Source organism: Malania oleifera, chromosome 9 (genome assembly GCF_029873635.1).
Source record: "Malania oleifera isolate guangnan ecotype guangnan chromosome 9, ASM2987363v1, whole genome shotgun sequence".
Classification (NCBI taxonomy): Eukaryota; Viridiplantae; Streptophyta; class Magnoliopsida; order Santalales; family Ximeniaceae; genus Malania; species Malania oleifera.
This window is the reverse complement of record NC_080425.1, coordinates 3802343-3874431: the sequence shown is the minus strand read 5'-3', so window position 1 is coordinate 3874431 and position 72089 is coordinate 3802343. Positions and strand designations below refer to the sequence as shown.

At 37.4% G+C, this 72089-nt stretch overlaps 2 protein-coding genes across 6 annotated transcripts; both read right to left on the bottom strand.

The window, feature by feature from the left end:
- Positions 1–43797: 43797 nt before the first annotated feature.
- LOC131164799 (pentatricopeptide repeat-containing protein At4g17616) lies at positions 43798–50816 on the bottom strand. Of its 3 annotated transcripts, XM_058122259.1 has the most exons (5): positions 47988–50746; positions 47829–47907; positions 46108–46201; positions 45735–45809; positions 43798–44068 (listed from the first exon to the last, which is right to left on the bottom strand). In XM_058122259.1, exon 1 carries the CDS (start codon positions 50606–50608, stop codon positions 48467–48469), a length of 2142 nt encoding a protein of 713 aa, XP_057978242.1. In that variant the 5' UTR covers positions 50609–50746; the 3' UTR covers positions 43798–44068; positions 45735–45809; positions 46108–46201; positions 47829–47907; positions 47988–48466. The 3 variants fall into 3 exon arrangements, with proteins under 3 accessions (XP_057978242.1, XP_057978241.1, XP_057978243.1); XM_058122258.1 differs by having other exon boundaries at positions 47829–50816; XM_058122260.1 differs by lacking the exons at positions 43798–44068; positions 45735–45809; positions 46108–46201 and adding an exon at positions 46691–46939 and having other exon boundaries at positions 47829–50746.
- A 3754-nt stretch (positions 50817–54570) lies between these two features.
- On the bottom strand, positions 54571–66496 carry LOC131164044 (calcineurin B-like protein 1). 3 transcript variants are annotated; one of them, XM_058120965.1, is made up of 9 exons: positions 66171–66496; positions 65410–65557; positions 63401–63483; positions 61532–61591; positions 56879–56987; positions 56686–56738; positions 55770–55850; positions 55087–55199; positions 54571–55007 (listed from the first exon to the last, which is right to left on the bottom strand). In XM_058120965.1, exons 2-9 carry the CDS (start codon positions 65486–65488, stop codon positions 54944–54946), a joined length of 642 nt encoding a protein of 213 aa, XP_057976948.1. In that variant the 5' UTR covers positions 65489–65557; positions 66171–66496; the 3' UTR covers positions 54571–54943. The 3 variants fall into 3 exon arrangements, with proteins under 3 accessions (XP_057976948.1, XP_057976946.1, XP_057976947.1); XM_058120963.1 differs by having other exon boundaries at positions 65410–65563; positions 66171–66494; XM_058120964.1 differs by lacking the exon at positions 66171–66496 and adding an exon at positions 65866–66004 and having other exon boundaries at positions 65410–65563.
- Between the last annotated feature and the right edge of the window lie 5593 nt (positions 66497–72089).

The window sequence follows — 72089 nt, the reverse complement described above, 5'->3', positions numbered from 1 at the left end:
CACTTACCTGTTTAGTGTTAAGCCTCTCTAAACAGTTGTGGATGCTTTTGACGCATTTCTATCTCTAATTCCCATGATGCTTCATCCACCGCATGATTACGCCAAAGTACCTTTACAAGCAGAATCCTCTTAGTACGTAGCTTATGTTCCTTATAGTCTAAAATCTGAACCGGTACCTTCTCATATGCCAAAGTGTCCCCGAGTTTCAAAAACTTGTAACTGATCACATGCGAAGGATCCAGAATGTACTTCCTCAACATGGACATATGGAACACGTCGTGAATCCTAGACAGTGTTGGGGGTAATTATAGAACCTAAACCATAGTATGTGGATTAAATATTCGAAAGAAGGGTAAAGTGGAAATTTGAGCAAGCTTCGTCGATGAAGCCAGAGTTCATCAACGAAGTTCCTTTTTTTCTCGGCGATGAAATTTAGTGTCTCGTCGATGAGGGGATCCTGAGGGATTTTGGAAAATCTGGAACCTTGGGCTCGTCGACGAGGCCACCATCTCGTCGACGAAGGTAATGGCAGACTCATCAACGTGGACACCAATTCGTTGACGAATCCACCTGAGTCAAAGGGCTATAAATATCCAAATGAGTTGCTTCCAAGCTAAGTTAGCTTAGTATTCTCTCTCTCTCTCTCTCTCTCTCTCTCTCTAGAACTCGAAGCTATCTCTATCTCTCTCCCTCTCTCTCCCCCCTTTGATTTCTTCGTCATTCGTCGCCTGATTCATAAATCGAACGTTACCGTGAGGATCGGGGAAGGAGTCTCCAATTTTCTAGCGGATCGGAATCTCGTTTGGAGCAGTTTTGGGTTTCGAGCCAAAATTGAGGTAAGACTCGATTTTCCTTTCTGATTTAAAATATGGGAAGTAGTATGAGTTGTAAGCATGTATTGTACTATGGTTTATAGGTTTTAGAGTCTCAGTTCGTAGTTTTGGGGATCGTAGAGTCCGTAGTTGGAAGTTGGATCAAGGTAAGGGGATTTAGTTTATATCAGTTATTTTTGAAATCGGGATCGATAAGCTTGTAGGCTACAATCGTATGTATGTTTTGGCAACTTATTTAGGGAAATCTATCAAGTAAAAATACAGGATTTTCAGGTTATAGTTTTCAAGAAATTTGGGGATTTCGGGTATCATTTCTGCTTTGTTTGGAAAACCTTTTATTTTGTTTAAACTGTATTATTAAGATGATTGTTATCCATATTTTTATAAAACTGTATACTTGAATTGGAAAATGACATGATTTGTCATAAACCAAATAAGTGTGGAATGTATGGTTGTATGTAATTATTCCAGGTATTTGTAAAATAGCTATGTGGCGGCTAATTACTATACACTGATGAATATAGAAACATGAGTTTCAAAATTATTCCAGGTTTTGTGAAATCGGCTAGGGGCAGCTAATTATCGTATGCCGAAACAGCTATGTGGCGGCTAATTATCGTACGCTACGCCATGTACCGGTATCAAAATCGTGGGCGAGAGTGTTTGGCTCTATATCCGAGGGTGTGAAATATCACCTGTGTTTTCCGGCTGGTCACCAACGGGTGTGAGCTACACTGTATTGGCAATGTAATCGTTGTGAAGCTTTGGGTTTCATAGAGTAGTTGCGTATTAGTGTGAGCTACACCGTATTGGCAACATAATCGCTGTGAAGCTTCAGGTTTCATAAAGTAGTTGCGTATTAGTGTGACGACACTGACCGTATGTTTGGGTATCGTATGTACTAGAATGGATTTGTGAAAATATTGGAACTGTATGAAACTTTATGGAAATGCTTTCGAACTATATCGTATTGTATGGTGTTATATTTTACGTAAAATAACACTGGTATGCCATACACTGATATAACTTGCTTCTTCCTTACTAAGAGGTGTCTCACCCTGAATGTACGTACAAATATTTTTCAATTCCTTTAGGTAGCCCTAATTAGCATCCTAGCATTTGGAAGCGAGGGTGTCGTTAGCTACTGTTAGTGCCTGTTTAGGTACGAGTTTTTGTATCCGGGTTGTCGTGCTGGTTTTTGTAGACACCCAGGGTGTGTTTTGTAATTATGGGAATGTATATCCTAACTTTGTATAGACTCTGGTATGGTACTGTACATGTATAGAAAGACCGTATTTCACTGTGTATCTGATGAGTATGGATGTGTATGTTTATAATTGTAAGGGCATCCGTGTACCCCACAGGGTTGGACCCTCATTTGGTATTGTATCATGATACAGAGACAGATTAGGTTACTATAATCACACTTGGGACCAATCTGTGGGTTCGGGGTGTGACAGTAATGCTATTCTATACGCCATTGGACCAACTTTCTCTAGGATCTTTAATGGTCTGATGTATTTAGGGCTTAGTTTTCCCTTTTTCCCAAATCTCATTACCCTTTTCATCAGAGTAACCCTAAAAAATATAACATCACCTATCTCAAACTACAGCTCTCACTGGCGTATATCCACATGACTTTTCTACTGACTCCGTGCTGTCTTAATTATTTCCTTGATAAACTAGACCTTCTCAGATGTCTGTTGAACTAGTTCCGGCCCTAAAATATGTCACTCACCAACCTTGTCCCAATACAACGGAGATCAGCACCTTCGACTATATAGTGCCTCATACTGTGCTATCCCAATACTAGCCTAGTAACTGTTATTGTATGCGAACTCAACTAACGACAGATATTTAATCTAACTACCCCCAAAGTCCAGTACGCACGCCCGCAACATATCTTCTAGAATCTGAATAGTCCTCTCTGACAGACCATCGGTCTGTGGGTGAAAAGTAGTACTGAAAGTGAGTTGAGATCCCAATGCTTCCTGTAGACTCTTCCAAAATCAAGAAATAAACCGCAGGTTCCTATCTAAAATGATGGACACAGGCACCCTATGCAACCTAATTATCTCTTGCATATAGAGTTCTATTAACCTATTCATAGAATAATTGACTTTAATCGAAATGAAATGGACAGTCTTCGTCAATCTGTCAACAACTACTTAGATAGCATTCCATCCATGAAGTGTCGATAACAATCCCGTGATAAAGTCCATGGAAATGTGCTCCCACTTCTACTTAGGAATGAGAAGTGGTTGCAACGGTCCTGCTGGCCTCTGGTGCTTGGCCTTCACATGCTAACACGTCAGGCACTACTCAACAAATCAGACAATCTGTCTTTTCATGTTAGACCACCAAAAAGATTCCCGCAGATCCTTGTACATCTTTGTGCTCCCGGGATGCACTATATCTAGAGAGCAACGTACCTCTTCCAGGATGGTCTTTTTAATCTTAGCGTCATTTGGTGCGCATATCCTGGTTTGAAATCTCAACACCCCATTATTAGAGACATTGAAATCTACCTTCAACCCATTTTGCACTCCACCCACAATCTTTACCAGCTCTGCATCTTTCGAATGAGCTATCTTGATCCTTTCCCGTAAGGTCGGTTGTATTACCAGGCTAGTAATGAATGTTTAGTGATTTCCTTCTACTAACTCCACACCCAACCTTTCCAGGTCCATCCTGATATGATGTTGAACTCCAACTGTTAAGACTAATGCATTCACTGACTTCCGACTCAAAGCATCCGCTACCACATTAGCCTTCCCTGGGTGGTAACTAATGGTACAATCGTAGTCCTTTATCAACTAAGTCATCTCCACTGCCTCATTCAACTCTTTCTGAGTGAAAAATTACTTAAGACTCTTGTGATCATTAAAAATCTCACACCTTTCACCATACAGGTAGTGCCTCCAGACCTTTAAGGCATAGACTACTGTTGCAAATTCCATATAATGTGTCAGATAGATCTTCTCATACTCCTTGAGTTGGCGAGAAGCGTTCGCAATAACCTTTCCATGCTACATTAAAACACACCCGAGTCCCTTCTTAGATGCGTCGTTGTAGATCATGAATCCACAATCTCCTGATGGAATGGTCAACACTGGGGCAGTAACTAGTCGCTGCTTCAGTTCCTAAAAATTCTACTCGCACTCCCCAGTCCATTCGAACTTCATGTTCTTCCTCATGAGTCGTGTCAACAGGCCTGATAATCTAGAAAATACCACTATGAACCGATGGTAATATCCTGCCAGACCCAAGAAACTTCTAATCTTATGCACATTCTTCGATCTTGCCTAATCAACTACTGCTTCTATTTTTCCCGGGTCCACTGAAACACCTTCCCTGGACACCATATGTTTTAGAAATGCCACTTGCTCTAACCAGAATTCACATTTATTGAACTTCACAAACAATTTCTTTCCTCTAAGTACTTGGAGTACCAACCTCAAATGAGTTGCATGCTCCTCAGGACTCCTCGAATAAACCAGGATGTCTTCGATGAATACAACCACGAACTAATCTAAGTACTCATGGAACATCCTGTTCATTAGGTCCATGTATGTTGTAGGAGCATTGGTCAATCCAAAAGGCATAACTAGGAATTTGTAGTGGTCATACCTAGTATTAAATTCCGTCTTTGGTACATCCTCTGATTAAACCCTCACCTGATGATACCCGGATCGCAGATCGATCTTGGAGAAGACTTGTGTGCCCTGTAATTGGTCAAACAGATCGTCAATTCGGGGTAATGGGTACTTATTCTTTACTGTCATTTTATTAATCTCTCTATAGTCGATGCATATCCTCATCGACCCCTTCTTATTTGCAAACAATGCAAGTGCTCCCTAGGGTGATACACTCGGTTTGATAAACCCCTTCTCAAGAAGTTCCTATCGCTGCTCCTTTAACTCTTTTAGTTCAATTGAAGCCATTCTGTACGGAGCCTTAAAAATAGATGTTGTTCCTAGAAGCAACTCAATGGCAAATTTCACCTTGCAATCAGGAGGCAATCCCGGTAAGTCCTCTATAAAAACATCTGAGAACTCCTTTGCCATAAGGATATCCTCCAGTTTAAGTTCCTCTCTCGGTGCCTCTTTCACAAATGCTAGGTACCCCTTGCATCCCTCTAGGAGTAACTTCCTTACCTGAATAAATGAAAGAATCCGTGGTGCAGATCGCACACACGACCTGACAAATATAAACTCCTGCTCCCTAGGAGGTTGGAACACTACTTCATTCCTGTGGCAATCAATGCTCGCATAACTGGCTGCTAACCAATCCATCCCCAGAATAATATAAAAACTGTGCATGTCAAAGATAATCAAGTTAGCAGACATCATTCTCCCCTGAATCTCCACTGGACAGTCTCGGATCACTTTACTACACACTACCACTGACCCTATCGGTGTAACCACCTCTAACTTAGCATCTAACGATTGTGTTTCTACCCCGTACAATTTAATAAATCCCTAAGAAATGAAAGAATGCGTCGCACCTTAGTCAAACAATACAATTGCTCTATTTGAAAGCACATAAATGTTACCTATCACCACATCTCTTGCATTCTCAGCGTCGCCAAGAGTTAAGGAATACACCCGCACCTGGTTCGTACCACTCTGGTAATTTCCACGTCTTGTCTGGTTACCTCCCTGATATTGTTGCTCTAGAGGTGGGAAATTCAACGTTGCGTGGCAATCTCACACCATATGTCCGGGCTTACCACACCGATAACAATCACCTGGTCCACCCCTACACTGTCCTGAATTCCACTTGCCACACTTAGGGGAAACAGGGTGTGATGAGGTACCCTGAAATGATCTACCACCTGTATCTCGTTGCTAGCCTCCGCCATTACCGTACCTCCTCCAAGGACCCCGCCTCGCACCTGTATAAGAACTAGAAGGCATCAACCTCTTCTTTGGGTTCTGAACCGCCACATCTCCCTATAAGCTCGCCTTTTCCGCAATGGCCTTATCCACCAGTGTAGCAAACTCCTGTACCTGTAACACATCCACCTGCTTTATAATCCCCTGCCTCGGACCCCTCTCAAACTTCCAGGCCTTCGTGGACTCGTCAGGTACCATATAGGGAGAAAAACGTGACAACTCCACGAATCGGGCAGCGTACAGCTAAACTGTCAGCTGTCCCTGCCTTTGCTTTCATAACAGAGGTTGGAAAATACTTGTAACGACTTGCTTATCTAATCATATAATAAAGCATAATAAGTAAAATAGTTAACCCGAACTCGTGGGTAATGGGAACACCCGTCAAACACAGCGGAACCTAGGCAGCAGTAAATGTAAATCACAATCTCATAACCACAAAGTACATAATACCAGAGTCAAATATAATCCAAAACACGGTGTTTATATACAACTCCCAAAAATACAAAAAATATCTCTAGGATCCCACATCAAAATCTCCTAATCCTAATTCAAACTTACCCTCCTAGTGGGGTAGTACAACTGACTCAACGGTGGCTTCGATCCGTCGATCTTTTTGGGTTTCTTGAAAATTATGTAATGTTTGGGGGTGAGACACTTCTTAGTAAGGGAAAATAAACTAAATACAGTTGTGTGACAACATGAACATTTAATGCTATAATACATATATAGTACATTTTATATTTTGGAAAACATTCATGATAACATATTTGAATAATCATAACTTTCATAAATTTTAATAATTTATATCGATCATGAAATGTCAGATATAACTGATAATACTAAAATTTACACAGGATGTATGACTAGCTGATGTCATGTATTACCCCAATGACGGGTTGTGCAGCCCGAAAATGGGACCCGACAATGGTTGGCCGACCACTGCCGAGTTAAAAATATTTGTAAGTACAATGGGCTCACCACACCCTAATTCAGATTAACAGGTGGACGTCTACAACTCTACACTGAAAGTCACATCGACTATCCATCTCCCTCCCCCTTGTGGGTCGGTTAGCACAAGTTTGAACGTAATATCTTATCTATATAGTTACGGTACCGTGCTCTTGTAACTGAACTGAACTATCATCCAGGTTCTGATAACATATAATACACGATAATATACTTGTCTAACATAAATAGATTGATAGCATTTTTTGAAATAACATACATACATATGACATTGTGCCTGTTTCTTTCATATCTGTGGCCTTGCGCCGAACATTCATAAATATGGCATTGTGCCGAAATCATACATAAAATACGGTCTTGTGCTGGCTATTAATCACGACTTTGCGCCGAACATTTCATATATATCATTTTGAATAAATAATTCATTTATCATGTATTTTGAAATCATAATGTACTGCATTATTTCACAATTCCTGAAAACATATTTTATTCATAAAATTGCCATATCATAATACTTTCCACGTAAAATAATATTCATACCACACATTGCTATATAAACCATACATTATATTCTAAAATCATAATTTCTAGAATTTCATACATATATATACATTTCAACATAATAGCAGTATTTTCTCAAATATGCATTTTCTCCATAATTTACAAATACAATACATGCTTTCCTGAAAATTAATTTGCTGATAAATAATAATAATTTGCATGAAAAATAACTGCGTTACTTTATTCGCTTACTTGATTTCTGAGAAGAAACCCCCTAAAATACACTCGTCCTGCACCCGCAGGGTTTCCCGTTCAACACCCTGAAAACGATAACTCCCAAAACTAAACTTCAGTATTTTTCCATGAATAACATTTCCTTTAACTATGGGAAGACCAAATTTTGCATAAAAAACCTTACCTTAACCCAGGGATGAATTCCAATTCTGCCCCACCAACAATCTGCTCCGGCAGACTTAGAGAGAACTTCCCCAGGAGCGTCATGGTGGCCTTAGATCGTCGATCCGGTGAACGTTAAAGCCGAAATCGAAGAGAGAGGAGAGAGAAACCATAGAGAGGAGAGAGAGAGAGAGAGAGAGAGAGAGAGAGAATTTTTCTGATTTTCTGCGTAAAAGTTCGAGGTTTGGGCTATTTATACTATGAGCTTCGTCGACGAGCCACGCCACCTCGTCGACGAGGTCAAAAAGGCTACTCGTCGATGAACTCTCTCCCTCATCGACGAAATTTAGAGTCACCAAAATATCCTCTCGGTATCTTCTCATCGACGAAACGTGTCCTCATCGATGAGATCCTCATGTACCCTCGTCGACGAATTCCCTGTGTTTGTCAATGAGGCCCTGATTAAATTCCTTGGGTTATTACATTATCCCCCCCTTATAAAATTTCGTCCTCGAAATTTACTATTCACATAACTTATTATCCCTTAAAGGCAAAACAGTCTACTTATTTTATTACTTACCTTCACTTATGGCGGAGGAATATCGTGGTTACATTTCAAGTCCTGGGAGATGTTGGCCTAGTTATGCTTACAAACTCTTGGTTTTGATGATAACAAAGTAAAGTTATTTAATGAATTTTCAAGTGATAATATTTCAGGCAAAGATGATTTGCTCAAATTACATATACCCAGACGTGAAAGCTTACAAGGATTAAGCAACAAGGAAATTCACATTTGAATACCAAAGATCTATAATGAAAGCTTATAGAAATCTAAAAGATTGAAGAGCAGCATTGAAAGGACTCGAAGCAAAGAAAGTGTCAAATCAGCTTAGGACTAAGTCTTTGTAAGTACTTCTAAGTGCATTCAAATATGAATTTTTCATTTTGAAGCTCAATAGGCAAAAAGACTTAGAAATCTTAGTCTTAAAAATCTTGGAACATGGTTTTCAAGAGTTAAATCAAGTTAAAATTCCAAAGTTAATTAAACAAAAGAGAGAGAAATAAAAAATGTCTAAAAGCCAGCTGACAGTGACTGACGACTGGCATATTTTTAAAGTGTTTTTAAAACAAGTTAGAAGACTGACAAATGACTGTCAATTAATGGACAACCGACTACCAGTGACCAGTGAGCCATCTGTGAGTGTTCTACCAGTCGACTGCCGACCTTCTATGTATATTGAAAAATTGATTTGTTTATGGACAGACGACTGTCACCATATGGACAGACGACTGCCACCCTACTGACTTGTTTTAAAACTAAATTATTCTGGTGACAGACGACTACTAATCTAGGGACAGACGACTGCCACCTTTTTGCCTATAAATTTTATAGTTATAATATATGGACAGACGACTGGCAGCACTTCATAGTCGTCTAGCTCGCGACAGTTTTAAAATTTCCAATAGATATATTTTTTGAAATTTAAATTATTTGAAGCTTAAATAAATTTAAAACTTGGAAACTACTCTAAGTGAACTTGGGGAACAAGCAAGAACTCTTTCTACCTCTAGAAATACCTTCAAGGATCATTGTTTTAAACACCAAGAAATCAATTCAGCTTCCATACTCTCTCAAAGCCTACTGAAATTCTGAAAGTGTTCTATTACTCTCATCACTCACGAAAATCTCTGAAAGTCTTGCTGAGTTTCTTACTGCGGTTGAGCATCGATTGTTGATTCTTTCATTCATTGAAAGATACCTACGATGATAAATTTTTAAAAGCTTCATTCTAAAATTCATGTTTTGAATTTAGTGAAGTACATAGTGTTTCAATTTGTACTAATTAGCTCTTTGAGGAGCAAGTTCTTGTACGTTTTGTTTTATATCTTTGTAACAGGTTAATTGACGGTTCGAGTGTTGAATCGTTGGACCAAACAAGGGGATATTGTTTGGAGAAGGCGGGCTCTAGCCTTACCCAAGGAGTGTTTGTAACTGGTATTGTTCAGCCTAGTAAAGGAACGGTAATAGTGAATCCTTTGGTGGTTTTTCCAAGGGCGAGGACGTATGTTGTGTTGAAGTCGAACCTCGTAAAAACCCTACGTTCTTCTTTCTCTTCCTTACTTTTGATTTTTTAGCAAAAGATAAAATCTGTGTGGTTGCTTTAAAATTCAATTTTGAATGTTTGGTTGTTAAATAGACCGGAAGGTAATTTGTTTTGGATTGATCAACATTGATTGCGGAAACCGAAAGGGACTACGTTGGTTGATCATTCTTGACTTATTAATCTTAAAGTTTATTTAAAACCTGAACATTAGGAAGAAGAATAATTGTGATACAAGGCTTATAACAAGTTCAGCAAATTTTCATATTGATACAGGGCTATTGTTACAAGGATTGAGCAATTAATTATATTGTTTTGATTGTGATAAATTTTTTGATTGTGTTTAAGTTTTTGTTATTGTTATAACTCAAAAGAACTAAGCCAAAGGGGAAAAAAAAATTTAAATCCCAATTCACCCCCCTCTTGGGAAGCTATTCCAATTTTAGGAGATTACATATACAAAAGAAAATTTTCCCAAAATCTAAAATATTACTTACTAACTAAAGTATTACATGTATCTGCAAAAGAAACATCATACATCACTTGCATTTCCTAGTTACATCTGAACTTTTTGGAACAATTGTGGGTATTTTTGTCTGATCTGTTCCTCAAGCTCCCAAGAAGTCTCTTCTATTACATGATTCCTCTATAGAACTTTTACCAGAGGAATCTTCTTGTTACGTAATTCCTGTTCTTTTCTATCCAAAATATGCACGGGTACTGCCTCATAGACTAGTGAATCACTGAACTCTAATTCACCATAATTGATAATATGAGAAGGGTCTAGGACGTATTTCTTCAGCATGGAAACATGGAATACATCGTGCATCCTAGATAACGCAGGTGCTAAAGCTAACTTGTAGGCAATTGGCCTTACTTTCTCTAAAATCTCAAACGGACCGATAAACCTAGGGCTAAGTTTACCCTTCCTTCCAAACCTCATAACCTCTTTTAACAGAGCTATCTTCAAAAATATATGATCACCAATATCGAATTCCAAATTCCCGTGGCGATTATCAGCATAACTCTTCTTTCGGCTTTGAGTTGCATTGATTATATCCCTAATAAGCCGAACCTTATCGTATGCCTATTGCACAAGCTCTGGTCCCACAACTTGTCGCTCACCCATCTCGTCCCAATATAATGGAGAACGACATATCCTACCGTACAAAGCCTCAAACGGTGTCATACCAATGTTGGCTTGATACTTGTTGTTATACGCAAACTCTACCAGCGGCATGAACTAAGTCCAACTACCCCAAAAATCTAATACGCACGCTCGGAATATATCTTCCAATATCTGTATTGTCCTTTCAATCTACCCATCTGACTGAGGATGGAATGCCGTGCTAAATGATAACTGAGATCCTAGAGCTTCCTGTAAACTTTTTCAGAATCGTGACGTGAAACGTGGGTCTCGATCTGACACTATGGACACAGGCACTCCGCGAGAACAAACTATCTCCTGAATGTAAATCTCTGCCAAACGGCTGAGGGAATAGTTGTTCTTGATAGGGAGGAAATGATCAGTCTTAATTAGCCAATCTACAATCACCCAAATCGCATTCTGGTCATGCAACACCATCGGCAGTCCTTACACAAAATCCATAGATATATGATCCCACTTCCATTCTAGGATAAATAGCGGATGCAACTGACTCGCTAGCCTCTGGTGCTCAGCTTTTACTTGCTGGCACGTCAGACACTGCGCTACATAGTTGGCAATTTCCTTCTTCATACCACTCCACCAATAAAATTCTCGCAGATCCCTATACATTTTCGTACTTCCGGGATGAATTGAATACAAAGATCTATGAGCCTTCTCCAAAATAGTCTTCCTGATGCGAGCATCAGCAGGAACACATAACTTGGAACGGAACCTCAAAACTCCATCATCCGCAATGCAGAATTCCTCTCCCTGACCAGTCTACACTTTGATTAATACTTCTGCTAATTTTGGGTCTTCCTTCTGAGCAACTTTAATTCTTTCTTGCAGAGTAGACTATACCACTAAACTAGCGATACACACTGGAGGATCACTTTCAACCAATTTGATGTCGAGTCTCTCCTGATCCATCAAGATTGGATACTAGATCTCCATAGCTACTACCACTGGTCTTGCAGTCTTTCTGCTCAATGTATCAGCTACCACATTTGTTTTCCCTAGGTGGTAATTGATAGTGCAATCAAAATCCTTAATTAACTTTAACCACCTTCTATGTCTTATATTCAATTCTGTCTAGGTGAATAAATACTTTAAACTCTTGTGATCAGAGAAAATATCACACCGCTCGCCATACAAGTGATGCCTCCAAATCTTCAATACGTGTAACACTGCAGCCAATTCAAGATCATGGGTAGGATAGTTTTTTTCATATTCTTTCAACTGTCTGGACGCATACGCTACCACTCTACCACATTGCATCAATACACAGTCAAGTCCCTTCAAGGATGCATCACTATAAATGACATAACCCTCACCCCCTAAATGGATAATCAGTACTGGTGCTGTGACTAGTCTCTACTTCAATTCTTGGAAACTTTGCTCACAGCTGTCGTCCCATTCAAATCCAGCATTCTTCCTAGTCAGTCGTGTTAGAGGTCTTGATAAAGCTGAGAATCCCTCAACAAAACGACGATAATAACCAGCTAACCCCAAGAAACTCTTGATCTTCTGGACGTTCCTCGGTCTAGCCCAATTCACTACCGCATCAATCTTACTAGGATCCACTGAAATTTCATCTTCTAAGATATCATGCCCCAAAAGCACAACTTTCTCGAGTCAGAAGTCGCATTTACTCTGTAGTGTTATAAAGTATGTAAAATGACACTGATATGCCACACATTGATATAACCTGTTTTCTCCCTTATTGAGAGGTGTCTCACCCCGAATATATACAAATGTTTTTCAGGTCCTTCGGGTAGCCAAAATTAGCATCCTAGCATTCGGAAGCGAGGGGTGTTGTTTAGCTACTACTAGTGCCTGATAGGTATGAGTTTTTGTAACCGGGTTGCTGTAATGGATTTTGTAGACGCCCGTAGTATGTATGGTATTCGTAGGGTTGTATATCCTTGTATGGTATAGAATCTGGTATTGTACAGTTTATGTATAGAAAGATCGTATTCCGCTGCGTATTTTTGATGAGTATGGAGGATTGTATGTATGTATGTAGGGCATCCGTTCACCCCACGAGGTCGGACCCTCTTTGTATGTGGTGTCATATATGTTTTAATTGATATAGAGACAGGTTAGGTTACTAGATTCACCCTTGGGTCCCATTTCTAGGTTCGGGGCATGATAACTTGGTATCAAAGCTAACCAGGTTCTTCGATCTTATAAACTTGGTTAGGAGTATTGGTATGTACATACCAGAGTATAGGATGTAGGAAATGGGTAGTGTTGGTCGAGGGTTGTTCTGTTGCTAGATCGGGATGTGTCGGCGGTATTCCGTGTTTTTCCTGGAATGACGATTCCAATAAAGGCAGGGCAGACCATTGATGGATTCAAGGCAGTGTGACGGGACAGGCTTAGACCTGTGAGAGTAATAGTTGACATGATTAGGATTATGATTGTGTTAACTACGTAGGATATAGGAATTCTAACCGATTCCTATTCTGTTTTCAGAATGGAGCCCAAAGATAATAACTTGGAAAGTGGCTCTAAGGAGACGGCAAACGATGAGTCTCCTTCTGTGCTCGTGGTTTGGTGAGACAGGTGATCCAAGAGATTGGGCGGAGTGTTAGAAGACACGAGAGTTCTCTTATTGATGCGAGGTATACCGTCAAGAGGTTCACACGCATGCACCCTTCGACATTTACGGGAGGACATGATCCGATAATGGTGGAGGACTGGATTGAGAAGACCGAGAGGATTTTGGGAGTCCTCCACTGCACTGAGAAGTAGAAGGTCTTGTACGCTACCTTCCAGCTGACTAGGGAGGCAAGGCGATGGTGGACGACGGTGAGTCTGCTTGAGAGGCAGAGAGCTGGTCCATCTAGTATGACGTGGGGCCGTTTCAAGGAGGTATTCTTCGAGAGATACTTTCTGGTCTCCACTCGGGATGCAAAGGTCGATGAGTTTTCAAGCCTGACACAGGGTACTTTGACGGTGCAAAAGTATGCTGCCAGATTTATTGAGCTATCTCGATTTGCACCGTACTTGGTTCTAAATGAGCATGAGAAGGCTCGGAGGTTCGAGAGGGGTTTGAGGAAAGACATCCGCCGTCTTGTGGGGATGCTATAGATCCGTAAGTTCTTTGTCCTGGTGGATAAAGCCACCATAGTTGAGACTGACCTTCGGGGAGATGAGGTAGTGCAGATTTAGGGGAAGAGGCCAGTACCTTCTGGTCCTCAGAGTGGTCCTCGGCAGGGTCCATGGAAGAAGAAGAAGAACTACAGCTCTGGTTATCGGCAAAACACCGAGTGGCAGAACTTTCTGGGGGATCCATCCTCAGCACCGTGTGCTAAGTGTCGTAAATGGCATAAGGGCGAGTGTCAACCATTCTGGGGTGTTTGCTTCAACTGTGGCAAGTCAGGCCACATGGCGAAGAGTTATCAGGAATCGAGGAGGATTATGCTTGCATCGAGTCTTAGCAGTGGAAGTAACCGGGTGCCTCGGGTGAATTACCAGGCAACCACAGCTCCGGCGAGAGTATATTCACTTACTCCAGCAAATGCGGAATACGTTGGGAACGTGGTGACAGGTACCATATTATTGCTTTCGAATAAAGCTGTTGTGTTATTTGATTCGGGGGCGACCTATCCATTCATATCTGCTAATTTTGTGAAGTTGTGTGGGGTTGAAACCCAACTTTTGGATGAAAGTTTGGCTGTGGCTACGCTGACTAGGAGTATAACGATTTGTAGTAAGGTGTTAAGAAACTGCCTAGTTGTGATTCAGGAGAGACTGCTACCGGCGAATCTTGCAGTATATGACATGTCAGGTTTTGATTTCATACTGGAAATGGATTGGTTGCTTTCCAGCTATGCGGTGATTGATTGTCAAAAGAAGGTGGTAGTGTTCAGACCTCCTAGGAAGCAGGAGTTTGAGTTCGCCGGATCGTGTGTGAGCTCTACGCCACAGATTCTATCAGCTTTACAGGTAAGGAAGTTACTCTTGGCTGGTTGTCAAGGGTACCTAGTTTGTGTGAAGGAACACCCGCGGGATGAGTTGAGACTCGAGGACATTCGGGTGGTCAACGAGTTTCCGGATGTGTTTCTAGACGACTTACTCAGTTTACCTCCGGATCGTGAGGTGGAGTTTACGATTGAGTTGCTACCTGGTAAGGCACCGATCTCTAAAGCTCCATACCAGATGGCTCCAGCAGAACTTCGGGAATTGAAGGAGCAGTTGTAAGAATTACTGGATAGGGGATTCATTCAACCTAGTGTTTCGCCCTGGGGAGCTCCAGTATTATTTGTGAAGAAGGATGGGTTGATGCGTATGTGCATTGATTACCGTGCGATCAACAAAGTGACGGTGAAGAACCGGTACCCTTTGCCTCGTATAGATGATCTTTTTGACCAGTTGCAGGGGACGCATGTCTTTTCAAAGATCGACTTGTGGTCAGGATATCATCAGGTGAGGGTTAGAGTAGAGGATGTAGTAAAGACTGCTTTCCGAACCAGATTTGGCCACTATGAATTCTTGGTTATGCAATTTGGGTTAACCAATGCTCTGACCGTGTTCATGGATCTGATGAACAGGGTTTTCCATGAGTACCTAGATCGATTTGTAGTGGTATTCATGGACGACATTCTGGTATACTCGAGGAGTACGGAAGAACATGTAGAACATTTAAGGTTAGTATTATAGATTTTGCGGAAGAAGAAGCTGTATGCTAAGCTAAAGAAGTGTGAGTTCTGCTTGAATCAGGTCGCGTTCTTAGGCCATGTGGTGTCTGAGGGCAGTATTTCCATTGATCCCAATAAGATTGAAGCTGTGGTCGATTGGGCTAAACTGAAGAGTGTGCAGGAGGCTCGGAGTTTTCTGGGACTGGAGGGTTACTATCGTCGGTTCGTGGAGGGATTCTCTAAATTGTCTGGACCTCTGACATGATTGACTAAGAAGGGAGTGAGGTATGACTGGACTAGTGATTGCGAGCAGTGCTTTCTCGAGTTGAAGTACCGACTGGTTACTGCTCCGGTGTTGCTATTCCTTCGGGGGATGGGGATTTTGTAATTTATAGCGATGCGTCTCTGAAAGGTTTGGGATGTGTGCTTATGCCACAGGGTAAGGTGGTAGCTTATGCTTCTCGACAACTTAAAGAGTATGAGAAGAATTACCCTACGCAGGACCTAGAGTTAGCTGCTATTGTTTATGCCTTGAAGATCTGGCGACACTACCTGACGGTGTTCAGTGTGAGATTTTCACTGACCACAAAAGCCTCAGGTACTTTTTCATGCAGAAGGAGCTGAACATAACGCAGAGGCGGTGGCTAGAGTTGATTAAGGACTACGATTGCACAATCAGTTATCACCCAGCAAAGGCTAATGTGGTAGCAGATGCGCTGAGTCGAAAGTCAGAGCATACAGCAGTAACTGCAGTTGTAGCTCAGCATCATGTCAGACGAGATCTAGAAAGCCTTGGTGTAGAGTTGGTGTCTGGTGATTATCAGGCTTTCATTGCTAGCTTAGTGATTCAACCGACCTTGTTTGGGCGTATTAAAGCTACGCAGGCTAGTGAGGCGGAGTTAGTGGAGATTGTGGAGAAAGTGCAGTAGGGTTTGGCTGCGGATTTTAACATCTCGGATAGGGGTGTGTTGATGTTTGGGACCAGGCTATGTGTTCCAAGCGACGATGAGATCAGAAGGACGATTATGGAAGAAGTGCATCGTTCTTTGTATACGGTACATCTGGGTAGTACAAAGATGTATCGGGATTTGCGCGAGTCCTTCTGGTGGAGTGGTATGAAGAGGGATATTGCCCGGTTTGTGGAGCAGTGTCTGACATGTCAGCAGGTGAAAGCTGAACATCATAGGCCGGCAGGGTCATTGCAGCCCTTGCCTATTTCGGTATGGAAATGGGAACATATTTCCATGGACTTTGTTACCGGATTGCCGCCAGCGCTTCACGGGCAGAATGTTATTTGGGTAATTATGGACAGGTTGACGAAATATGCTCACTTTGTACCGATGAAGGTTAGCTACCCTTTGAGTAGGCTAGCTGATATGTACGTGCATGAGATTGTGAGAATGCACGGGGTACTAGTGTCCATTGTTTCAGATCGGGATACAAGGTTTATTTCTCAATTTTGGAAGAGCTTGCAGGAAGCATTGGGGACGAAGCTTACATTTAGTACAGCGTTCCACCCCTAGACCGATGGACAGTCGGAGAGGACAATACAGATCTTGGGGATATGTTATGGGCTTATGTATTAGACTTCAGTGGTAGTTGGATTCAGTTTCTGCCACTAGTGGAGTTTGCCTATAATAATAGCTTCCAGGCTAGTATAGGGATGGCACCGTTTAAGGCTTTGTATGGTCGGAGGTGTTGATCTCCTTTGTATTGGGATGAAGTCGGTGAACGTCAGGTAAAGGACCTGAACTTGTACAGCAGGCGTCTGAGAAGGTAGGTTTGATCTGGGAGAGGATTAGATCGACTCAGAGTCAGCAGAAAAGTACGCGGATGTTTGCCGCCGTGAGTTGGAGTTCGAGGTGGGCGGTAAGGTATTTCTGTATATCGCTTTGATGAAAGGGGTGATGAGATTTTGGAGGAAGGGCAAGTTGAGCCCGAGTTATATTGGACCATTCAAGGTACTTGAGCGGGTGGGTCTAATAGCCTACAGAGTTGCATTACCCACAGCACTTTTGAGGGTCCACGATGTGTTTCACATATACATGTTGAGGAGGTATGTGTTGGATCCTTCACATGTTCTTAGTTATGATGAGTTGGAAATTGGGGATACTTTATCGTATGAGGAGATACCTATTTAGGTTCTAGACCATAAAGTTCAGAAGCTTCGTACTAAAGAAATACCGTTGGTAAAGGTATTGTGGCATAACCACGAGGTTGAGGAAGCTTCTTGGGAACTAGAAACTGAAATACGCCGGAGGTATCCGCAGTTGTTTAGAGTAGTAATTGGATAGCAGAGTCGGTTGAGTATGTATGTATGTATGTAATACTTTGTTATCGTATTGTATTAGTGGTTAGCCTCTGGGAGAGTCATGTTGTATTGTAAGCTCCCGAGACCACGTATGTATGTAACCACGGTATTCCTCCGCCATAAGTGAGGGTATGTATGTATGTTTTGCAACGGGGCTGCGTATAAATGGCCGCCATATTCTTTAGAGTATGTATGTATGTATTCTAACGGGGCTACGTATAAATGGCCGCCATATTCTCTAGAGGGTGTATGTATGTATTGTAACGGGGCTACGTATAAATGGCCGCCGTATTTGTAGAGTATGTATGTATAGTGACAGTTTGGACTCGCTTCAGAGTGAATGTGTATGTAGTAGTACGAAGGTGTTTGTAATGAGAGATTGCAAATTTCAAGGACGAAATTTTTGTAAAGAGGGGAGATTGTAAGAACCCGAACCGTGAAATGTAGATTTTTATGTAAAAGAGGGGTAAAGATGGAAATTCTGCAGGCTTCGTCGATGAAGCCATAATTCGTCGACGAAGGTAGAAAACTTTTCGTTGACGAAATTCAGAGGTTCGTCGATGAAGAAAAGCCGAGAGGCGGAAATTGGAAATATCAGGCTTCGTCGATGAAATCTCCGATTGCTCGACGAAATCCCTGACTTTTCGTCGACGAAGGCACCTTTTCGTTGACGAAATCCCTCGGGTCAAAGGTCTATAAAAAGGATCTTTTGGGTTCCTTCATTGCTAAGTTATGGATTATCTCTCTCTCTTTCTCTAGATTTCGAAGCTCTTTCTTTCTCTCTCTCTCTCTCTCTCTCTCTCTCTCTCTCTCTCTCTCTCTCTCTTCGATTCCTTCGCCGTTTGTTGCCGGATTCACAAATCCAAAGTTACAGCGAGGATCAGTGCAGGATTCTCTACGTTTCTAGTGGATCGGAATCTCGTTTTGGAGCGTTTTTGGGTTTCGGACCAAAATCGAGGTAAGACTCGGTTTTCATTTCTGATTCGGTATATGTATAGCAGTACGGATTGTAAGCATGTTTTGTACTATGGTTTGTAGGTTTTGGAGTCTCGGTTCATTATTTTGAGGACCGTAAAGTTCGTAGTTGGATTTCGAGTTAAGGTAAGGAGATTCTGTTTGTATCAGTCCATTTTTGAAATCAGGATCGGTAAGCCTGTAGGCTACGATCGTATGTATGTTTTGACTACTTATTTGAGGAAATCTATTAGGTAAAATAAGGGATTTTCGGGTTACAGTTTTCGAGAAAATTGGGGATTTCGGGTATCATCTCTATTTTTGTTTGGAAAACCGTTTGTCTTGTTTAAACTGTATTATTGAGGTGACCGTAATCCATATTTGCATAAACTGTATACTTGAATTTGTAAACGATATGATTTGCCGTAAACCAAATAAGTGTGGTATGTTTGTATGTATGTATTTTGTTCCAGATATTTGTCAAACAGCTATGTGGCAGCTAATTACTGTACGCTAAAATGTATAGGAATGTGAGTTCCAAAATGATTCCAGGGATTTGTAAAATAGCCAGGTATCGGGTAGTTACCATGGCGAGAGTGGCCGGTTCTATATCCGGAGTGTGAAATATCACCAATATGTTCCGGCTGGTCACCGGTGGGTGTGATCTACACCGTATGTAGCAATGGATTCACAGTGGGCCTAGGTCGTCGCAGCATAGTTGGCACGTGGCAATGTAATCGGGGTGAGACTAGGTAACCTTGTGTAGTTGTGTATGTAGCAATGGATTCACTATTGGGCATGAGTCGTAGATCTTCGTAGTTGTATGTGTAGAAACATAATCGCTGTGAGACTAGGTGACTTTGTGTAATTGCATATGAAGCAATGAATTCACTATTGGGCCTTGATCGTCACAGTGTAGTTGCGTATGTAGCAATGTAATCATTGTGAGATGAGGTGACCTTGTGTAGTCGCAAAATAGTGTGACGACACTGACCGTATATATGTATGTACGTATGTATTTGGATATCGTATGAACTGGAATGGGTTTTGTGAAAATACTGGAACTGTATGGAAATGTATGGAACTGTTTTGAAACTGTAAGAATTGTCTCAACTGTATCGTATGTATAGTGTTATAAAGTATGTAAAATGACACTGGTATGCCACACACTGATATAACCTATTTTCTCCCATACTGAGAGGTGTCTCACCCTGAATAAATACAAATATTTTTTAGGTCCTTCGAGTTGCCGAAATTAGCATCCTAGCATCCGGAAGCGAGGGGTGTTGTTTAGCTACTTCTAGTGTCTGATAGGTACGAGTTTTTGTAACCGGGTTGTCGTGATGGATTTTGTAGACGCTCGTAGTATGTATGGTATTCGTAGGGTTGTATATCCTTGTATGGTATAGAATCTGGTATGGTACAATTTATGTATAGAAAGATCGTATTCCGCTGCGTATTTTTGATGAGTATGGAGGATTGTATGTATGTATGTAGGGCATCCGTTCACCCCACGGGGTCGAACCCTCTTTGTATGTGGTGTCATGTATGTTTTAATTGATACAGAGACAGGTTAGGTTACTAGATTCACCCATGGGTCCCATTTTCGGGTTCGGGGTGTGACAGAAGCCCTTATTAAGTAAATCCTACAACTGATCTTTTAATTCTGCCAATTCTACCGACGCCATTCGATATGGTGCTTTAGAGATCAGCGCTGTACCTGGAAGTAGATCAATAGGAAAATCTACCTTACAATCAGGTGGCAGACCTGGTAATTCATCTGGAAACACATCTGTAAATTCTTTCACTATTGGCGTGTTAACAAGCTTCAATTCATTCTCTGAAATTTCTTTCACAAAGGCTACAAATCTCTGACAACCACTCATAAGCAGTCTCCTTGCCTAAATAGCTGCGACCATCTGAGGGAGAGATTACACTCGTGACCTTGTAAATCTGAATTCTGGTCTTCCTGGAGGTATGAATATCACTTCTCTCGCATAAGCAATCTATACTGGCAAAGTTAGCTGCTAGTCAATCCATGAAGAAAATGATATCAAACTCATGCATGTCCAGCACTACCAAATTAGCAGATAAAATCCTCCACTGAATATCAACTAGACAACCATAGAGCATTCTACTACATCTCACCGCTGACCCAGTCGGTGTAGCCACTACTAATTCAACATCTAGTGATTGTGTTTCAACCCCACACAATTTAACACATTCCATAGATACAAACGAGTACGCAGCTGCTGAGTCAAATAATGCAATAACTTTAAATGAAAATATATTAATCGTACCTATCACCACGCCGCCGGCCGCCTCAACATCACCCGGCGTCAGAGCAAAGACTCTGGCTAGGGCCATGTTCCTCTGCTGGCCTCCACGTGGCACCTGATAACCTCCTCGTGCAGGTCTATGAGCAGGAGTAGCACCAATCTGAGCTTGACAATCCCTCATCATATGCCTTGACCCCCCACAATGGTAGCAGATACCTCACCCAGCATGACACTCCCCCGGGTGTCTCTTCCCACAAGTCGGGCAAGTTGGAAGTGGCTGCATACCCTGAAAATCACGAGTCCCTGTGTCAAGCCCTGAACCCCGAAATGGGATCCAGGGATGAAAATGTAACCTAACCTGTCCCTGTATCATACAAATCATCAAAAATACAGTACAAAGGATGAGGGTCTGACCCCGTGGGGTTCCCAAGCACCCTAAACACAATCAAACACAATCATTATGCAGCGGAATAACCATACATACATATGCAGTACCATACCCGAGTCTATACAAAAGCAGACACAATGCTCTATCAAAACGTACAAACGGGTGCCCAACAAATCCCAAAATGGAAACCCACCAAAATTACGGTCCTAGCACTTACCTAGCACTAAACGCGGTACACCGGCCACTACGCTCCCTACACCAGGATGCTAGTTCCGATTACCCAAAGGACCTGTAAAAATGTATGTACAACAGGGGTGAGACACCTCTCAGTAAGGAAGAACACAAGTTATATCGGTGTGTGGCATTTGAGTGTTATCATGATGTAACATACACGCAGTTAAATGTAAATCTAATACTAATTTACACAGTGCATACACGTACACACAACACATGATCAGCAATCCTGGTGTTGTCACACCGTTCGGCCCGAAGCCGGTTCGGCATTCTAGCGTTGGCCCATAGCCAACCCGCGAAGCACGGCGCCACCGGCACATGGCTAGTCCTCGACTCCTATGGCATCGTACCGGTGCTAACTGGTGGAGCCACGCCCTTCGGCCTGATCTTCCGGGATAGGCTCACGCCCTCGGATATAGAGCCAAACACTTTTGCCTATATGGCAGGCGATAAACACACGCCCTCGGATATAGAGTCGGTCACTCTCAGTCCCTGGAATCATCTTGGAATCGCGATCCTATCAGCAATTCCGCATATCACACACACATGTATGCTCATATAACCAAACAAACTACACCCATTTGGTAGTCTAAATCATAGTTTTTCAAACAAATATAGTTTACACAAGTCAAGGCACGACCATCCCAATCACGCAGTATAAACCACACATATACTCGATTTTCAACAAAACCCGGGATTCAGCTCGTTGCCCTCTTTTTCCCAAAACTGTAATAATAAAAAACCCTTAGTTTTCCATGTTAGATCCCCCCAAATGAGTAGCCAAAACATACACAGGACCGTGGACTACAGTTCCACTAATTCCGATTTCAAAAATAACCAATATAAACATAGTTCCCCTTACTTTTTTCCCCGAAAGCAAATCCCGAACTCCTAGGTCCCTAAAAAGCGAACCGAGTTCCAAAACCTACAAATCACAGTACAGAATATACTCACAAGACTGATACCTACAAAACTACCGGATTAGAATTGAAAATCGAGCCTTACCTCAATTTTTCGCCAAAACCCGAAAACCTCTGAAACGAGATTCTGATTCTTAGAAGTTGTAGAGAATCCTTCCACAATCCTCGTGGTAATTTCCGTTTCCCGATTCTATCAACGATCGACGACAAAATCTAGAGAGAGAGAGAGAGTAGGGGGAGGTTTAGAGAGAGAAAGAGAGAGAGAGATAATGAAGTTTTCTTAATGGTTAAGCAATGAAAATTTCCTTTATAGCCCTTTGACCTGGCCAATTTTGTTGACGAAATCAGGCCTTCGTCGACAAATCTTTCATTGACTTCATCGACGAAATGATGGCCTCGTCGACGAATCCTGATTTTCTCATTTTCTGAAACTCCTCGGCTTTTCCTCATCGATGAGTCTCTGAATTTCGTCGACGAGAAAAGCATACACTTCGTCGATGAAATCTGGCTTCGTCGACAAAGCCTGTTAAATTTCCAATTTTTCCCCTCTCTCAATATTTAAACAAAAATATCACGGTTCGAGTTTTTACAATCTCCCCTCCTTACAAAAATTTTGTCCTTGAAATTTGCCATCTCTCATTCATAAAATCATACATACAATTGAACACATAGACACAACTCAAGAGCAAACTGGCGATCATCACAGCGCAGTATCGAACACATACACATACATACCCTCACTTATGGCGGAGGAATACCGTGGTTACATATACAATGGTCTCAGGAGTTCACAATACACACACACTCCTGACGACTAACCACCTATCCTAACCCATAGTAGGATCATGTACAAGTGCTCAAAATAACTGTGGATACTTCCGGCGTATTTTTGTTTCCAATTCCCAAGAAGCTTCCTCAACCTCGTGGTTTCGCCACAATACCTTCACTAACGGTATCTCTCTGGTATGAAGCTTCTGAACTTTACGGTCCAGAACCTGAACAGGTATCTCCTCATACGCTAAAGTATCCCCAATTTCTAACTCATCATAACTGATAACATGCGAAGGATTCAACACGTACCTCTTCAACATGGAGACGTGAAACACATCATGGACCCTTGAAAGTGCTGGAGGTAATGCAACTCTGTAGGCTACCGGACCCACTCGCTCAAATACCTCGAATGGTTCAATATACCTCGAGCTCGGCTTGCCCTTCCTCCCATACCTCATCACCCCTTTCATCAGAGCGATACGCGGAAATACCTTATCGCCCACCTCGAACTCTAACTCACGGCAGCGAACATCTACGTAACTCTTCTGCCGACTCTAAGATGATCTAATCCTCTCCCAGATCAGACCCATCTTCTCAAACGCTTGCTACACAAGTTCAGGTCTTAACACCTGACGTTCACCAACCTCATCCCAACACAAAGGAGATCGACACCTCCGACCATACAAAGCCTCGAACGGTGCCATCCTGATACTAGACTAGAAGCTATTGTTATAAGCGAACTCCACAAGTGGTATAAATTGTATCCCGCTACCACCAAAGTCTAACACACAAGCTTGCAACATATCTTCCAATATCTGAATCGTCCTCTCCGACTGTCCATCAGTCTGGGGGTGGAACGTTGTACTGAAAGTAAACTTCATCCCCAATGCCTCCTGCAAGCTCTTCCAGAATCGAGAAGTAAACCTTAGATCTCGATCTGACACAATGGACACTGGTACCCCATGCATTCTCACAATCTCCTGCACGTACAATTCTGCTAACCTACTCAAAGGATAGCTAACTTTCATCGGTATGAAATGAGCAAACTTCGTCAATCTATCCACGATCACCCATATAGCATTCCGCCCGTGAAGCGCTGGTGGCAATTCAGTCACAAAATCCATGGAAATATGCTCTCATTTCCACACCGGAATAGGCAAAGGCTGCAACGGCCCTGCCGGCCTCTGATGTCAGCTTTCACTTGCTGACACGTCAGACACTACTCCACGAACCGCATAATCTACCTCTTCATACAAGACCACCAGAAGGTCTCGTGCAAGTCTCGATACATCTTCGTACTACCAGGATGTACCGTATACATAAAACGATGCGCTTCCTCTAGAATCGTCCTTCTAATCTCATCATCGTTCGGAACACATAGTCTGGTCCCAAACCTCAACACACCTCCCTCAGAGATGTTAAACTCTATAGCCAGTCCCTGTTGTACCTTTTCCATAACCTCTGCCAACTCTGCATCACTAGCCTGCGCGGCTTTTATACGCTCAAATAAGGTCTGTTGGACCACCAAACCAACAAGATAAGTCTGATGATCACCAACCACCATCTCTATACTTGAGCTCTCTAAATGCCGTCTGATGTGACACTAAGTTACAACCGCAGTACAGTCGTAGGCGCTGACTTCCGACTCAACGCATCAGCCACCACGTTAGCCTTCCCCGGGTGATAACTGATCATACAATCATAGTCCTTAATCAACTCTAGTCACCGCCTCTGCCTCGTATTCAACTCCTTCTGCATGAAGAAATACCTGAGCCTCTTATGATCAGTGAAGATCTTACACTGCACCCCGTACAGATAGTGTCACCAGATCTTCAGTGCATATACAATAGCAGTCAATTCTAGATCATGCATAGGGTAATTCTTCTCATATTCCTTCAGTTGTTGAGAGGCATAAGCTACTACCTCACCCTGCTGCATAAGCACACATCCCAAGCCCTTCAGAGACGCGTCGCTATAAATCACAAACCCACCATCCCCTGAAGGAATGGTCAACACTAGAGCAATAACCAACCAGTGCTTTAACTCCTGAAAGCACTGCTCGCAATCACTAGTCCACTCAAACTGAACTCCCTTCCTGGTCAATTGAGTCAGAGGTCTGGATAGTTTAGAGAAACCTTCTACGAACCGACGATAGTAACCCGCCAGTCCTAGAAAACTTTGAACCTTCTGCACATTCTTCGGCCTTACCTAGTCGACCACAGCTTCAATCTTGCTAGGATCAACTGATATACCATCCCCAGTAACCACATGGCCTAAGAATGCAATCTGACTTAACTAGAACTCACACTTCTTCAGCTTAGCATACAACTTCTTTTCCGTAGAATCTGTAACACTAACCTCAAATGTTCCATGTGCTCTTCTGTACTCCTCGAGTATACCAAAATGTCGTCAATGAATACCACCACGAACCGATCCAGGTACTCATGAAAAACCCTGTTCATCAAATCCATGAACACCGTCGGAGCATTCGTTAACCCAAAAGGCATGACTAAGAACTCGTAGTGGCCATATTTGGTTTGAAAAGCAGTCTTTGCTACATCCTCCGCTCTAACCCTCACCTGATGATATCCTGACCACAAATCAATCTTCGAAAAGACCTGCATCCCCTGCAACTGGTCAAAAAGATCATCTATACGAGGTAATTGATAACGATTCTTCACAGTTACCTTGCTAATCTCACGATAATCAATGCACATCCACATCGACCCGTCTTTCTTCTTCACAAACAGTACTAGAGCACCCCAAGGTGAAACACCAGGTCGAATGAATCCCCTGTCCAGTAATTCCTACAAATGCTCCTTCAACTCCCGAAGTTCTGCTGAAGCCATCCGGTACGGAGCTTTAGAGATCGGTGCCTTACCGGGCAGTAACTCTATCGCAAACTCCACCTTGCGATCCGAAGGTAATCTGGGTAAATCATCTGGAAAGACATCCGGGAACTCGCTAACTACCCAAATGTCCTCAAGTCTCAACTCATCCCGTGGCGGTTCCTTTATACAAGCTAGGTACCCCTGACATCCGTCCAAGAGTAGTCCCCTGGCCTGTAGTGCTGACAGAATCTATGGCGCTGAACATACACACAATCCCACGAATTCGTACTCCTGCTCCCCAAGAGGTCTGAAAACTACCACCTTCTTACGACATTCGATCACTGCATAACTGGAGAACAACCAATCCATCCCCAGAATGATATCGAACCCTAACATGTCGTATACCATAAGATTCACCAGCGCAGCTTCTCTTGAATTTCCACTGGCCAGTCTACTAACATCTTCCTACAGAAAGATACACTCCCCGATGGCGTAGTAACAGATAACTCCTCATTCATGTCTCGGGTCTCAACCCCACACCATCCTACAAAATTCAGAGACACAAAGGAATGGGTCGCACTCGAATCAAACAAAACAGAGGCTTTATTCGAAAGCAATAATAAGGTACCTGTCACCACGTTACCTGCATGCTCAGCGTCCGTTGGAGTAAGGGAATATACTCTGGCCGAAGCTATATTCGTCTGAGCGGTTCCCTGAGATATCTGATTGCTCCCTCGGTCTCCACTAATTGCAGGCACATCTCGCCTCAGTGCTCAACAATCACCAGACTTGTGGCCTAGCTGGCCACAGTTGTAGCAACTACCTCTAAATGACCGGCACTCACCCTCATGTCGCCTGTGACATCTGATACAATGGCCACCAATCTGGCTCCCTTGAGAATTCTGGCGCTCAATATTTTAGCAGTAACCCGAGCCCTTGCCCCTCTTCTTCCACGATCCCTGACGAGATCCTATCTGAGAACCAGAAGGTACTGTCCTCTTCCTCGATTCCTAATCCGTCTCATCCTCTCGAATACCAGTCTCGATCACCGTGGCCTTATCCACCAACATCGAGAATTCGCGGATCTGAAGCATACCCACTAGTCTGCTGATATCCTTCCTCAAACCCTTCTCGAACCTCCGAGTCTTCTCATACTCACTCGAGATCATACATGGTGCAAAGCGAGACAGCTCTATGTACCGAGCTGCATACCCTTGCACCGTTAAACTCCCCTAAACCAACACAAAAAACTCATTTGCCTTCGCATCACGAACTGAAGCCGGGAAGTATCTGTCAAAGAACACCTCCTTGAAATGGCTCCACGTCATCTCCTCTGAACCGGCTCTCTGTTTCTCTAGCAAACTCACCGCAATCCACCATCGACCTGCCTCCCTAGATAGCTGGAAGGTGGCATAAAGAACTCTCTGCCTATCCGAGCAGTGCAGGACACCCAAGATCCTCTCAGTCTTCTCCACCCAATCCTCTGCTATTGTCGGGTCAGGTCCTCTAGAGAACGTTGGAGGATGCATGCGTGTGAACCTCTCAATGGTGCACCCCGCCGCAGTAGGAGAGCGCTTGCGTCTCCCCAAACTCCGCCCAATCTCCCGAAATACCTGCCTCGTCAAACCCCGAGGCACAGAAGGAGACTCATCACTCGCAGTCTCCTCGAAGCCACTTCCTAAGTTATTATCCTTGGGCTCCATTCTGCAACACAATAGGAATCTATTAGTATCCCTACAACACATACAGTTAACACAATGATCTACACTAATTGTGTTAACTACTCCCTGCCAGGTCTAGGTCTGTCCTATCACACCGACATGAAAGTCATCAATGATCTGCTCTGCTTTTACTGGAATCGTCATCCTAGGAAAAACACGGAATACCATCGACAAATCCCGATCTAGCAACCGAACAACCCTCAACCCACTCTACCCATATCCACATCCTATACTCTGGTATGTACTCATAGCTAAGCCTAACCAAGTCTACAAGATCTAGTAACCTGGTTAGCTTTGATACCAAGCTGTCACGCCCCGAGCCCCCAAATGGTACCCAGGGGTGAAAATGTAACCTAACCTATCCCTGTATCACACAAATCATCAGAGATACAATACAAAGGATGAGGGTCCGACCCCATGGGGTTCCTAGGCACCCTAAACACATCCAAACACAATCATATACGCAGCGGAATAACCATACATACATATGCAGTACCATACTATAGTCTATACAAGAGTAGACACAATGCTCTATCAAAACGTACAAACGGGTGCCCAACACATCCCAAAATGGCAACCCACCAAAATTACGGTCCTAGCACTTACCTAGCGCTAAACGCAGTACACCGACCACTACGCTCCCTACACCAGGACGCTAGTTCCGGTTATCCGAACGACTTGTAAAAATATACGTATAGCAGGGGTGAGACACCTCTCGGTAAGGAAGAACACAGGTTATATCGGTGTGTGGCATTTGAGTGTTATCATGATGCAACATACACACAGTTAAATGCAAATCCAGTACTAATTTACACAGTGCATACACGCACACACAACACATGATCAGCAATCCTGGTGTCATCACACCCTTCGGCCCGAAGCCGATCCGGCATTCCGACGTTGGCCTGTAGCCAACCTGCGAAGCACAGCGCCACCGGTACATGGCTAGTCCTTGACTCCCATGGCATCGTACCGGCGCTAACTGGTAGATCCATACCCTTCAGCCTAATCTGCCGGGATAGGCTCACGCTCGGATATAGATCTAGACACTCTTGCCTACGTGGCAGGCGATAAACACACGCCCTCGGATATAGAGCCGGTCACTCTCAGTCCCTGGAATCATCTTGGAATCGCGATCCTATCAGCAATTCCGCATATCACACACATGCATGCTCATATAACCAAAAAAACCACACCCATTTGGTAATCTAAATCATGATTTTTCAAACAAATAAAGTTTACACAAGTCAAGGCATGACCATCCCAATCATGCAGTATAAACCACACATATACTCGATTTTCAACAAAACCCGGGATTCAGCCCGTCGCCCCCTTTTTCTCAAAACTATAATAATGAAAAATCCATAGTTTTTCCCATTAGATCCCCCCAAATGAGTAGCTAAAACACACACGGGATCGTGGACCACAGTTCCACCAAGTCTGATTTCAAAAATAACCAATACAAACATAGTTCCCCTTACCTTTTTCCCTGAAAGCAAATCTTGAAATCCTAGATCCCTAAACAGCGAACCGAGTTTCAAAACCTACAAATCACAATATAGAATATACTCACAAGACTAATACCTACAAAACTACCGGATCAGAATTGAAAACCGAGCCTTACCTCGATTTTTCGCCAAAACCTGAAAACCTCCGAAACGAGATTCCGATCTGTAGAAGTTGTAGAGAATCCTTCCACGATCCTCATGGTAACTTCTGTTTCCCGATTCTATCAACAATCGACGATGAAATCTAGAAAGAGAAAGAGAGAGAGAGAGAGAGAGAGAGAGAGAGAGAGAGAGAGAGAGAGAGAGAGAGATAATGAAGTTTTCTTAATGGTTAAGCAATGAAAATTTCCTTTATAGCCCTTTAACCTAACCAATTTTGTCGACGAAATCAGGCCTTCATCGACGAAATGATGGTCTCGTCAGCAAATCCTGATATTCCCATTTTCTGAAACTCCTCGGCTTTTCCTCGTCGACGAGTCTCTAAATTTTGTCGACGAGAAAAGCATACACTTCGTCGACAAAATCTGGCTTCGTCGACGAAGCCTAGTAAATTTCCAATTTTGCCCCTCTCTCAATATTTAAACCCAATTGTCACGATTCGGGTTCTTACACCCTGTCTCCTGCCTCCGATCTCTGTAATAGCCACCTCTCTTCCACGAACCACAGCCGAATCCCTGTTGGGAACTAGAAGGTGTGAATCTTTTCTATTGTCTCTACTCCTCAGCCTCCAACCGCTCTTCAACCTCTGCTATAGTGGTCTTATCAACCAACTCGGCGAAATCCTGCAACTTCAATATTGACACCTGCTTATATATTTTTCTCCTTGGACATCTTTCAAACTTTCGTACCTTTTTCTCCTCATCTGAAATAATGTACAAGGCGAAGCGAGATAGTTCGATAAACCTCACCGCGTACTACTACATTGACAGTTGTCCCTATTTCAAGTTCAAGAATTCCTCTATCTTAGCTTCCCTACACGAAGACGAAAAATACCTGTCGAAAAATATCTCCTTAAACTGCTCCCATGACATCTCCACAGGTACTGTCCTCTGCTGCTCTAAGAGTTTCATCGTCGTCCACCATCTCTTGGCCTCTCCAGTCAATCTGTAGGTAGCAAACAGCACCCTCTGCTCCTCTGAACACTATAACACTACAAATGCTTTCTTGATCTCCTGCACCCAGTTTTTAGCAACTGCAGGATCAGTTCCTCCTGAAAAAGCCGGAGGGTTCATCTTAATGAATTTATCGATCGAATTGTTGTGGCCTGTCGACGGACCACCTTGTTCCCTCGAGCTCCTGACAATTTCAGCCATAACTTGCTATGCCATGTTGCGTAAAATTGCATCTGAATCACCGCCCACAGTGCCTGAGCGCCCAACTCCCTTGTTTTCACTAGCATGGGCACTACAGCCACCAGGATCCATCCTGAAAAAAAAAATAACTTAACTTAGAACCCTATCACCATAACATGTTATCCAACTAGTACAATATTCCCTTAATTAATTCATCACTCCTTATCTTAATTTAAGGTTCAATCCTGCAACCTAGATACCTAACCCGATGATAGTTTACCATGACTTTGCTGAAATTGTCACCCCAGGAAAATCACACAAATTACCACAGAAGTCCTACATCTAAACTACAAACCAGACCTCAAATTCCCTTATCTTATATTTTGGTATTATTATTGCTGCGTTCTAGAGTCTACAGAATCTAGCATCTTAGGCTCTAATACCAAAATATAACGACTTGCTTATCTTATCATATAATAAAGCATAATAAGTAAAATAGTCAACCCGAACCCATGGGTAACGGGGACACTTGTCAAGCACAGCGGAACCTAGACAGCAGTAAATGTAAATCACAATCTCATAATCACAAAGTACATAATACCAGAGTCAAATATAATCCAAAACACGGTATTATATACAACTCCCAAAAATACAAAAAAATATCTCTAGGATCCCACATAAAATCTCCTGATCCTATTTCAAACTTACCCTCCTAGCAGGGTAGTACAACTGACTCAACGGCGGCCTAGATCCGCCGGTCTTTCTGGGTTTCCTGAAAATTATTTAATGTTAAGGGGTGAGACACTTCTCAGTAAAGGAAAATAAAATAAATACAGTTGTGTGACAATATGAACATTTAATGCTATAATACATATACAGTACATTTCATATTCTGAAAAACATTCATGATAACATATCTGAATAATCATAACTTTCATAATTTTTAATAATTTATACCGATCATGAAATGTCTGATATAACTGATAATACTGAAATTTACCCAGGATGTATGGCTAACTAATGTCATGTATTACCCCCCCCATGACGGGTTGTGCAGCCCGAAAGCAGGACCCGACAATGGCTGGCCGACCACTGCTGAGTCAAAAATGTCTGTAAGTACGATGGGCCCGCCACACTCTGGTCCAAACTGTCAGGTGGACGTCTACAACTCTACACTGAAAGTCACATCGACTATCCATCTCCCACCCCTTTGTGGGGCGGTTAGCACAAGTCTGAACATAATATCTGATCTGTATAGCTACAGTACTGTGCTCCTGTAACTGAACTGAACTATCATCCGGGTTCTGATAACATATAATACATGATAATATATTTGTATAACATAAATAGATTGATAGCATTTTCTAAAATAACATACATACGTATGACCTTACACCAGTTTCTTTCATATCTGCAGCCTTACGCCGAACATTTATAAATACGGTCTTGCGCCGAAATCATACGTAAAACCCGGCCTTATGCCAAACATTTCATGCATATCATTTTGAATAAATAATCATTTATCATGTATTTTGAAACCATAATGTACTGCATTATTTCACAATTCCTGATAACATACATTATTCATAAAATTGTCACATCATAATACTTTCCACGTAAAATAATATTCATGCCACACATTACTGTATAAACCATACATTATATTCTAAAATCATAATTTCTGACATTTCATACATATATATACATTTCAACATAATAGCAGTATTTTCTCAAATATGCATTTTCTCCATTATTTACAAATACAATACATGCTTTCTTAACAATTAATTTGCTGATAAATAATAATAATTTGCATGAAAAATAACTGCTTTAATTTATTCCCTTACTTGATTTCAAAGAAGAAACCCCCTAAAATACACTCATCATGCACCCGCATGGTTCCCCGTTCAACACCCTGAAAATGACAACTCCCAAAACTAAACTTCAGTATTTTTTCGTGAATAACATTTTCTTTAACTATGGGAAGACCAAATTTTCATAAAAAGTTTTACCTTAACCCAATGATTAATTCCAACTTTGCCCCACCAACGATCCGCTCCGGCAGACTTGGAGAGAACTTCCCCACGAGCGTCATGGTGGCCTCAGATCGTCGATCCGGCAAATGTCAAAGCCAAAATCAAAGAGAGAGGAGAGAGAAACCATAAAGAGGAGAGAGAGAGAGAGACAGAGAATTTTTCTGATTTTTTGCGTAAAAATTCGAGGTTTGTGTTATTTATACTATGGGCTTCGTCGACGAGACACGTCACCTCGTTGACGAAGTCAAGAAGGCTACTTGTCGACGAACTCTCCCCCTCGTCGACGAAATTCAGAGTCACCCAAATATCCTCTCGGTATCTTCTCATCGACGAAACGTGTCCTCGTCGACAAATTCCCTGTGTTCGTCAATGAGACCTTGATTAAATTCCTTAGGTTATTACAATACTGATAAAAGAAAACCTCTATGAAGCGGTTTCATGTCATCGTCACTGGTACCAGTCTCTATTCCTCTAGCAACTTTACTGCTTCCCACCATCTCTTGACTTCTCCAGTCAGCTTAAATGTGGCATATAGCACCTTCTGCTCATCGGTGCATCGCAATACGACCAAGATCTTTTCAATTTCTCGAATCCAATTCTCCACAAGGATTGGGTTGGTACTTCCCACAAAGGTAGGAGGCTTCAAGCGAGTGAACTTCTCGATAGAATCTCCCAGTTCAATAGTGGGACGATCCTACCCCCAAGAACTCTGCATAACCTTGGCCATAAATTGCTGAGCGAAATCTCGAAGCACCACTGTAGAATTGTTGTCACCCTCATGGCCAGCCTCCTCACTACTACTCCCTCCGGCGATAGTGTTACTGTCCTTGGTGATTACGGGTCAAAATTGTGTAATTAGGCATCTTAACTCGGGTTTTACGGTTTATATTTTTAATTAAATGTCCAAAATTATCCAATATTTTAATAAAGTGCCAAAATTATCATTCTTGAACTTTATTGCATTATTTATTAAGTTTTGGTAATTTTTTGTCGCAGGAAAAATTCCCGGGAACCAAAACCGACACCTGTTCGTATTTCATGTATAACTTTTCTGTACGAGCTCCAATCGAGACGATTCAAATTTTTAGAGAAAGAGGAAACGATCATCTACAACTTTCGTGTTTTGAGTTTTGTGAGATACGGGCTCTAGAAGAGTCAGATTTGCGATGAATAGAAAATGAAAAAAATAAAAAAAATATAACAATCCGGGTCGGGTCTCCTATCCGGATCCGGGTCTAGGGCTTTCCCCCCTATCCTTAAATATCCCTCTCTTCCTCCCCCTGCACAGGCAGTCCCCAGGGCTCCCCATTCTCCTCTTCTCCTTCATCTTCTCCTTCTTCTTCTTCTTCATCTTCTTCTTCTTTAGTTTGTTTTTTTTTTTTTGTTCTTTTAAATTCTGCTTTGCTCTCTTTCTCTTTTCTCTATTCTCTGTTCTCCTTCCCTTTATCCCTCTCTCTCTCGCTCAAACCTCTTTTGCCCATTGTTGCCGCAGCACAAAAAGCTCCTGCTGCACTTTGTTGCTCTCTCCGGCGGCCGCCAACAGCACCAGCAAATCCGTGAGCCACTCTCCCGCTGTTCCTTGCTCCATGCCACAGCCGCGAACCAACCCACACACAGCCGCAGCTGCTGCCACGGTTTCGTGGATTTGTTTCTCTCTCTCTCTCTCTTTTCCTTTCTTTCTTTCTTTTATTTACTTTTCTTTGAATCTTGGAATATTGAATAAAGTTTAGTTTTTTTTTTTTAATGTTATTGGAGTTTTCTTTCTTTTTGTTTAAGTTGAGTAATGTTGGGTATTTCATTATTGTTAAATTAATCTCTTTGTTTATCTAATTGATAGTTATTTTAATTTAGCATTCTTAATTAAATTTAGATATTTCTTTTGTCAAAATTCGATTTAGTTAGGGTCTATGATTAATAAAGGTTGTGTTTTTATTGTGTTCCGTTATTGTTTACGTTTTTTAAATTTCCATTGAATTCATGTTTGCATTTAAATTGTGAATCTTGATTTGATCTCTTAATTGTGCTAAAGGTTCGATTTTTAGTAGGTTCGGTTTTTTTTAGTATGTGTCTAGTTTAGTTTCCATTGTGTGTTTTTAATTCCATGTTCTAGGTTGCCATTTTTAATTAACGCGTGTCCCAGTGTTTCCTTAAGTAGACTAGGGTTTTCATTATTGTTATTTTAATTCCATGTTTAAAGTTTCCATTTTTAGTTAGTATGATCTAGTGTTTCCTTAAGTAGATGTAGGGTTTCTATTCTTATTTTCTTTTATTTAGTGCATGTTAATTTTAAGATTTAAATTGCGTGTCATTTAATTTGTCACAAGTGAAATTGAACCATCTTGAAAAACCTGAATCTGAACTGAGTTCAGTGCATTTTTAATTTCGATTGGAAGAACGTAAAATCTGAGATTAAACGCATTCCCTGAGGAGACGATCTAGCCCTTGGGCTTAATATTACACGACAGAACTCCTATACTTGGGATAGCTTCCGAGCTGCTCATTTTTCGAGTGAGTCACTTGGGATCCATCCTGAAGATATAACCAAAACGAATTTAGAATTCTAATATTCTAAAATGTCTAGTACAATTATTACACTAAAATGCCCACTTTAAATAAATTTCAAATACCGACCTAAATCTTCTCCCCTAATTTACGACATACTCTGTCAATTTCATATTTCCATTCCAGTTTTCAAGTTTCTGCCCCTCCGCTTGGAAAAAAAATCGTCAATGGATTGCTGTGGTTTTCTGAACCGGTCGTCTGATCCAGAAAAACACATAAGTCCGTCAAGGAATTTCTGTCTCCAGGCTTACAAAGCAAAACTCAAAATTCTTATTCTAGCCATTCCTATTCTCGTCCTACTTAAACCTATACTCTAGTAAAACCGTCTAACCTAATCTGCAGAACCTAGTAACCTAAGCTCTGATACCTACTGTAACGCCCCGAAAATTTAAATTGATATAAATATAGAAATTCTCTGATACCACATACATATATATATTGCAACCCGCCCTAGCCAGGGAATCCTGGGTGCACCTATCATTACTAGAATTAAAACCATACAATGGAAGATACTAAAACACCAAAACACTTTACTAGAGTTCTAACTGTTCCGAAATATATATATATCTAACTACCTGTCTATTTAATACAACCTAACTGAATGACAAAATAAAACCACCAGTGACTCACCAGCTCTGTCTAGCACCGCCAGAATGCTAATCTCTGCCCCGTAGTAAGCTAGGCACGATTCCCTAAAGGACCTGAAAATTATTTGTATAATGGAGTGAGACACTTCTTAGTAAGGCGGATTATATTATTATCAGTGTGTGGCTAACATGAGTTCCCGTGTGAATATAAGACCTCCATTCTTTAATTATATATGAAATGACATTTTAAAACTGTATTGCACTATATATATGAAAATACATAATTTCAGAATAATAAATTGTCGGCTCAATATAGCCCATTTATAGTAAATTTGCCCATATATGCATAAAAGATACAACCTAGACTGCTGAAATAGCATTGTCAAGCTATCACATACTCATACGACATGCTTCCCCCCATAACGGGTTGTGCAGCCCGAAGGAAAAGATTAGAGATCATAAAAAAGGGAAAGATTGTTAGCCTTTGGGGCTACATAATCATGTTTAAAATGTTTTGATGATATTAATCTATTTGTTGTTCCTAATGCATTCCATTTTTGCAGATCATATTTAGTACATGTTCAAGGGACGAATACATGAAGTATTGGTCAAAAAGGCAAAGATTGGATCGAGTAGTCATTGAGTAGGAAAGATTAGATGGACACTCACTCGGAAAGGACTCAAGCACTCAAGGAAGCTTAATGTAAAATTGTTTATTTGCAATGAGGTGTGTTTGAGGTAGCATATTTTGTAACTCTTACGATTTTTATTTCATGCATAGTTTTTGAGCAAGAGTTAAGCAAAATGCATATGCATATTAGGACACATGAGTTTATAGGATTTCACCTAAAGTCACAAACTCAACATTCATAATTTTCAAAGTTAATTCAAAGAGTTTGTCAAATGAATCATAAACTCAAAATGATGACCCAAAAAATATAAAACATAGTAAAATAATATATGTAGACTTTAATTGATTATTTACTATCACACACTACCCTAGTATAATAATAAAATAATAAAGATGGTTAGTACGGAGGTGTTTCTTTGTTAGAATCCTTGATTCAATATTTGATGCCTAAAAATGATCTTGTCTTAGCGAGTGTTTAGAGACCATTGCGACTCAGTCGTTTCATGGAGATCGGCCTGTTCAAAGTGAGATTTCATAGGATAAACAGAGTAGACACAATGAGTGCGTATATGTAAGTATGTATACATAAAATAATATTTTATTATAAGCCTATTACCATTTCTAACTTTTCACACACCATTTTAAGTAAACAATAAAATATCATTACCTTTTATATATATATATATATATATATATATATATATATATATATAAGAAAAATAAAATAAAATAATAATTATATAGTAATAATTGGAAGGGGACAAACCCCCTACCATCACCCTTTTTCTTTCTTTTTCTTTCTTCCTTTCTTTCCTTTCTTATTTCCTTCTCCCTGTAGCCCCACTCTTCCCCAATCAAATTCCCCTTTCCCCATTTAGCTTGTCTTCTCCCATAACCACACACCACTCACCCTTTTTCTTTATTTTCCTTTCTTTTTCTTTCTTTCCTTTCTTATTTCCTTCTCCCCGTAGCCCCACTCTTCCCCAATCAAATTCCCATTTCCCCATTTAGCTTGCCTTCTCCCATAACCACACACCACTCACAAGTAGCGCTCCCTCCTCCTCTCCCTAGAATTTGATTTTTCTTTCCACTAACAGACACACCCCATGCATGTGTCATAGCAATTTGTCGCAACCCTCATATCAAATTATAACCGCCCCCTCTCACCAAATGCTAATTGCAAATTGATCCCTCCCCATGCCTATAAATAAAGAAATTCTCTCTACTGAAATCTCACAACTTTTACGTGAAAAATATTTCCAAAAGGAGAATTGAGTGAAAGGATTAGTGGTAGAAAGAGAATTTTTATACTTAAAATTCTCACTCCTCCACTTTATCTAGATCTCATTTTAAGAGTTAAATTTCACAGAGATAAATCAGTGTAAGTAAATTTGATTATGTTAGGTTTTTATTAAATTTTACCTGAACTTATTTTTACTTATATTTAATTATATCAATTTTAATTTATTATACTTGCGTTTATTTTTTAGTTAAGAAATGTTCTAATCCACTCGAGTAATTTTCAGCATTTCTTTCTATTTAAGAAAATATTTTTAACATGAAAATCGTGTAGCATGAGTTTATTTCTTCATTGCATGTTTCATGAAAATATGAGTAAAAATGACATGAGTTTATTTCTACGTTACATGTTTCATGAAAATATGAGTGAAAAATGAAATTTTCACAATATTATTTTAATTGCATAAATTATAATAAGATGTTTTCAAACCCCTTGTAGCGAAGAAAGTTCAAAATTACAGATGTTCGGTACTGTAATTTAAAGTTTAAACAGATTAGAGTGTACCCACACTATTTACAGAGTAGTTTAAATGACATTGGATTTCTCCTGAGTGTGCACCTGGTTCCGAGTTTGAACTTAATAGAGAAAATCTCACTTAATAAAGATGTACGTTGATTTAGTTTAGCCGACCAGCCAGCTAAGTCCAGTTTTCGGACAGCACAACCTTGTCATGGGGGTAAACATGATTTACGGTTAACAAGTATAAGGGATATTTCTACAAAGTAAAGAAACATGTGTATATTTATGAAAATAGGGTTGTACTTTAAAAGGGTTTGAATGGTGATTTAGAAGAAAAGATGTGAAAAAAAGTAAATATATATACATTTGTATGTATATGTATTTACAGTTGCACTTTTACTACAAACAATTACGTAATTTTATATATATATATATATATATATATATATATATGCATTTATTTATATATATCTATATTTACAGTATGTTTACCATTTATATTTACAGTTATAAAAATTTACATATTTACATTTCGATTACAGTTTATGTTTACGATTACAATTGCAGTTATAAAGATTTATAAATGTATTTATGATTTTTATTTCATATACATATTAAAGTTATAAAAATTGAATGTTTATTGGTACAAAATTTTGATGCATTTAAACTCATCTTAGTCACACACTAATATAACCTTATTTACTTACTGAGTGTCGTCTCATTCCAATCATATTTTACATTTCAGATAACTTTGAATGACATACCAGAAATCAGGCATAGCAAGCATGCGAGCGGGAATAGAAAAAATAAAATTAGACTAAAAAAAAAAATTAGTATAATGCCAGAAGATTATGTTTTTATATTTTCTTTCTTTTTGAATGTAATTTTAATACGATTGTAATACTATTAATTAGTGCTCTGTTTAATAATAATTGAGTTTTATTTGCTTCCGTTGTAAATCAATGGTAGAAAGTAAATACCTCAGACCCTACTAGGCTCGGGTTTTTACACAAAATATGTTTTCGTAAGGGACAAGTTTTCAAACATCTTACTATTATAAACTTTTACATACTAGTTCTGGATTTAACAAAACATGTTTTATGTCCTAAAGTCTCAAAGAAAGTTAAGTATATTTTTATAAAAGGACATACTTAGCATATAAGATATCAAAACAAGCTTCAAATGTGTTTTCACTATTCAAGATATCTTATATTTATAAAGAAACTCACTTGGACAAGTTTTAACCTCCATTAAACTCAATATCTTTATATACTTTTGTCCAAAGATGCTTTAAGTGGTTAAAAGACTTTTTGGTTGAGAAAAATAGAACACTCGTTGACCAGTGCTATACACTCGTTGACTAAAGAATCCAGTAGTCAACATGAGTTCTCTGCTTAGGAGACTAATCAACGAGAGAGCACATCTCGTCGATGCCCTCTTGTCGATGAATGGCAATGACTCGTCGACGAGTGGGGTATACTCTTCGATGACTGGTCTCGTGAACAGCACACCAACGGCTAGTTTCTTTTAGGATTTGCTCCCAACAATCCAATAACGGCTAGTTCGTGCTTTTGGCTATAAATACAAGTCCATAGACTTGTTTAGCATGGTTTTGATTGTTTTTACACAAGCTTACTCATAAACATTTTTTCAATACAAAACCTAACACTTTGCATTGTAGTTATTCATCCACAAGTGTTCAATCTCTCTTGTTCATTTATCTTGTTTGAATCATTCCTTGAGAGAGTAGTGTGAGATTGGTTTGTAATTGATATTAGCTCATTTGAGGAGCATTGTCTTGTATTATCCATCTCTTTGTAAGGTTCTTTGTGAACCATTTGGTAAAGGTTCTTGGTGAACTAAACGCGTAAGGTATTTTGGTGATCTTTGTGGCTCTTTGTGAGCGTGGTAGGGATTTGTTCCCAAGTTATAAGGCTTCTCCGCTAGTGAAGGAGTATCCTTAGTGGATTGTCGAATTCTTGTCTTGGTGCTAAGGCATGGACGTAGGCTTGGTGCCGAACTAGGTAAAAATCCCGGTGTTGATCTTTCTCTACCCTTCTCTTTATTTTATTTGTCTTGTGCTTGATTTACATTATATATATTGTGATATAATTGCTTACAATCATGGTAAGAGTTTTATTTTGTGGAGAAAATCGAAATACGTGAAAAGAATCCATTCACCCCCCACTCTGACTCTATATACTCCCGGGTGGAACGTTTAACAAATCAACTTATCAAATTACAATTTATTGCAAAGTTTCAAATTTAAAATCATATTTTTAATAAGTGTTTTAATGGTTGATGACATAACTAATTAGCCTTTCAGTTTCTTTCAAGCTCATGGTGCCATTAATAAAGTCAGAAAATTTTAATGGATCTCAATCCAAGTTTAATTTAATTATAAAAAAATTTAATTAATTAATCAATAGTTTCTACAAAAATTAAGTTATAAATTTATTATACAATTTCAAAATATTAATTATTTTACTTATCGGTCAATTTCAAATTATTTAATCAGCTTATTATATGACAAATTTTATTGGAAAATTTCAATTTTTTTAAAAAGAAAAAGTTGAGAAAAGTAGCTCAACACTTAAGATCTATTTAGACTAAGGATTTGGTTGTGAAAAGGGAAGAGAAATAAGAACACATGTTTTCTATTATATTTTCTATCTATATGAAATATTATTAAAATAAAAAAAATTCTAATAAATTTAAAAATTAAGAAAAAATTAATGTTAGTGATGCTTAAAATCAAATTTTTTTCATTGGGAAACCTATTTTCCGTCATATTTTTTCTCACACCAAATATTACTAAAAATACAAATTTGTTTTAATATGATTAAAACTTAATAAAAAATAAAATATTATTGATGCTAAAAATTAAATTTTTTTTCATTAATTTGACACACACACATATATACATACATACATACATACATATATATATATATATATATATATTTATTTATATCTCACTCTCCTTCATTTCATAAGTAAATATGAAAATTTGAATTCTTTCATATTTTGCTTTTATTTCTCTAATTTTTAAAGTTCCAAGTGGAACCTTAAGGTTTTATCAGAGATAAATTTAAGGAAAAATATTGCCAAAATTTCAAGGCCTATGTCTAATAGCATGATTAAATTTTGTAATTTAATACATAAAACTAAGATTCCATATTTTCTACGGACTAAGATTCTATAAAATAATTTTACAATTTTATCCTTATTTATGCTAGTTATTATTTGAAACTATACAAATTAAGGGGTATTAAGGTTTTAGTGGGAGGATGATTGTGTAAGAAAGATTATTAAAAATTGATTTGGATATTTTAATTATGGTAGAAGGAATATTAAAGAAAAAACTAATTTGATGGTTAAGAAATTAATAACAGTATTAGATTCAATGTCTCAAACTATTAAGCAAGTTAAAGGAGAAATTGAAAAAGATGTTAAGCATAGAGTTAAAGAACTATTGCCGCCAAAGTTTACTATAGTGAGTCACAGCTTCAATTTCTTGAAAAGAAAATAAAAAAAATCTTGGAGGACCTAAGGTGGGTTCGAGAAGTTCTCTTTGATGCTTAAGTCAGAGATTGAAGAAGTATGAGTAGTATGACAATAGTATAAAAGATAGTTGTGAGATGCTTTACCTTCCCCCTTGAGTCCCCTTTTATATTAGTAAGACACTCGTTCAATATTTAACACCGTGTGCATTTAATTTAAAGGGAGTAATAAAATTATACTCCTTTATTATCTTGAGTTAGACCTCGAAATGTATCTTTGCTCTTATTATTTTACTTACCGTCATGTGGGTAAAATTAAGAAGTGTTTTCAAACATGTGTAATCATTGAGTATTCTTAAAATTTAGAAGGAAGTTTTATATGATGGTCAAATTAGCGGTGCTACACGAATCATAATTTTAGACAACTAAGAAACAACATATCTAAAAATTGAAAGTTGTCAAAACCACAGTATTATGTTGGATGAGCAATGTAATGTTAAAATATAAATTAAAGAACAAATATATTTGTTGTAAGTTAAGCATCGCACTTGCAAAGATAAGATAAGGAAGGCACACCTCAAATGATTTGGACGTCCACATCAAAGGCCAAGTGATGCACCAATGAGAAAAAGTGAGTTAGTTAGCGACAGTAAAGGATGTTGTAGTATGTGGTTCATATGTACGACTAGGGTTAGTATAAATATATATGATGTAACCCTACTTTTGTATAGTGAAATTTAGCCCGCTTGCTCATGTGGATGTAGGCATACTGTTGAATCACATTAAATCCATGTGTTTTTGTTACTTTACCTATTTCTTTATTTTTCCATACTATTCATTATAAATATATATGATGTAACCCTACTCTTGTACAATGAAATCTAGCCGCCGCTCGCTCCTGTGGATGTAGGCATACTACCGAACCACATTAAATCTGTGTGTTTTTGTTACTTTATCTATCTCTTTATTTTTCAGTACTATTTATTATAATTGCTGCACGTTACACAACAAAGGAGTATGGCTAACTTGGAAGAGATAACAAATAAGGGTTTAATATTCCTTAAATTGTCGGAGGAAATTGCCCACAATATGTAAGTTAGCAATAGGGATGAATGAATTTAGATTAGTGGATATTCCATCTCAATATGCCTCTATAGGAACGAATTTGACTGTTTTTAAACGGTTTTAGGATAAAAGTTGGGATGAATTTTGTAGCTCGAGACAAATTTTGGGCAATAAGTAAGGAATGTATTTCTCGCCCCCGAATCTGTGCCATCTTGATGATTGCCCCTCCTTAATGGAAATTTGCCTCGATATACCTCAAATATGAACAAATAAATAAATTTATGTATGCACGAGTATGTTTGTGTCAAAAAAATATTTTCATTTATTATTTATAACTTCTATACTTGTTATTTTTACTTTATTTTGTATTATTATACTCAAAAAGTTATCCATAATTATATTTAAAAATATGACGAGTTATGTTATTTTAATTATATATAGACACAAATTATTTTTAATAGGACAGATTTGAGCCCTAAAGATTCCTCTTTGAAAAGATAATTGAAAATTATTGTGTATTTGTTTAATTATGCGTGTTGAAAGATAATTTATGAACTCAAATTTAGAATTAATCTACCAATTTATTATTTTTAGAAAAAATATAAAATTATGAAGACATTTTAAAAATTATTACACCTAAAAGTAACTACAACTCATTTTGTTCTTGAAATAACTATTTCTTAGAACAAAATTGAACATTTTAGAAATGTAGGTGATAACTTTTTCTTATGTGTTCTTTATTGTTTCATTTAACATGTAATAAGAAAGACAAAAGACATTCTCATGGTAAGATTTTTCAAATAGTTATTCTTCGTGTATTCCTTCTTAAGAACTCATTCAAATGTTCACATTATTCATTGATTATGATATCAGCAATCATTTTCAGTATAACTAATTGTATCTAAACTATGATGACTAATCTATTTCAAAGAATAGATATTCTACGAGCAAAACATAGAGTTAATGAAATGGGGATAAGAGAAGTCCAAAATTCAAGCCTAACATAGATACCAAGATTGAGAACACAAGAGAAAATGAGATAAAAGAAAATTCAAGATATTATGATCTATAATCAAATAAAAGAATTGGTAAAAGCTTAGACTAGTATAGATAAAATAGTATAGAAAATCAAAATCTTGAATTTAGTTGATCCACTTAGTGCAACTGAACAGATAACAATGCAGTCCGATCCCTCTAGTAACACCGAGAGTGAAAGAACAACTTGCTCTGCAAAATGTAAAACGAATAGACTCAATGAATTGGTAATAAAGAATTACAGGGGCTACGCTACATTTATAAAATATAATTTTAAAAATAATCCAAAGTTATTCTAGAGATCAAATATTTTCATCGTCAACGAAATTCAGATTTCATACGCCACTTATATCATTGTTGCTGCCAAAAACCGAACTGTTTTCGTAAATTGACCTTCGACCGCAACCACTTGAAAAGAACCAAATGAGAATGGCTTGGAGGACCTGGGGTGTACCGGATCCACACCCCGGGTCCTCCAAGTTATTCTCCTCTGGTTCTTTTCAAGTGGTCGCGGTCGAAGGTCAATTTATGAAAGCAGTTCGGTTTTTGGCAACAACAATCATCATAAGTATATTTATTAGACCATTTAGATAAAAAATAGTCTGAATATACAAGACACACAAAAATCACAAGATAAACAGAAACAAAACAAAAATAGTCATATGTGTCTCGTCGGGGCTCATAATCTGCATATGAGATAATTAGAATATTTGAGGCAGACACAAGTGCTCCAGAATATCATAGAATCGGATCAGATAACCTGAATACCTGATATTTCCTTGGATATAATCACAAAATTATAATTTTTCAAAATGATGTAGCCCTTTGTCAAGTTAAAAACTAAAATTTTAATGCCAGAAGAATAAACCATACCAAATAATATCTCATAAAAATATGCAGATTTGTATAAAGGTTTCGGATTCATAAACTGAGTTAGAGAAACATAAAAGGTGAGTTGTGATGACAACCAATCCTAAGATCACCAATGAGAGAACTAGCTGCACCTAAGGATGAACAACGGGAGGTGTAGGGATCAAATAAGCTAATGTTATTTGTGACTATGAAGAGTAATTACATCAAGGAGAGATCGGGCACGTAGAAGATTGTACAAACTGTAATATGTAGCCTTACTATGATACCAATGATGAAATCACTCAAGATAAACATTCAAGAATGATGATGCTCTGTTTATTTGGCAATAAATGACGAGCAAAGAAAATGTAACTACTGCATGATCTTTTCTTTTTCTTGATTTTTCCCAAAAATCAATTAGAAGAGTTCAAATACAAGACTTGTTGAAGAATGCAACTCAAGTTCTCACTCTATTTGACTACACCATAGGGCCAGGATACTACCTTATCAGCAAATGTTAGGTTCCGGATCCAGGTGTCTCAACCCAAACCCAATTATCCCCTTGCATTCTCGTCCCATGACACTAGTCAAACTCAGTTTGCAGCTCACCATATGCATAAAAAAAAGAGTAGCACCTAAATTGGAATTGTTATTCCAACAATAGTCTCATGGTATCAGTCATCAAGTAAACTTATTAGACAACTATTCGTTCACCTAAAATGATTCACACTCAATTTTTAAACCACTTTGCTGTGATTGGGGGGAGGGGACAAGAGGGCGAAGGATGGGCACAGTTCAAAAGAGCAGGCTAGCCATTTCATGGGAGTAGGCAGTTGAATAATATGCTTGCCTCTTTGGGAAAAAAATGGGTGAGTGTCCCTTCCACAAATCAAAAATGATGCCAGCTTAAAATCATGAATGAGAGAAGATGCAGCCATAGCTGCAGTTGTGGAGCAAGAAAAAACTTGAGTGAGGATGCACCTTGTAGCAAACTAGATTTACCTACCAGTAGTCCTTCATTTTGACTCTCTGTTTCACATCTTTGGTTCTTAGACTCTTTGTGCAAACAAGTCCATCATCCCTGCATCAAGAATGATAAAGCATAATGGACCTAGATAACTTCACAGAAAACAACATGTGGTCCATCAACAGCCTACGAGGAAACAGTGCACAAAATATGCAAGAGATTTTGTGTATGGGTGAGGGGAGTGGGGGAAGGGAGAATTCTAAATAAATCCAAATATATCCGATGCATATTAGGTAGCCATAATTACCGAACGCAACCACCAGAAGAAGAGGAAGAAAAAGCTCGGTGCAGGGTATCTAAATGTGAGTGACAAGCAGTGGCAACTATACTACAAGGAGGTAAAAAACTGTACCAAATGTGGCAGTCCTCCCACAAAGAAAGCGGAAAGATCAGGTTGAGTAGACAGCACACATGCCTACATCCAATAATAATAGGAATGATTGTATCTGCAACAAGTAGAAAAAGAATGTTAACCTTCTATAGAAAATAAAAAGCTTGCTTCCGTCATTCATGCAGAACCTATTCAACACTCAAAAATAGAAGGAATCAAGAGATCATTAAAAAGATATAAGAATGAGAGGTCCCACAGAATTCTAAAACTCAAGGGGCAAAAGTTTATATTGTTAGGGGTCTAGGAACAATAATCACACACAAACAAAAATAAATATACTAAATTTAGGACCATGTATTACATATTGCTTATAATAGATTTTATTTAACACTGTTTAGTGTTTATGTTAAATACACTAATGTTACATTAAAAATTATTTATATGGTTGAGTATAGAGGCTGATATGTGGTTAAAATATTAAATGAATTTAAGTGAATTTCTTGACACTTATTTATTCAGTGGGAGGGATTCCCTCTTTTATACATGCGCACTAGTGCTTGGTGCACATGCTCCGCACCCACCCATACCAAATTAAGCAGAAACATTAATAAAGAATTAAAATTTTAAAAATGTTTATTACATAATACAGCTATGATACTGTAAAGAAAAGGCAAATATTAATGAAAATATACTCAAGTCAGTTCTTCATTGTGTTGACACATATACATTGGCATGAATTTAAGCAATAGAGTTTTACAGATTTGTATCTGCACATGGAAGCACTCTTCTAGAATTCATTATTGTGCAAGGAGGCTTTGGGTGGTGTACTTTCATAATTTTGTTGAACATCAACCTATAAAATACATGAGATGAGATTTTGAGTAAGGTATTGAAGAGACACAGAAAAGAACGTAACTTTGGCTTCCATGCCATCACAATTAGACTTGCATCCTATAGCAGAGAATTTGAGCCCATCAAATTATCAAAATTATACATAAAATATTTTTTATATATACATATATATATAGAGAGAGAGAGAGAGACAAAGAGAAAGAATTATCAAAATTACATTACACTCACACATGCTCACGGTCTAGGGTATGACCATGTAACATAACGTAATTGAAGATGGGCCATATCATGTGTCATTGCTTACACATGAATATGCCATTTCCCCTCCAAATACATATGAGAAAAAACAAACTTGGCTCCAAGTTCAAACAGCCTCTCTAGGGAGAAAAAACCATAAAATTAGCCAATTAAAAAAAAATCCCATGAAAGAAGAAAGCTCATCAAAGAGATTCAGAGAACATAGACATGCAATTGATTATTCACAAAAAGAAAAATGAGCCCACGAAAAAAAAGAAAAACAGACAAAGAACATGAAATGATGTGAGGAATGGAGGGAGGCCGAGAAGGGGCTTTTTTTTTTTGCTAGGAAAGGGACTGAGGGAGGGAGGGAGCGGGTATCTTAGCATAAAGAGTTGGTGAGCAATTTTTCGACGAGTTTCCAGTCAACGAGGCCATCATTGATAGTCAAAACATGAGCTTTCTCCTCTTTATCCAAAACCAAAGGGAAGCCATGGGACAGAGTAGAACAGAAAAGGTATAGAGAAGCAACGAGAAACAAGAAGGTGGTAGTTTAGTATATGGGTGAGGACCTCTTAGTGCTAGCAAAGAACAGAACAGAACAGAAATGGTAAAGAGAAGCAATGAGAAACAACAAGGTGACAGTTTAGTACCAGTATATCTTCACTTCAATGGTTATCCAATCCTTTCTGACTTGAAGTATAACAAGCATATTGATTCGGAACTCGGAAGCTACAATACAAAGAAATATTTCATGGAGTTTGCATCAGCTATCCCACATAGATAGACACGGATGCTACCATGTTACCCACCATCATTTTTCATTGGTAAATAAAGTGAACGTCCCTGCACCTCCAACTGGAGCAGCAAACCATGTCTCCACCAAAAACTACATGATCACACAAGACTAACGTTCCAATTTTAGCACTGATCAATGGCTGGAAATGATGGGAGTTCAGCTGCAAACCACATGTAGGTTTTGAATATCATCCTGACATCAAATTCATATAAAAAACCAACAATCCACAACAATGGAGGTGGATCTGAGAAAGTCCAAGTGTCTAAGAAGTCACATCCAATTTTCACACCGTTATCTGTGGCTATGGGAGAGATGACGAGTTTGATCCCAACCTTAACATGCATTCTACTTGCTTTGCCTCCAAGTCAAGTTAATTCCACTAAAATTGTTCTGCCTATATACAAGATAACATTTGAATACTGAACCAAAGGCACAGAACCATGCTTAAAAAATAAACCTGCCTCCTTCTACACGAAAATTTCCCGGAAACCTTCAACCAATGCCAACCCATTTCCTGAATGCCTTAACATGCTCAATCCTCTTGCCTTGGGCCTCAGTTCTAGCCTTTATTGCTTTTAAGTTCCTGTAAAGATCCTTATGAAACTTTAGAAATTCATTTTTATACTTACACTTGTCTGGGTACATACTACGCTCATGCATGTAATCAATGATCTCCATCACTCTCTCAAAATAACCTCCTCGAAGGAAATTCAATAACAAGAACTCATACAGATCTCTGTTTACAACTGAAGTACCACTCTGTAGATTCCTTTTAATGTCCCCCCATAAAATCGTGATTTCACGATACATTTTCCAGGAAGAATACCCATATACCAGATTAGCAAAAGTTTGTACTGTGGGTTGAATTTTTGCATCTTGCATTCTTCGATACGTCTTTAAAGCATCCTCTATCATTCTGGCCTTGCAAAAGAAGTAAATAGAAGAATTCAACTCATAAACTACAGGAGGCATCTTTCTATGCTCCTCTTGCACTTCCAAGAGCACAAACTCAGCCAATTCTAGTTTTCCTTTGGAAGCTGATGCTTTTACACATGGGATACCTTTATCTAGTACTTCTGACAGACAAGTGGAGATGACCATCTCATCAGACAGATTAATGACAAAGCCAACCTTTCTCATTTGTTTTAGCAGTGCCTTTGCTTGCCTAAACATCTTAGCCCTGCAGTAGGCTTTTAAGAGTGACATATACGTAGTGTAACCCATGAAGGCCCTTTCTGATTCCATGTCATCCAAAATGTCATGAGCAGTCTCCAACCAACCCAAACAAATACAAGCATTGATCACATCAGAGCATAAACTGGCTTCCTCTAATGAGTATAATGCCTTCTGAATAGCAAGGATAAGCTTTGACAGCTCACTAATCCTCCTACTACTCTTGTACATATTGATGAACTTGGCCAGTGCCCTATTGGTTAGTACAAATTTTCCATTTTTAAACATAATAAGCTCTTGTTTGCTTTTCACATTGAGGACAGAATCCTTCTGCAGCAACTCAGCTGCAATCTCTATTTTCAATCCTTCCCTCAGATATTGTGACCCAATGGGAACAAAGCAAGGCTTACAGGAGTCCTTCCTATCATTTTGAACAGGAAGAGGTTCCCGGCATCTATACAGATCCAACACAAGCCCCGAAGCAGCATCAACATCATTGAACTTAAAGTGCAAGCTCAGCAGGCTATCATAGAATTGTCGATAGTGACGAACAAAAGGGACAGAAACTCGATCAATATGATCCTTAAATTTCTTCACCTCATCCCTTAGACCATTCATCTCATGAATCTGGGCAATAATAACAATAGAGTGTGCATCGGCAACAACCCTTTCTTGTGCCATCAATTCTATGATCTGCTGGCCCTTGAAAGATAATCCAAACCTCACACAAGCATCAAGAACAAGATTAAAGATCATAGTATCTAGTTTCACCAGTTTGGCAGGATTAGATTTCTCCGCACCAGGGCATTGAAAACTATTACAAGTCTCAACCAAGAAATTGGACACAAGATGTGACCCAATCTCTGTCTTTACCATATGTAGAACAGCTAAAGACAATACACTCACAGGGGGTAAACAGTGCTTCTCCAGCATCAACCAGAGAATCCTAGTTGCAGGAATAGGCATTTGAGCCCTAGCTAAGGAGAGAAAGAGCTTAGTTAGAAAATCAAGCTGAAGCAAATCTGATCTTTTCTCTTTTGAAATAAAAAAAACTAAATCACTTGCCTTCCGAAGCCATTGATGATTCGATGAATAGGACAATTCAGTGATCAACCGACCCACAAGGGGGCGATTAGGGAAACCATACAAGCTCTTATAGTCATTAAAAACTTCCCATGCTTCATCCACTTGATGATCCTTCAGAGCAATTTCTAGCTTTCTCAGCAAAACCCCACAAGAAGAACCTTCCCGAGATAACTTTCCTGGCGGAATACAAGTGGGAAAATTTTGGCGGAGTGGATTATGATACTGTTTACGGCTCGGATCTGATACTTGAGATGCCCTTCTGAAAATTTCGTTGCTGGGGACAAAGAGACTGCCAGAAATTGTTCTTAAAGCAGAAGAACAGATTTTCATGAAATGGGAATGCAGTAATCGTTCTTTTGTCAACAATAGTGCCATTCAGACAAATCAAAATACAAATCGGTTTGGATGGAACCCAATGAAATGCTGCGAAATTTGAACCCCAGCACTCTCAAATTGCAAAAATGGCGCCTTCCATGACATTCCACCACAAACCTAACCAGACCTTAATCCATCGCCAACTCCAACCATCAAAATTTGACTAAAGAACCCAAAACCTATCTTTACCCATCACAGTGAAAAACCCAGGAGGGAAATTCTATTGCGTTTTAAAATTATAAACAGATGAAACTTTTTTTTCTTTTGGATAATTCATAATTATACCCAATTAACCTATTTTGTTATGAAATTGATTTTTATTATATTCTTGATTATTAATAATTAATTTTACAATATTACAGTCCGTTTAACTGCAAAAATATTTTTAATTTTTAATTTTCAAAATTTTAAAAAAATTTCAAGTTATTTTAAAATTCTTCATATTTATATTTTTAAAATACAAGATAAAGAAAATTTTGAATTGTGCAAAGCAATTTTTTATTTTATATTTTTATGGACTTAAAAATTAATTAAGAAAAACATCTTATTTTCAATTTTTTTGGAATCAAAAATTTTACGATTTGAATTTTGAATTTTTTATCAAAATATCTTATAAAATCTTATCAAAATTAATATGTTATTTCGTAAAAAACTTGAAGAATTTTCTTTTCTTTCCGTGCAATATATTTGTAAAAGGTTTTACTTATGTTTCTCATTTTGGTGCCTACATATTATATATAACTAAAAATCTATTTTTTATATCTAAAATTTTCCATTAAGATTATCACAAAATGCATATAAAAGATAATTCCAACAATTTAAAATTAAATCTAATAAAATAAAAATTTATTTAATTTCATATGTTATTTTTAACAAAATTTCTTAAAATTATAGCTCATACCATTATATATTTTGGGAAATAGTTTTTTCCTTATTTATTTATTTTTTTATGGTTATGCTTAGTTTGCAAATTCTTATATCTAGGAATAGAATGAGAATGAAATACAAATTGTGTTAGAATTGGTGTGATCCCAAGAGGGGGGTGAATTGGATTTTAAAAACATTTTCTGCTAATTTAAACATTTCGCCGATTCACCACAGTTCATATCTCATTCAACATAATAACGTGTATGTAAATAATAAAACTATAAGTGCGAACATACACGTACAACATATCTTATTTAAATGAATGTGTGCATGCAAATAATTATAACTGTAAATGAACAAACATACACATATAGAAATTACAGTGTGGAAAGTAAATGAGATAGGGAGAGAGAAACACACGATATTTGTTATTGAGGTTCGGTCAAACCAGTCTACGTCCCTACCTTGGGCATACCCTCCAAGGATTACACTATCCCTGTTCACTTAAATAGCTGGAGCAAAAGTCATTTACATCATCTCCTTACAAGGCGAGGAAAAATCTCTGTTCAATTTTCGGGTTGAACCGAACCGGTCTCACTTACAGAGCTGAGACTCCCCAGTTCAATTAATGGATGGACCCTACCGGTTTCACTTACGAGGCTAAAACTCCCCAGTTCAATTAATGGGATGAACCCCAATTGGTACTATAAACTATTTTTGTACATATAAAAATACTTCTAAAAACAAACAAAGATGTACAACATTAAAAGCTTAAATACATGCAGTCTAATGTGATATAAGTTAAGCTCAATAAAGTAAAGGGTATTTATCTAAATAATTTTATACAAATAAAATATATATGAAAAATGAGTATTATTATTCTCCTATAAATATTTTTGTAAATAAAGAATATTTGGAGAATCTAGGAATTTAATCTCAAGAAAATATTTATGTTGTAAATAATTTTCTTTCAAAAATATTTATCAAAGAAATAACTAGGAGAAAATCTAAACAAATACTCTCAAAAATGTTTTTTAAAAATAAATTTATGTGAGAGTAAAAGCAAATAAGATTCCCTAAATAAAATACTCTCCTCAAAAATGATTTTGAAATAAATACATAAAAGAGAGTTAGAGAAATTTGTATAAAAGATTTGGTCTCAAAAGAATGATTTTAACAATAAAAAACATTTTGAGGGAACTTTGATTAATAATAGATTAGAGAAAAAATTTAAGCTAATCAAAGTTGCTAATCTAGAGTTATGATAGCGTATTTATATATTTTTTGAAAATTATGACTGTTGGGGACACGTTCGGTATTTTTAAAAAGTTTAATTAAAAGTTAATGACGTTTTAGCACTTTTAAAAAATTCCAACCTGAGAGTTTCGATTGACCATATTTGAGGTTGAGTCAACTATATCACTAAGTTCGGTCGACCATGACATTTTTAAATTAAGGTTTTAATCGATCATATTAAAGCGATTTTGAACCCTCTGAGGTTCGGTCGATCAGGGCAGGTTCAATTGACCAAATTCTAAGGTTCGGTCGACTAAATCAGATTTTAACTAGTGGTTCGGTCGACCAGGTTGTTGGGAATCACCCACGTGTTAGTTCAGTCGACCGAATAGTACAAGTTTATTTTAAAATGGTTGACCGAATAGTCAACCTGTTGACCCTGGTATGTTCAGTCAACTAAGGCTTCTATATAGGTTCGGATTCGGTCGACCAAACACACTTAAAGTGTGCATTGAAGTCCTAGTTTTCATTTGAAGTCACTCGGGTTCACATAAGTGTAATTTCTAAGTTATAGGGGATTTTTCATGTGATGTTTAGGGATCTAAAGTCACTCTACGATCATGTGACTTCCTATGGTCAATCTATGGTCCTATCTAAGTAAATAATTATATCATGCAAATACATGCATTATTATAGATCAAATAATAAAAATAAATGCAATTACGATAAGAAATAAATGTCTTTTTCGTCTTTTTACTCTTCTAATTTCATAGAATGCGCTTGATCGTATAAACTTTAAGTCCTGTAAGCTTTCATTGTCGTTTCCTTATGTGTGTGTTAAATTAATGAACATGTTTACATGCTAAATACACGCATAAAAAACATATACTTGTTAACATCAAAATAGAGATCAGTTTCAAAAAATCAACAAATTGTATAGAAGTGAAAATTTAGAGAAACGTTAACTACAAAAAAAATTGCTTTATTCCATTGAGCATAAAATAAAGAGTATAAATTCTCATGGTGAAATTTATCAATAATTATTTCTTATTACAAATTGATTATTTTTTTTTCTATCATTTTTTATTTTATGATAATGACACATTTTTGTGTAATCTTATATTCCTAACAATATAAATGTCACTTTGCAAGTCATACCCTTCAAGTAAAATTTAATATTTTAAGCTTATCTTAAAAAATATATTTAGAAAAATGGTAGATATATATATATATATATATATATTCCCGTTAAATATAAATTGTATAACTTATTTAAAATTCATTCGTAGAATAGGATGAATATATAAGAGAGAACTTATACAATAGAATGATTAGTCACAATTTATTCATAACCATTAGAAACAAGTTCATTTTCAAACGAAGAACTAGTACACAAAGAATACCCAAAATTTTTTATCCATTTAATTAAACGCAACATGATTTTCCAAAAGAAACCAAAAATATTTACTATGAAATATTTAACAATAATTATACATAATTGTCAAATATTTAGTGAACTCGACATTGCATCCTAAAACTATGTTTGGCAAGTCTCTCCAAGTGGTTTGGCTCAGCCTTGTTCCCCATTTTATGCCCAAAGAATTCTTAGGCTGTATGAATCACTTTAATACGAAAGAACACAAAGTGATTAATTTGGTACACAAGAATGAAATAAATCTACATGCCATATGAATTTTTCTAAAAGAATAATCGTTGTTCCATATTTCAATTGATATGGATGAAAAATCGCTCATTTCATTGTTATTCATCTTTGTTAATAAACATATTGCTTGCACCAGTGTAAAAATCCACATTTCCAATAAAAAAAGCTCAAAAATAAACTCCTAGGAGCTGAATAATTTACAGTCCTAATAATTCTTTTTTCCTTTTTCTTTTTTGAAGACTCGAAGCATTACATTATGGAGACCAACTTAATGGAAGAAATCAGATCTCAAAAATAAATACATTACATCTATTTGCACTATTAACACAAACAAAGGCTGCAAAAATTGCCAATTATAACATGATGATGCTTTACACTCGGAAACTGCTATGCTCTCTGCAAATCAACGAGGAATGTCTCTTTGTTTTCTTAAAAGTAATTTTTTTTTTTTTTATTAACATGATCAAACAAAAACGCATTTTACCGAAATTGCATGAACACTCTAGACTCTACTTTTCTTTTTCTTTCCTTTTCTTTTCTTTTCTTTTTTTCCCATTTTTCTCTGCACCTCAAGTGGCGACTTCGTCCACCTCGGAATGAAACACAAAGCTTGGGAATGTTGTTGTTATGTCCCTGCATTTAATAAAATAGTTTGCATGTTCAAGCCAGTTCTGTGAAAATTAGTTATTTGCAGTGGCTAAATGTTACACACCTCAGATACTGCAGGGTCATGATCTTTAATAGTGATGGGTTCTTCGAAACAAAGTTCTGCCACTCTGATTTATCGATCATCCCGTCCTGGTTGACGTCCGCATCCAAGAAAGTCTGCAAAATGGAGGATTGTCAAAGCTCAGTGGTAAAAAAATTCCTTTTTTTGCTCCTTTGTGTGTGCGTGTGTTCTGTAACTGGGTAAAGGGGGCACCTCCCATAAATGAAAAACTAAAGGAATACTGGATGACATTTTGTGCTCCATAAAAGTTTGCATCAACGAACCGTCTAATCTACATATCTACACCTTGCTTGCACATTTACTTGAGAAAACTAGAATAAAGGTTTTCTCATTAGTGCAAGCAAGCGATCTAGCCCAAAGCACATCAACCAAAGCAGTTGACGTCTCTTCCATCGATAACCTAGAAAAGCAGGTAGCACTACATTCTCCTCCCCTTCAATGAACTGGCCAGTCAGATCCCCTTCGAACCCCGACTAATTATTTAAACATAAAAAGCCAGTATAGTAGATGAGATCTAATGGGACATAAGTACATCTTAAATGCTCAAGTACAGCTAACGACTTCTGTGATTGAAATGGTTAAACTAACAAGTCTCAATAGGAAATTCAGTAAGTTTTCCAAAGAATAATGGGAGCACTCACACATCACATTGTCAGACAACTGACCTTATCAAGAATTGTCTCAATGGTTTCATCAGACAACTTCATTTCAGATTCACATAGAAGGGCAATCAACATTCGTTTGACCTGCCAAAATCACATATAATAAAGATGCCTGCAAGGAGGTTTAAATAGAGAATATATTTGAATCAACATAAAACTTCTGAATATGTTCTGATATTTTCTTTTCAAACAATCATGAAAATGTAGCAAAATTTAACACCAAGTGGAAAGCGACCAATGACAATGTAGAAAAATTTATAAAATTTCTCTACACTTTAGGCACAGTTATTTTTTTCTTCCCTCTTTTACAAAATGGCTTGTAGCCAATGGAGGATAATATGGTCTTACAATAAAATGTCAAAATTCATTCAAAAAATCAAAGTTGGAGTTTCATGAAAGAACTAGGACTTCAGCAAAAGAAGAAATATAACGTACATAAGAGTGGATTAAGATAGACAACATCATTGCACTAAAATGAAGAAACAAATTTACATAGGATTCTACAGCTGAAACAAACCCTTCGAATTCAGGTTGCTTTTTTAACCTGAAAAACTTTTTGGCACCCAATCAAGTGCTACACAGAAAGGGATGGAGGCCAAAAAAGGAGAAATGGCAAGTGTTGGCTCTATTTCTTAGGCTAAGGCCATATACTTGAACACTGAATGGCACTGGCAGACCGACATAGTCGGAAGGAGAGAGAAAACCCACACACATCACTCCTCAAATGGGCAGGGCTCTAGGAAAGAGATGGAGCCAAGATCTAAATAGAACATACTAACAGGGATGGCCGTTTGGCCATTTCTTTTTGCAACATGCTAGCCAGGCCAACTTTAGTTTTTCACAGAACATAAAACAACTGAATATTTAAAATATATATATATATATATATATATATATATGAAATAAGTGCTAAAGATACCTCATGTCGTTCAATAAATCCCGTACCATCCAAATCATAAAGCTTAAATGAAACTGCAACATTGAAAAATCCTCACATTGAATTGTTTAAATAAAACTGCAGCAAAGTGAAATCCAGGACACAAAAAATATGCAGGGCAAAGTCGATCAAAACAATTCTGAAATAGGCAGTCATACAATATCTAGAAACTTACAATCAATTTTGTGCTCATGTGGGGCATTCGGATGGAAGACATTGAGTGCTCGAACAAAATCACCAAAATCAAGGACACCCTTTTGCTTAGCATCAAACAAGTCAAAAATCTGCACATCAAGTTACTCCGATTCAAGACAAGCACAAAATCACAAAATGGGGCAAGAGTACTCATAAAAAAGGATACGTCCAATGAGTTTTAGCTTGCATTAAGAATTTTTTGTATGGGAACACTGTGTGAGTGTGAGAAAACAAGGGGGTGTGCCCATCCTATCATGCATAATTCAAAAGATTCTTAGCCCAGATGAACAACTGCACACCAAAACAAATTTGAATAGTCATTCACTCCATCAAACTCCAAGGCATAGTCATTCACTCCATCAAACTCCAAGGCACATCCCCAGCCCCAGGTGCTAGTAAACCGAATGAAAACAGAGGATGTCAATTCTGCCTGGTGAGGGCTGGAAGAGTCAAACTTAAAAGTTTAAGCCATAGAATGTAGAAAGATCGAAAGATAAAACTGACAAAAAGTTTCTCTAACTCAAGCATCCTCCCAAAATCAAATAGTATTTCCATTAGGACCTTGTATTGAGAGCCTTGCACTAGTATAGAACTTCCATCCAGTGAGATGAAGATCGTTCTTACTCTCAATAACCTTGTGCCAAAATGGAGCCTGCTTCTAAAGGGAACCTCCAATCGTTTTATCACCATAGATTTGTTTTTTAAACACCAAACTTCAAAATCCTCAAACCTCTGTTTACTAAGGCCTTCTAATGACATCCCCAACTAACAAGAAGATCTCTCTTATTATCACCCATAGCGGGCCATAAAAGCTTCTCATTGGCCTTAATCTCTCTGCTACAATTATGGACTCTAGAAAGAGTGATAGCCAGAGAGAGAGGTCATTGTGGAGGAGGAAGCCTACCAAAAGGCCCTATGAGATGTTTAAGAAACAATCCATATCCATATTTTGATTTATTTGATTTTGATTTGATTTATTAGATTTCAGTAATATATCCATTTAGTAAATTAGTAAAGTGTTCCCTTCAGAGTTTTGGATAGGTCGATGTTGCCTTTGGAGGGCAGTTGAATTTTAAAAAGAATTTTCTTGTGGTTAAAGTTCCATATCAGGGTGTGCATGTCATGTGAGTGCCGAAGTGGTATCAAGGAGACAAACCTAAATAGGAATACTTGAAAGACCCTAATAAGCGAGGCACAACCCCACTAAATAAACCTATGCTCTCTTCCAACCCCATAATTTGCAAACCTCAAACCTTCTACTCACTCACTCAACCCAGTAAGATACAGATCTAGGATTGCCCCCTCAAGGAATACTGAAGTAAAACAACAGCCAAGACAAAAGGGCACAACTTGCTAAGAATCTTGCACCAATACATATTTAAGTTTCAGTCCTAAAATTTTAACAGTGCATAACTTTTCGAGAATTTCTAAAACATTATCCTCCAGAAAAAGTTAGCATCATCAGCAAACTGAGGATGGGACGCTTGGCTGGCCCTGGAGCCCTTCAATCACATATTCACACCTAACCCTTCAGAAAGACTGCAAACTGGTCCATCAAAACATTTTATTACCTCTATCCAATAGAAAATAATTTTTTTAATTTTTTAAAATTTTTATTTATCATTTTAATAAGTCAATGCCTATGCACATAGTTTGTACAGGCCACTTGCCTATTTTTTGCAGTAACTTTAAAAAAAATAAAATAATAATAATAAAACTATTAATGTGCCTCCCTTGGCACTTTTCTGATAACGATACATTACTTTTTTTCTGGAAAAAGAGAAGGGTAATGGTAATGATACATCAAAAAACAAAGGAAAAAAATCTTAAAATCAATATTCAAGATAATTTCTATTAGAAAGACTAATGAATAAGTTCTTGAAGTACTTTTCACTTATGGTAATTACTTAAAACTTAGAAGATTAAAGTAGTATTTTATTAAATTCTTAAAAAGTATATAATGATATTAAAAGCATATAAATAAACTCTCATGTAAGAGAAAGTTATTACTAAGACTTCTATGTGACAATGTTGCAACAGATAAGGAACTTTCTAATTGGACTGTTGTGGAGATGTTGGAAACATAGCTGTCATATATGATTCTCTATTCAAATTGCATGATTCGATTCAATTCACTAGCCCATTCATTCAAATCAAATAAGAGAATAAAAATAAGCAAGAATTAACCAAAAATATTACAATTCAAAATTCATCAAGTGATCCAATAGATCCAATTGGTTCCTGATTAAACCCAACTAAAAAAAATAAATAAAAATCTAAAATTTCAACCTTTCAAAATGAAAAAGGCCTTAAAACCTTTTTCTAAGGCATCTAGAATCAAAATGAACAAAATCCTTCTAAGTTCATCCCTTTTCTGAATTGTTCAAATTTTATTTTTCCTAAGCTCTTACGAAAAGAGTTTGGCAATCCTATAAAGTATGCATTTGTTTGATTCTCCTCAAGAAGAGTTTATTTGAAGCTAAAAGTGTTGAAACATGCGGAAATTTTAACGTTTTGGCATTCCAAAAATAAGCTACTTTTGCATTTCAACTTTTTAATAAATAGTATACTTTTGATTCATGCATGTATTATGGCAAATGATCATTCAATTTTGATCGATATAATTCAATTTTGAAATTTTTTTTAGATACATGCACAAGACAACAGATTTTAAGAATTTGTGCAGAATATTATGATTCACTTCCAAGAATTCAAATCACAATTCAATCCAATTGACAACTATCCAAACCCAAACCCTTAACAGACAAAATCCAGAGTCCACACACACTGCACCTAGATTAGAACTTTCATCTTTCGCCCTTCTCTTCAGCAAGTTTATCAGTAGCTTCCCCCTCCACCCCACCCCCCTTCCCCCTTCCCCCTTCCCCCTCCTCACTCACAACGTGGTTGATACAATCTACAAAGGAGACAACTCAAGTGATGACTATAAACATAATATTAGAGTGGATGACTCTGTAGGCAGAATGCAGGGAAATCTCAAATCTTTTATTTGTTACCTACAACTTGGGATTCCCTCAATCCTACGTCATATCCATCAAACAGAAGTCTGTTTTTATCTTCAATTCTTTAATTGTGATTATCACCATAGAGAGGGCAGTAGCTCGTGAATTGGATTCAATATCAGATGGAGAATGTTTTTCTTTACTATTCTCTCAGCGCCTAAAAAATTGACAGGGTTTTTTTGTTATCTACTGCTATTCTGGTAACCTTGATGCCAAAAAATTGATTGTGATGGATTTTTTTTTTTTAATTTTCCCTGTTGTCTCATGGCCTAAAAACTGATGAGGGATCCTTTCAAACATTTTGTTGATCACCTTGGAGCTAAAAATTTTCATGTCGGGGATTTTTTACCCTGGTTATTTTGGGGCCTGAAAAATTGAGCCCTTTTTGCTGATCGTCGGCCACCCTAAAAATTTGATGGATGTGGGTTTTCACAGATGCAGATTTAGTAGCCTCAAATATAGAATGGGATTTGGGATGAATTTATATGATTGTAAGCCCAATTCTAAATATTCCATCAAGACATAAAATTAGTACCTATTTCTGACACTCGAACAACAGTTCACACTCGAACAACACTTTTCCCTCCCAGTACATATAACTAATAATTGTAATTAATTTTCAATTCAGTTGTTCAAATTCAGTAATTATTATGTGGTAACGTACAAATTATTTCAATATTGATCGATTTATATGATGGAATCATAGAAAGTACACGTCATACAGACGTGGAAAGGATAAACAAAAGTTCCACAAAGCAGCTTAACTATCGTGTGGCTCAAATAAAAGATAAGCAATTAGTACCACCCATTCATGATAACTAGACAATTCAGTATATAAGAAAAATTAAATACTGCACATAACTATGAACCGGAAAATTGGTAAAAGAAAAAAAGGCATTCACCAATAGAGTAAAGAGTTAAATGTGCCAAGCCCATCTCACAATCCCCCTAACCCTCCAATAAAAAAAAAATAGCAAAAAAAATCTTTCTGCAAAAATTGTGCAACACTATTCATGTCAACAGTTTATCATAGCAAAAGACTCCTGTTGTTATGTTACTATAGAGTACTGTTTTTAGGGGTGTATCTTGTATTTTCTAATTCCCCCTTTTAAGTTATTTTGGATGGTTCAGATTAAACCTATTTTTAGGATTAGGATTCATTTTTCTTAATAGGGTTTTTGCTGCACAATGTGTTCAGATTGATGCAAAGAATGTACTACTTTGTTAAAATGATATTCCCAAAAGAAATGTCCTTTCTTTGCCCTGGCTTTAGGACCAGGCAAGCAGCCCCTTGTCTAAGAATTAGATCACCATTACTCTTCTTCAATTCAAATACTCCCCTTGACAACCAAATCTGATTAGGCTTCTCTATGTCATGGTTGATCAATGCTTCAGCAGCATTCCAATATAGATGCAACACTAGAGCAAGAATACATAGTTGCACATGCATGCAACCACACATCCACAGCATATATTGCAGTAGAGAGGATGGTAGCGATAGAAAGTGGGAGTTGTCCAGTGACCCACTCCAAAAGATAAAAAGCAAGGTTTTTTGAAGGGGAAAAAATATTCAACAGATAAAAAAAGTATAAAATAATAAAACATAATACCCGATTTGCGAAGAGATTTTCCTTCTTTTTACTCTTGAATAGAGCTAAATGAAATTCTTCCTGCATATAAACCAGAAACATGCAATGTGAGATATTGACCTGATCTTCATGCAAATTATAAATTTCAAAATACTAGAAAAGCATTTATGGAATATACAAATATGAAATGCATAAGGCAATTCAGTCTCCATAACAATAACATACATATAAAGTAACTCAACAACCAAATATATTAAAATTAGGTATGATACGACACCACAACGATATGATTCGACAAGAACGGAAGAAAAGCATTTCCAGGAGCGAACATTTGACTACAATAACATGAAAGTTAGGAATTATCACCATCATCCTGCAACAAGTTAGCTGTTCATGAAAGCATCTGCGATACAATTCGCAAACATTTGAGGTCTCAACTCCCAAGTCCCAATCTAGAGAATACACCACTTTCTCCTTTTTTTTAAAGTGTGTGCTGTGCGCCCATTATACAAAGTTGGCATTCTCCTCATTTGTTATTTGTGATTAAGGACTTGAAAGTAATGGTAGTATGAGACAAAGTGCTAGTATACTACTATGTCCGTTCTTCCCACCCAGCTGCAGAATTAAGTTCTAAGATTCCATGAAACCAATGAATTTGAAGGTTTAACTTGCACTAAGTTTAAGAGAATTCTCATTTGTCACCTTCAAGCACAAGTGGGGTGAGATTCGAGAACTTCCTAGCAATTTTCTCCAACAGTTTAATTACAAAGAAGGGCAGAAATCAAATATGTGAGCATTAAAAGAAAATGAAGAAACTATGTCCGTTCTTCCCACCCAGCTGCAGAATTAAGTTCTAAGATTCCATGAAACCAATGAATTTGAAGGTTTAACTTGCACTAAGTTTAAGAGAATTCTCATTTGTCACCTTCAAGCACAAGTGGGGTGAGATTCGAGAACTTCCTAGCAATTTTCTCCAACAGTTTTTTTAATTACAAAGAAGGGCAGAAATCAAATATGTGAGCATTAAAAGAAAATGAAGAATATGTGATATATATATATATATATATATATATATATATATATATATATATATACAGAGGCATAGAGCTAAATACATTAGGCAGTGGATCATGGCCAACAATGCATCAACATTGAAGAGTGCATGAGTGATATTGATTGATTGAGATCAATGCAAGTTGCAAGAACCAGAAAAGAGCTTTTCTCACTCACTAGAAAAATGAGAGGACCGAAAAAAAAAGAAGCAAAAGTAACTTGAAACAATTAATACTTCATAGTCATGTTCATAAAGGCTCAAATAATCAAATGTCAAACACAAAGGTGTATGTAGTGTTATTTGCATCCACTTCTTTCAACATGCTAACTCTAGAACATTTCCATGCTTTCTACCAATAAACCATCTAGTTATTTTATACTTTCTACTAATAAACCGTAGCTGGTATATCACCGCCCCCCCCGAGGGGGGGGGGGGCGTTCTACTTTCTATGCCAACTTAAACATCAAACCGCTCAGTTTTCAGATAGACAGAGACAGAGATTAAACTTGTCCTAATACTCTTGGGCTGTTGAATCAAGTCCAATAACAACATGAAAACCTTGCTGGCCTATAGGCTGTCCAATTCACTCACTCTAGAAAAGGTGAGGCAGTGGAATACATCATCATTAGATTCATGTATGATTAATGATTTAAAATAAAGAAATGGAAGAGATACCACCAGCTTTAGCTCAGCAGAAAAATGAGGTGGAAACATAAGGGATAAAAGACAACATAATTCAATTTTGGGAGAGAAAAAACCAAGATGAGCACAGAAACACACTGAATTATAATATAAAAGACAGATTTCAGTTAGTAACAAGCAACAGTGGACAATACCTTGTTTATTAGCCCATCATCAATTACAGAACTGCTAATACTTTTGAATAGCTCAAATAGTGCTTCAACTTCACTAACGCTGACTGAAGAAGCAGGAAAATAAAATCTGATCAATTGCTCACAAAACAGCAGAATGAAAACATAGTAGCAAAATTTTCAAAAGGATTTCCAAATAGAAAACACAAGACAACAACATTAGAACAAGGGCAAGTTAAAAACATTTAGCAGATAAGAAACTAAATACAATAAAACATATGAATAATTTTCTGAGATTGTTTGTTTCAATGGCAAATATGAAAATTATTCTCAAGCAAAGGCCAGTCATCAACATAAAAATTTAATAGCAGAAACACTCAAAGCAACTTGAATTTTTATTTCCAATTTCTCGAGATTTGAAAGAGGAGTAAGGATTGTGGAACCATCAATCATTTTAGGGAAATCCCCTACTGCTGTGAAATAGGCATGCAGCAAGTAAAACAGTAAAACAGTACCATAGGGGTACACATGAAGAAGGAAAAGAATTACATGCAGTCAGTAAAACAGTACCATAGGGGTACGCATGAAGAAAGAAAGAATTACAAAAGAAGAATAAGATATAAATCATTTTAGGAAAATTCCCTACTGCTGTGAAATAGGCATGCAGTGAGTAAAACAGTACCATAGGGGTACACATGAAGAAAGAAAGAATTACAAAAGAAGCAAAAGATATAATCCTTTGAGGAGGAGGAGGGGGAGGGGAGAAAGGGGAAGGGAATGAAAGAAAACAAAAGCATGGTAGTAGCTAGCAAAGCCACTTCTCAAAGGCACCAAAACAAGAGGTTCACAAAAAAGCAAAAGAATAAAATATGATTAAAAAAACAGTATTCCACAATAAATGCGATGCAGAACTTGATCCTTAAAAAACCTAGCATGTCTTTACAACCACACAGTCCCCAATCAGCGCAAACATAGAGCACAGTATCACAACTTTTAAGCATTCTTACCTCGTACAAAGCCTCCAAAATTTTTGTTAGGAACTACTTCTACAACTTCACAGAATCACAAGACAAACACAATGCTCCATGAAAACAACAAACAGCCTAATCCAAATTGACCTCAAGTACTTAACACAAGCTCAGTCCAAAATGACGATCCCTCATGTCCTATTTGATATTGTACACTTGGTGCACTACCAAGTGCGAAACAAATTAGGATGACTGTATCCTTTGTAGCATCTGCAAAAGAAGGATTGGCCAAACACAGACACCAAAATTTTTGACAATGCATAGATATTTATCTAAACCAAATTATTTTACCTTCTATCGCTGGCTAATTTCAAGAGACAAATACGTAGGACAAATAATAATTTTAAACTCAATTGCAGAATAACAGATCCAGTTACACACCAAAAAGAACCCTGGTTAGACTCACAATGATAAAATTTAAGAAGCACAACATGGTGATTCAAATGAGGCATTTTCTTTTCTCTTCTTTTCTTTTTTGAAATGAAGAATCTTCAAGCATTGATGCTACAGATTTGACAGTAATGAGATATACTAAGAACAATTCAAAGAGGCAAACAATAAACATAAACAAATAGAAGACCGGTCAACAAGTATGCATCCCTGTCATCTTTAACAAATTTTCAATACATCATAATCTTACAAAATGATTAAAATAAGAAAGTGTCAAACCATGTAAATCTCACATGGAAATGCTAGTTTGCACAAGAGCACAAATGATTCGATTATTTGCAGTTTCAATCTTTAAAAACCCACAAATGCCTTTTCCTTTTCTTTTTCTCTCATGTTTTCTTTCATTGTTTCTCGTGCCAACCACCTGAACAAGTATGCCAAACCATTGAGAACAACATATGGGCTCGTGTCATAGCCAAATCAAGCAAAAAATAACCCTTACCCTTCTTTAACAGGAAAGGGCTAAAGTTCATAGTCACCACATAGGCACGCATGTTCACAAAAAAACGAAAAGCTTCAATTGTGAGAATATAAGCAAAAGAGAGAACAACTTACAAGCTGTTTGTGATGCGAGGATGACTGGGTCCTCATATCCGGGGAATTGCTTTCTTACAGTCGACTGAAAACAGCCCATTTAAGTGAAGCAGAAAAGCGCTACCAGTCTTAGCGCCTAGGCTTCTCTACGACACATCATCAAGCCCATCTTAACCTTGCAATGACACAAAACCCAAATTCAAACGCCACCATACATGAAAAAAAAAAAAAAAACAGTGAACAACAATGAACATCAAAATCACTGATTTTCATTTGATTCTCAAATGACCTCCTGCGAAGAGGACTCCAAAGGCCCGAATCAAAACAAGAAACAAAAAGAAATGGACCCAATTGAGCTCCAAACTTTTTATTCATAATAAAAAAATCAAAAATTAAAAACAAATAATTCCCCCCCCCCCCCTTAAAGAGAAATCTTCAGAATAACAAAACACAATGAAAGGAAAGAAGAAAAGAAACCCTGATTAAGGAAAACAGGCGGATTTGACGCAGCTGAGAAAAAACCCATTGTTTTTTCATTTCAATGAACAAATCCCAGATTCAATTTTTTCCCAGCAACCTAACAACCGAAACAAAAAATACTTCGCTGTTTGTACCTGCCCACCCGTCTTTATCCTCGACAACATTTATTGACCTTATTTAAAATAAATAATAATTAAAAAAGAAGCATGAACCCAAATAATAATCACAATAATGGTAATAATTTCACCAAATAAAGCAATAATAATGACAATTAAGGACGAAATCTCAATCTCGAGACTCACCGGTCACCGGCGAGGCCGCCGGTAAAATGCCATCCCCCGAAAAACGAGAAAGAGGACAGAGAAAACGAAACCCGGAGGTGAAATACAGCAACTAACACGCTCGAGGAGAGAGAGAGAGAGAGAGAGAAAACCGGACGACGAATGAGAGAGAGCGAAAGAGGAAAGCGAGAGGGAGAGAGAATCGGAGTGGCTGAGTGAGAAGATGACTGATGGGGTAAAAGAAGAGAATCGAGGCGGCGAGATCGGACGGCGGAGAGAAGATCTGCTCACAGTGGTTTGACGGTCCACGCTTCAGAATCTCAAACAGAGATATCAGCGTATTCTAAGGTAGTAAAGTTAGAAACGCCGGGACGAAGCTTCAACGCGTTATTTTACACGTGGCAGTTGATTAAGTCGCTGCCAAGGAATATTCTTTAGAATCACCGTATCGAGAAAAACTTGTCAAAAATAGTTGTCGCCTAAAATTATAACTCACGAATAATAAAAGGACATGTTGGCACTTAAATTTATGTCAAATTTCCACAATTATAAATTTTTTTTTTATATTAAGTTAATTAATTTCTCACATTATTTGCTTATGAAAATATTTTTTTATTTTTATTTTTCATATAATTATTAAAATTTCATCTTATTTCTAAATTTTTCAAAAATTATATAAAAAAAAAGTTAAAATATCTTTGGTGCATTTGGGAGCATGAATTTCGGATTTGAATTTGAATTTTGATGGGTTTAGATAAATTTTATTATAATTTTTTATTACATTTATCAAATCTAACATCTATCCCAACATATTGTTTATTATTTTCTAAATTTCATAAATTTAATAATTATTAATATAATTGTAACAATTAAAAATATAAAAATTATTATAATTTATTTTAATAGTACAAAAACTAACTTATAATTTCATTCTTATACAAATAAAAAATAAATCTATCAAAAAATATTTTAACAATTAAAATTTAAATATCTCATATTAAAGATTTCAAGTTTGAATTCTTGAAGCAGTTTAAACCAGGAATCAACCAACAAATAAAATAAGTTAAAGGATCAGATTTAGTCTGCGTCCCAATAAAATGATTATGGCAACATTTTAATGAGACTAAATATTAAATATTAATATAATGTCTCGTGATTAGTAAAATATAAAGAAAAAAAATATTATGTATTCAGAAATTTAAAATTTAAACTTTTGATCTATTCAAAATAATTTTATTTCTATCCAAATTCACATAATTTTAAAAAAAATTAAATAAATAAAAGCCTCCAAGCTAATGCTTCCATACACAAGGTTAAAGAATTTATTTCCCACCACTAGTTCATCCCCTCCTTCAATTTCCTACCAAATGTGAATGTAGGGTTTTGGTAAATGCCCATTGTTTAATTTTATTGCCCTTCTTAAATGGTGAAATGATCCATTTTTAGGGCTTTTGTTTTCTTTGGATAAGAATTTCATATTGAGGATCCAATTTTTTTTGTGTGTGGTGGTTACTAATTGCATTTATTTTCTTGTTTCCTTTTTTTTTTGGCAAGCATTCAATTCTAAATCTTTTACATCTTAAGGTTTAGTTCTTTATGTTTGATAGTGATAGAGTTTTGGTTTGGAATTATCTAAATTAAGGGTGACACGGCTATTCAATATTCAACAAATGACTCGTAACCCATTTGTTCAAAATTAGTATTAACAGATATATATATATATATATATATATATATATATATATATATTCTTGAATTGTTAGTTTAGAGTGGTTAGTTTAGTTGCTAGTTCAGTTATGGATTATTGTATATATACCTTTGTAATCTCCTTTGTAATCTTCTCTTTTAAACAATTCCGGAATATACATTTTTTTTATTTAACAATTAGGTTTAGGTTATCTAAATTAGGGATGATAAGACTATTTAATATTGAACGAGTGACTCATAACTCATTTGTTCAAAATTAGGTTCAAGTTTGAGGATGAATGATGTGTTTATAATCAAGTCAACTTGAACCCAATTCAATAATTTAATGGGTTAGACGAGCTCAGTAGGATGCCCGATATACCCATTTAGCTACACTTTTCTCATACAACTACTTTAATTTTTAATTAATATTCAAATTTAAATAGTGAAACTCGTTCCTATATTTAACAGTGGCTGATAATAAGATTTACAATTATCAGTGGTACCGATTAAATTTTTTTTTATTTGCATATTGTAGATGCTATTTTTTTTAAAGAAATTTAACTCACGTCCGTTAAAATACGAGGGACAAATAATCATCATGTTGTGTTTTTTTCTAAAAAACTTTAACTCTCATTTGTTAAAATATAAGAGAAGGAAATTAAATATGTGTTTTTTAAAATATTTTAACCTGCATTCGTTGAAATATTAGGGAGAAAACTAACAAAAATGTACGTATTTTTTAAAAAATAAATTCATATTTTCAAATATTAAAAGTAAAAATAATAAATAGGTTCAACATTTAGCTTTTTAACTTACATTTTTTGAATATTAAATAAAAATTTAAATAAATTTATTGATTAGGTAGATATTTTATTCATCAATTTATGAACAAATCATCATAAACTCTAGGAGTGAGCATTCGGTCGGTTTAGTTAATTCAGTTAATTAACCGAACCGAAAATCAAAATTTAATGAAAATGAAAACCAACCCAAACTAAATAAATTTTTAATCAAATTGAATTAACTGACTTTACTCAGTTACTTCGGTTTTAACCGAATTATGCTCATCACTACTAAACCCAACCCATTTAAGCGTCACCTATTAATAACTTGACACAAAGCCAACCTGTGAACCGACTTTGCTAGTCGTAAGATGTGACGCCCCGAACCTATCAAGTGGGGTCCGGGTGCCACGTGATCCATTTACCTGTATCTGATACTATAACATCAATTACGCAACGGAAAATAATCTAACATCCTTTATAACATACCAGAGTTCTATATATATATAACCCAAAAGAAAGTATTCTCCAACATCCAATATTCAAATATATACATCTTATAAGACTTGAACAAAACCCAAAAATATACATCAAAAGTATATACCCTCTCTCTCTCAAAAACGCTACTCTAGTCCCAAGCTCACTGAGCTCAATCACGTGGAGGTCCTGAAAAAGATGAAATTCATATCGGGTGAGACACATCTCAGTCGGAATAGATTAATACCAGTGTGTGGCTATCATGAGGTTTGCGTACAAAATATAATCATTACTTACAAATTAATCCACAATTATTAAATCATTATCTATCCCTACACATACATGTAGCATATTTTATTAACAAGAGTTTCCCAAAGATTGAGGTGATTACCCGCCTATACAAGTAGCACCCTTCTGCTATGATGCCCTATGCAACCAGGGTATGACTACAACTAATGTTCATCAGGGCACTTACCTTACTCAGTAAGCTCTCAGGTTGATAGTTTGTCTCGTATTCACACACATTCAGACAATTATTTATCAGCGAAAGTTCTCGAGAATAGAGATTACCCATCAATACAAGTAGTTTCCCTCTTCCCTAATATGTTATGCAGTTCGGTATGGCCACATCTGATACCTATCAAGGCACTTGGCTTTCTCAGCAAGCCCTCGGACGGAGAGTTTACCTCACCCCAAATGCCTATAACACTACAATACATAATACACTTATTACTTTGTTACATTATTCTGCACCATGTTATCTCTATAATACTTATCTCTTCATAATCTCAGTTTTCACATTTCTCAATATTTCACATCACGTAATCTCATATCACATTTCTCATCTTTTGTCTTCACATACTTAGCATTCACAGATATTTCATATACACTGTTATATAATATTCACTGGTTAAATCAACAATTATGCATTTAGAACTCACTGTCAGATGGATAAACACAGTCATGCTTCCCCCCATGGCGGGTTGTGCGACCCGTAGGTTGGACTTAACCCTAATCGGCTCACCAGAGTTAAATCAATAACAACCTCTTCAGTCTGTAAGTCAGATTGCTTGCTCCCATACTGGTTTAGACTCTAGGGGGACTCTACCCTTCTCAGCCCAATCGACCACCCCGTCTCCACACTCTCTCTAAGATGTGTGAGTGCACTAAACTCTCATGAAACAAACGCAACAGTACTGTGCCTACTATGGTTCACCAGAGTTCTCAAACCATAACTTGCAATTTAACAATCACATTTAGCTATATTTTAAATAATCACACACAATATATATTCTCAACGCATTGCAGTATTTCCAACATCTCATAAATATATCATAATTCAACATAATATATTCACTTTACTCATGCTACATGATTTGAATAATACGCATAATTATATCATCTGAAATAATAAGCCAACCCATATTCATCATCTGTTTTACTAAAACTATATGTTAAATTATCTTCACAATTTATCCAGAAAATTCATTACTTTAATCATTCTATTTTCACAAATAATAACTAATAACACAACCTTAAACTCAAAATCACAGTTCAAACGATTAACTTTCAATACTCGCAGGATAATCATGTAAATACACAAATAATTTCCATTTTAACCGATGAAATTTACAAAACTATTGGCTTAATCTATTCCTCTTACCTGGTTTCCTGAATTACGTCTGCAGGGATCCCAAAATTATACCCGCGACGCTCACCCGAGCCCTGAATTTATGAACCCTAGTTTATCAATACTACCTCAAATAAAATACCATTCTTTTCCACATTTCCTAAACTCATAAACTTCAAATAAATAATTAAATTCTCAAAAACTACAAATTAGCTTAATTTCCTAAATTTTACCCTAACCTTGGGGTGGTGCCTCGAAAGTTCAATTCAAAATTCTACTCTGGTCAAATTAACGAGGATCGACGTTAGGCCCTAGAAATGACGTTTGATCGTCAATTAAGCTGAAGATTTGAGAAAAATTGAGGAGAAAGAGTGTCTTTACCTTACTCTAGGAGTGGTGCCTACAACGCTCCTACTGTAGTAACCGGGAAAAAAATAAAATTTAAAATAATAATAATAATAATAATAATAAAATAATAAAATAAAATAAATTAATTAAATTAACAAGTAAAATGAATAGTATGATAAGGAACAAATATATATATATATATATATATAAATATTAAAGCATGTATATATATATATGTGTGTGTGTGTGTGTGTGTGTGTGTATATATAAGTAAGTTATTATGATATGCATTTAATATATAGGTTAAAGGTATATATATATATATAGTGTGAAAGCTTCTTCAAGAAGCTTTACTTTAATTAATGTTTACTATTATATATATATATATATATATATATATATATATATGTGTGTGTGTGTATATAAAATAACACAACCTTCTTCAAGAAGCTTTGAAAGTCAAAATTCAAATTGAATTGGATTTTTGGTGTGCGTGAGTGCACTCTCTCTCTCTCTCTCTCTTCTACGACTCTCTCTCTCTCTTCGATTCCGGGCTAGTTTTACACCAGATCGACAAACCGAAGCCACCACGACACTCCTGGCATAATTCTCTACAAGTTTGCCGGAGCGGATCGTCAGGGAAACAAAGTTGGATTTCATCTCAAATCCAAGGTAAGGCTTTATATTCAATATTTGGATTTTTGACAGTTGAAGAAAGTGATATACGTGTAAAAATACTGAACTTTAATACTGAAAATTTTCAGTTCCAGGGTGTTGATTGGGAATGTTGGGAATCATCCCTAAGTTGAGGTAAGATTTTTTGAGTTGAATTTGACTTAGTGGTAGTTATAGAAAATGTTGTACGTACGAAAATACTAAACTTTAATTCTGCGAGTTTTCATTTTCAGGGTATTAAGTTGAGAACCTTGTGGGTACGGGGAAGATTTTCTTAGAGACTTTTCAGGAATCAGGTAAGGGGATAAACTAAACTAGTTTTGTTTTGAGAAAATGCAT

Excerpts from the sequence above, each read along its gene's own strand:
- LOC131164799 (XM_058122258.1), bottom strand. The coding sequence starts at position 50,608 with ATGGCACTATTGTTGACAAAAGAACGATTACTGCATTCCCATTTCATG.
- LOC131164044 (XM_058120965.1), bottom strand. The coding sequence starts at position 65,488 with ATGGGCTGTTTTCAGTCGACTGTAAGAAAGCAATTCCCCGGATATGAG. Across the intron at positions 61,592-63,400 it reads ATGATGGGCTAATAAACAAG|GAAGAATTTCATTTAGCTCT; the intron begins GTATTGTCCACT and ends GTTTATATGCAG. Across the intron at positions 56,739-56,878 it reads ACATGAGCACAAAATTGATT|TTTCATTTAAGCTTTATGAT; the intron begins GTAAGTTTCTAG and ends TCAATGTTGCAG.